Raw genomic sequence first — 72,089 nt, forward strand, 5'->3', positions numbered from 1 at the left:
TCACTCCCGACTGGACGGTACCGTACATCGCGTACATCCTAAGGAAAGAACTCCCAGAGGACGAAGAAGAGGCTCGACAGATCGTCCGTCGATCCAAGGCCTTTACAGTCATAAAGGGACAGTTGTATAGAGAAAGCATGACTGGAGTCAGTCAGAAGTGTATAACACCAGAAGAAGGTCAGATAATCCTTGATGATATCCACTCGGGGACCTGTGGTCATCATGCGTCCTCTCGGACCATTCTGGCTAAAGCATACCGAGCGGGATTCTACTGGCCAAGGGCGAATGAAATGGCGAAAGAGATAGTCGACAAATGTGAAGGATGTCAGTTTTACTCCAATATGTCGCACAAACCCGCGTCAGCCCTGAAAACCATTCCACTCGTCCGGCCCTTCGCCGTTTGGGGACTGGACATGGTTGGACCACTGAGAACGGGCAGGAGCGGCTTCACTCATGTGCTAGTAGCAGTCGACAAGTTCACCAAATGGATTGAAGCTAAGCCTATCAAGAATCTTGATGCTTGCACTGCTATCAGTTTCATCAAAGAGTTGATATTCAGATATGGAGTTCTGCACAACATCATGACTGGCAATGGGTCAAACTTCGATTCTGACAAATTCAGAGCCTTTTGCGCCTCTCAAGGCACATGAGTCGACTACGCTTCAGTCGCTCACCCCCAGTCGAATGGACAAGCGAAAAGAGAAAACGGCTTAATTCTCAAAGGACTGAAACCCCGACTGATGCGCGATCTCAAGCACGCAGCAGGTGCATGGGTCGACGAGCTTCCATCAGTTCTTTGGAGATTGAGGACAACCCCGAACCGATCAACTGGAAGAACCGCATTCTTTCTGGTCTACGGAGCCGAAGCAGTTTTGCCGAGTGACCTGCTTCACAACGCACCCCGAGTCGAGCTCTACTCTGAAGATGAAGCAGAACAATCCCGGCAGGACGCAGTCGACCTCCTAGAAGAAGAAAGAGAAATGGCCATGATCCGATCGACCATCTATCAGCAGGACTTGTGTCGATTCCATGCCAGAAATGTGAAGAGTCGAGCCTTCCAAGAAGGAGACTTGGTCCTCCGAGTGGATCAATAGAAACCACACAAACTCACTCCTACTTGGGAAGGTCCCTTCATAGTCACCAGAGTCCTCCACAATGGAGTGTACCACCTTTATAATGTCGATCGCCAGATTGATGAGCCTCGAGCCTGGAATGCAGAGCTGCTCCGCCCCTTTTATACTTGAATTCTCACTCGGATGAGATGTAATAAGAAAAACTTCTGTAGTTTATTTATCAAAGACAAGAGCGTTATAATTTTCCCAGTGATTGTTATTGTTTCTGTTTGCGTGAGAAATCCCCCAGTGGGTGGCTTAGCTGCGAATCCGTTTCGCCTAAGTTTGTAAAAATAATTTCCTACCGAGTGGTGAGCCAGCTTCTCACTCGGAGGCTTAGCTGCGAACCCGTTTCGCCTAAGTATTTGAAAATCCTACCGAGTGGCGAGCCAGCCTCCCACTCGGGGGCTTAGCTGCAGTCCAGTACTCGCCTAAGTGTTTGAAAATCCTACCGAGTGGTGAGCCAGCCTCCCACTCGGGGGCTTAGCTGCAGTCCAGTACTCGCCTAAGTATTTGAAAATTCTACCGAGTGGTGAGCCAGCCTCCCACTCGGGGGCTTAGCTGCGAACCCGTTTCGCCTAAGTGTTTGAAAATCCTACTGAGTGGTGAGCCAGCCTCCCACTCGGGGGCTTAGCTGCAGTCCAGTACTCACCTAAGTTTGAAAAATCCTACCGAGTGGAGAGCGACCCTCCCACTCGGGGGCTTAGCTGCAGTCCAGTACTCGCCTAAGTTTAAAAAATCCTACCGAGTGGAGAGCGGCCCTCCCACTCGGGGGCTTAGCTGTAGTCCAGTACTCGCCTAAGTTTGAAAAATCCTACCGAGTGGAGAGCGACCCTCCCACTCGAGGGCTTAGCTGCAATCCAGTACTCGCCTAAGTTTGAAAAATCCTACCGAGTGGAGAGCGACCCTCCCACTCGGGGGCTTAGTTGCAGCCCAGTACTCGCCTAAGTTTGAAAAATCCTACCGAGTGGAGAGCGGCCCTCCCACTCGGGGGCTTAGCTGCAGTCCAGTACTCGCCTAAGTTTGAAAAATCCTACCGAGTTGAGAGCGACCCTCCCACTCGGAGGCTTAGCTGCAGTCTAGTACTCGCCTAAGTACGAAACACATCCCAATCCGCAAGGACGACGAGGTGCAGGTCGACTGCCACCTTCTCCTTCGGAGCTTCACCATAGATACAACGTGTGCTCCATCCCAATCTGCAAGGACGACGAGGTGCAGGTCGACTGCCACCTTCTCCTTGGGAGCTTCGCCACAAATACAACGTGCGCTCTATCCCAATCCGCAAGGATGACGAGGTGCAGGTCGACTGCCACCTTCTCTTTTGGAGCTTCGCCACAAATACAACGTGCGCTCCATCCCGACCCGCAAGGACGACGAGGTGTGGGTCGACTGCTACCTTCTCATTCGGAGTTGCGCCACAAATACAAAAGTTGTCTCGAGTGAAGAACGAGTTCCACTCGACGGAGAATTCATGAAGATATTCAACAATAAACCAAGTTCAGATAAATCCTAAAGGTTCCAGACTGCAGATCGAAGTGCTCGGGCATTCAGCCCGAAAGAGTTTAATGGTTACAAAAACCACTCAGCATTCCGAGGCAAATTTAAAGTTTGTTCACTCCGCAGGAGGAGGACTGGCAGGCTCGACGAACTCGTCCAGGTCGACGCCGTCGGCGATCCGAGTGGCTGCAGCAATAAAAGCCTCCATAAAAGATCGGAAGTCATGCCTCTGGGTGTTGGCGACCTTGATTGCTGCCAGCTTATCTTCTCGCGCCTCCTTGCAGTGGACACGAACCAAAGATAGAGCCACATCAGCACCACACCGGGCGGAGGATTTCTTCCATTCTTGCACTCGGTCAGGGATCTCGTTCAGTCGAGTCAGCAGAGATTCCAGATCATTCTGAAGCGTTGCCCCCGGCCAAAGCATCGAGTCGATTCGAGAGACAACCTCCTTCAGGCGTGCAAGGTAGCTTGTGGCGCTGGCGATACGGGACTCCAGTCGGAGCACGTTCATCGCAGTTTCGTCGCAGACCGGGGAAGCGATAGGGTCCAGACCCATCTCGACCCTTCCAATTTCTTCATCAAAGTCTTGACAAAGTTCTGCAGCCAAAAGTCAGTTCAATCAACCGAGCAAAATCCGATGGCAAGCATCAACACAGTCGGATTAAAAGAAATACCTCCCAGCACGAGATAAAGCTTCTTGGCAAGGTTCCTCAGATAAGCTTCTGTGTCGTTCCTCTTGCGGATCGTAGACTCCAACTTTTCATTCAGGGCGACCTTATCCTTCTTCAGGCTGGTCACTTCGCGGTTAGCTTCATTAAGACAAGATGTCAGTCTAGTCACCTCTCCTTCAAGCGTTCCGACTGAAGCAAGCTTCTCGTCTGCGAGAATGGTTTTGTCTTGGACTGCTTTTTGCGCGGCGGCGAGGTCCGAGTCCTTCTTGTCCAGAGCCAACTTCATTTTCTCTGCAAAAGAAATAATCGAATCAAAAAAGAGACCAAATAGATATGTTGAAGTTCAGTCGGCAATCAATTACCTTCCATACCAGCGGCCTCGTCTTGAGCTTTTTTCAGATTTTGCTGAGCCAATTCCAAGTCAAGGTTTAGCTGGATCTGCTGTTTCTCCAAGTCAGCAAAGCGAGCTCCAAGATCACAAGATTTCTACAATCAGGGAGGGGCAGTTATTTTACAGCGAAAAACGACAGACAATAAATACTAAGACTACGATCGACTGCCCACAGTACACCATAGTCTCGGGGACTACACCCAGTGGGTGCACTTTGCGTGCCCCCACCGGTTTGGTTTACACTCGACACGGCCAGACCAGATCGAGCGAAAGGATCAAAATACAAAGACTACAGTCGACTGCCAGCAGTCCACCGTAGTCTCGGGGACTACACCCAGTGGGTGCACTCAGCGTGCCCCCACTAGTCCAAAATTTCAATCGACGCACCCAGTGGGTGCACAGATGCAAAGATTTTCGGAAAGAGAGTCTTCAGATAGCATATCCTCAGAACAAGCGGTGACCAACTAACCTGAACATTGCTTTGGAGAGCCGAGCTGGCGTCATAGGCGGCCTGAATGGCGTCCTGCACCGCCTTCATCTTCTCCATCATAATGCCCGCCTGGCGTATGGCTTCCTTGGCAGCATTCACTTCGTCCTCTGGGACATGATGGATCACAAAAACCGAAGGCGGGTCGGCAGGAGCTTGAGGAGTCGACGAAGAAGGCAGGGCACTCGACAATGGTACGGCGAAGGTAACAGAACCCCGATTGGCATCGCCAGCGTCCTGAACGACTGGTTCTGCCATCGGCGTCGACTGTGGCACCTTGCTTGCAGGAGCTTTCCTATTTTTCCTCATCAAAGGACTCTCAGGCTCTTCATCATCATCATCGGGGAGGTCAATAATGTTAGGAGCTGTTCAAAGATCAATCGCCAAAGTCACATCACCCAATGGTACACATTGCAGTTGAGTCGACCAAATAAAGACAGAATGACAGAAATCATACCCAGATTGGAAGTGACTGCATCCTCCATTACCTCATCCTCATCCCTGTAAGCTGAGGTCCCGGAAGTAGCAGCACTGCCAGTTCCAAAGTTCGTCTGGTTAAATCAAGAAAAAATAAAATAGCACGGAGCGTCGAGTGAATACAAAGGGAGACACTCACGCAGAAGCGACGGGGATGTTAATCTTAATCTTCGGCAACGCCTTCCGGGGCTTCTGCTCTGCAACTTTGGGATGCTTTGACGCTTTTTCAGTTGGGGTTGGTGAAGATGTCCAAGGACGCTTTGAAGACTGACCAGTCTGAGCAATCGCCTTTTCACAGGCGCTCGGTCGTTCTTGGTCAAGCTTGGATCGCCCCTCCCTGCGAGGAGGCGACTCGACTTCTTCTCCATCACTTGAGTCGTCGCTTTCTTCGTCCCCTTCTCCGTCAGAATGCCATTCGCCACTGTCGCCGCTGCTCGCCTCTCCTTCCGGGTCCTGCTCTTGCTCTCCGTTGGGCACTGAGTACATCTCGATAAGGGCCTGAAAGAAAGCAGGAAGAATAAAGTCAGTCGACGCAGTATAGACAGCTGCGCGAGTGAATTCAGATTATAATCAAAAGCTCAGAATCGGCCCTTTTCTGGTTCATGGGACTGGTCGAATGGAGGAACTCTCCTGGCTCCCCTGGGGTTGTCCTTGTTTCCGGTGATGCCCGACAGCCACCCCTCCAGTGTGTCGTCATCGACCTCTTCCGGGTGAATCCGAGTGGTGTCGTCAAGACCCGAATACATCCACATCGGATGGTCTCGAGCTTGAAGAGGCTGGATGCGCCGCCGAAGGAAAACCTCCAAGAGATCCATACCAGTGACCCCGTCACGGATAAGCTGGACCACCCGTTCGACCAGCACCCTAACTTGCGCCTTCTCCTCCGGGATCACCTTCAAAGAGGAGGGTTTCCTCACTCGGTCCATGGTAAAAGGAGGGAGGCCAGTCGACTGCCCTGGCGTCGGCTGGTCTTTGCAGTAAAACCAGGTCGACTGCCATCCGCGGACCGAGTCGGGAAGAATCATGGCTAGAAAGGAACTTTTCCCTCTCATCTGAACACCAAGACCCCCACACATCTGAATCACTTGTGTTCTCTCATCACTCGGATTGGCCTTTTTCACCGTCTGAGAACGACAGGTGAAAATATGCTTGAAAAGACCCCAGTGAGGCCGACAACCCAAGAAATTCTCGCACAAAGACACGAAAGCAGTGAGATACACGATTGTGTTGGGAGTGAAGTGGTGGAGTTGTGCCCCAAAGAAATTCAGAAATCCTCGAAAGAAAGGATGAGGAGGCAAGGAAAACCCACGGTCGATGTGGGTGGCAAGGAGAACGCGCTCACCCTCCCGAGGTTGCGGCTCGGATTCCTTCCCCGGAAGCCGCGCCGATCCATGGGGGATCAGTCCTCCGTCGGCTAGGTCGTCGAGGTCTTCTTGGTGGATCGTCGAGCGAATCCAGTCGCCCTGGATCCAGCCCTTCGGCAGGCCGGCTCATGAGGAAGATCCACCCCGACTGGTCGCCTTCCCCTTTGCCTTTGCCGTCGCCTTCTTCGCCCGCTCCAGAGCCGCTGTCTTCTCCTTCCCCATCATCGCCGGCGAGACACATACGGAGCGGCGGCGCTGGGGCAAGAACGAGCGCGACGAAGAAGCCTGAAGAGGAGGAGAGGAAATGAGAACGCATTGTTCAAGAAACCCCGGTCTGACGCCTTATATGAGGTTACTTCCGAGTGGCTGACTGGTAGGCCCGGACGATCCTGTCAAATCCCGCAACAGTCGCGTGCGCGGTATGTGGTGAAAAAGGTGGCGCGGAGATCGAGGCGGCTCCGCCCTATCCCATCCGATTACTGCGGCCTCCCCCGTCCCACGCGCTTCCCAAATTTCGAATCCCACAAAATCGGCGGGCAATAGAACAACTTGTCAGACGGAAGATCTCCTCCACACCGTCACTCGGAGCTCTTCAAGTAAAGAAACTCACTCGACAAAAAACTAAGAATGGATCAAGGCGACTGAAAAGGAAGTTGTTGTCGTCACTCAGGTTCATTGATCCAAAACAAGATATGCTCATGGCATGAAAAATGAGTCGGAGAAGTTCTCAACTCCTTCCCCACTCAAACCTCGATCCATTCGGGGGCTAATGATGAAGCTATGTACCTAGGGTAGGGTCATGGACCTGTCCTAACTGCCCTACCCAAGGACATCTCTAGAAGAAATCACCTTTCAATCGACTTGGAGGTGTTCCACTCGACAGACTCGAAGACACTCGACCAAGAAGCAATCACTCGACCAAGATCCAACCACTCGACGGCGAGGAGACCTAAATCCACTCTGCACTCTAACGATCGGTCATTAAGTAGCTTTTATGGTCATCATAGCACTTTATTAGGGGCGTTACCAGTAACGCCCGACCTTAATGTACTTAAAACCCTGCATAACTGAGGGCCGGAGGGGTCTGGCGAACTCTATATAAGCCACCCCCCCCCTCAGTGTAAAGAGTTCGCACCCCTGTGATTCATACACACATAATCCAGTCGACCGCCTCCGGGCTCCGAGACATAGGGCTATTACTTCCTCCGAGAAGGGCCTGAACTCGTAAACCTCGTGTGCTTACAACTACTCCATAGCTAAGATCTTGCCTCTCCATACCTACCCCCTACATTACTGTCAGACTTAGAACCACGACAGCGGCCAGGTCTGGTTAGCTACCATTTATCTTTAATACATGCCATGAAAGGTGATCAAGAGGAGCAATCATAATCAGCGAGGTGTTCCAGGGCTACAAGCGCCAGTACTGTGACTCTGCGTCTGCGAGGTCTTCGCTAAGATCGCCACCCTCTCTTCCCGTGCCTATTTCTATTCGATGTTGTTGGTTTCGTCTTACATGGTGAGATCTAACTAGACAAGATGAAGCAGAGGCTCTCTGAGATCCAGTCCGACATGCAGGATACTGAATTGCTGGTAAATACTAGATTGTGTTTTATGATTTGATCATCCATTCCGCTGCCTTACATACTGCCTTTGGGACATTTGGCAAGTGGAGGCTTCATTTTGGATGTAGGTGAATGTGTGATTTCTGGAAGCTCTGTATATTAACTTCATGATCTGCTCTTGATTTCCTTCTTGGGGACTAGATTTGAAGATTTGCCAGCTACACCATCTAAAAATCAGGTTGCTGATCCGGGTACATTGCTACTCGGCCTTGCGTTCAATTGAAGTTTTCTGAGATCAACTCTTCTGAAACTTCAAAATGAGTAGTCCTCATATTTTGAGGTTGCTACTTGCACATTGTTCATCTTTCTGTAAATTTTGTTCCATTATTTTGCACTCTATCTGCCAATTTGATTGCATGGTATAGGGTGTGATGGTGGCGTGGGCGCCGCACGGGGTAGGAGCAGTGCCCTACACAGGCCAGCCCATGCCAGGAGCTAGCATCGCGCCAACGCCTCCATGAACGCCGCCATGACGCGTTGCATGGTGTCGCTGTCGGGTGTGGCGCCCAACATCGCGATGTGTGCTCAAGCATGTCGTTTGTGGCTTCAAGCCGCCTGGTGGCCATCGTGGCATCGTGGCTAAACAAGAGGTTGGTGATAAAGACCCTGCGCTCGTCCAGGCGGATATGGCGGAGCATCCACGGCGATGTGGACGCGGCTGCAGTCGTGGCCGGATGGAGAAGCCTTAGGTCCTGGTAGATTATCTACTGATGGCATAATCTTCCAGAGCTACAGTAGCCAGGAAGATGCCTTGCCATGGGGAAGCCTCACTGCTGGAACCGCCATCAGTGATCTGATTTGAAGAGTCCAACAAGAGGTCAATGGAATTCTCATCTCCAATATGTTCGCATTCTAACATGTCCTTGTTGATTCAGCTGTTACATTGTGTCACAGTTCACCTGTTTTTCACCTTTTTCGTACTACTATGCACTGGAATGTCCATGTTTACTAATTTGCAGTTGAATTGTTCTGATAAAATATGCTAATATATGTCACTTCTTTCTGAAAGGTATCCAGAACTCTTAACTGCATTGCTCCGGTGATAACTTTTTCTTACTGTTGCCATTCTGTGTTCCGGTCAAGATTTTCTTCTTTCACAGACATTAGAAGTCTAGAACTGGGATAAAAATAAATAAAGTTTGGAATAAGCTAGAATCTTAATAATCTCCAATATCTGCTCCACATGTGTGGAATCAATCATCCAGATATATATATACTCAGATTGATGCAGCCATGCCCAATAAGAATCTTCATGTAAATAAATCGAAGGATTCTCTACTGATGAATAGGGAGTTGCACCAGACATCATATGGTCTTTTCATTTTCGTGGTAAGACTAGACTGACCTCAAGACTTAAGTATCTCGGAACCTTGCTTTTCCTGCGTAGTTTTCAACATGCTATTACATGGTCTATTAAGTGCGTGTGAAGATTCTTGAATTTACCCTGACATTATGGAACCTTTGTGCTGAAACAATTAAATATGTTAATCTATAATGATAGCAATGAAGACACGCAGTTCCGTTATCAGTACAGTGCAGATGGTCATGTGGCCATTATGGCCTATCTTCAGTATTGTGGTTAACATTGACAGGATTAATGTAATCTTCGAAACGACACGTTCCATTTTCCCTATGTATTTTGTTCAGATGCCCTACTACTGTTTTATTGACTGCATGCAATCTATTTTGTATGGTATGATTTTGTTTGTTGGAGAGATACTAGCTGCCCCTTTTCCACCTGTTAGTAAGTTTTGTAGCAGACTTCTTAATTGATATTATAGACTTTCTAAGGTAGACGTGGTATTTTCAGTTAGACTGATTTCTTGTATTTTATCCACTGTTATAGGAGTTTGTTACCTTTGTTTTTTGATCGAAAATTAAAATGTGCATGCATTGTCGAAGTTTGTGAAGTAGAATTAATAACCTTCTGGTTATTGATCAATATATATATATATATATATATATATATATATATATATATATATATATATATATCTTGGATGTCCCATAGCAACGCAAGGGCTTCAGCTATCCTTGAAAAATAAGAACTTTCAAACCGCTCAAGAACCTGCCAGGTCAAGCCTCTCCCTCCGCTGTTTGGCACTGCCTACCCCCTCTCCCCCTAATACCGCGACAGGGAAGATCCGGTCCATCGAGAGAGACCGATGCTGTCGACCATTGATGTCGCATGGGAGATATACGACAGTGGAAACATGCTCCCCTTCGCGCCAACGGCGCCTCGAGGTCACTGACACGGGTGACCCAGCGATTCGCCGCTGCCATCCCGAGCTACTTTGCCAACGTCGTGGGCGTGGGCTACTGGCCTTCCAGGTACTCGACCGCCGGGCTTATCGAATTGGGCCCCCACGGTGCTGCTGGCCGCCGCCGGTCTCACTATAGAAGCATCATGTGCCGTCGGCCATGCCAACATCGCCGCCTACGTTTCCCAAATCAGTTAGCCGTACGGTCCATGCATACCCGGAGACGTTGGTGCGTTCACACTTCTCATGGATCTTTGTATTAGCCTGATAGTGTTGGGATCTCGAAATTTTGCTGTAGATGAAGAAGGGATTCCTATCTCGAAATTCTGTTGTAGGTGAAGCGCCTCCTGTAGGCCATGGAGATGACCAGGGATGCATTGGGAGGCGGGCGACGTAAAGCGCTGGAAAGGAGTATTGTATTATGTATGGTCCTCCTTCGCTTTTTGGAAGGTTGTATAGTCGTTTTGATACATAAGATACAATTTCATGTTCTACATACATATTGGTTTGATATGTTTTCATTTTTTATCATTTCAATGAATAATGCAATCTGGATTTGTTTTATCATGCCAATTTGAGGCATTCTGTATGGGCTGGTTGGAGGAATATTATTTTTTGACGCACTATGTGTGAACATGTTGAAGGGGCATGACCATCAACGAGCTTGTGGCAGAAGTTTGAATGTGAGTAGCTCCTATCTTTTGTGTACTTATTTTCAGTTTATCAATCAAAGGGTAGAATGATTACACGTGCAGTTATTTTGGTGTGAGCTTTGACAAGGGATGCGGATTGTTATGTTGAAGAGGCTAAAATCTTCCTCGGTAAGTGATGTGCATTATGCATCTGATAAAAAAAGAGGCTTTAGGGAGTTGATTGTGCCCATGAGAGGTGGTCCTGATATTAGGCTTGCTATAACATGTCATATTTAACACGTAATGTTCTTTACCAACCAAATGTTCATGTTTTAGATTATAAAGAATGATGACCTCAAAGACAAAGAGCTCCAAGAATTCGGTTCTGAAACTTTTGGTTAGTCTGAGTAATGAAATGTGACCCTATTGGAAGTTCTACCTCATTTCAGTTCTTCTCTTTTCCATTTAATTATCTATTTCATTCCAAGCTAACTGTCTTACATACCTATATCTTTCAATGCAAGACTACACGAGGACTATTGTCTATGGGATATCAAGCTCCTTGAAATAATCTGCACCAGTTCTTCTGGAGAATAATGTGTATGCATGGTCTACAATGGAGTTTACAAGATAGATTCACTTACTCAAAGATTCAGCCTAACATTTTCCATAAGGATTATGTATGTTATACCAACTCTCAGTAATCTCTACTACTAATGTCTTAGTTGGTAGTCTCGCCTCACTCCACCTCATCCCACCACTCCTATCTTTCGCCCACCTTTGACATCATCACATCACAGCATTGGGCTGGCCCATTAACGTGTATGTGAACGCAATCCTCCCATCGCCTGCCCTCCTTGCGATAATCCCGACGTCCTCGCGCTGTCGTCCTCTTCTCCCTGATCTCCTCTACCAGCGTGCCTTCCTTGCGATCCTCCTGACGTGTCCTCGCGTCGCCATCCTCTTCTCCCCAAACTCCTCTACCAGGGGGACTCCCCTATGACCCAGGCAGAGCAAACATTGTACACGGGTTTTTTTTGGCTTTCACCGGTTCGTTCTCTACCCCTCCTCCATGACTCCCCCGCCATCGATTTTTTTCGATGTCTAAATGCAATCCCTCCGTGGGGAAGTATGGTGTGAAGGAGAAAGGTCGCGATGGCGAAGGTGAGGTGGGCGTCATCCCGTTTTAAAGGAGAGGGCTCCAGCGAGAAATGTCTCACTACGGCGAAAATCGAGCGGAAGGGGAGGGCCCGACAGGAAAACATAAGGGTGTGTCATGGGGTGGAGTTTTTATGTTGCTACACTAGATCGCGGGAACCTGCCGTCGACCTTGAGGTTGGTGTATGAGAGAGAAATAAGCTTCAATATCAATAATTTGTCTGATTCATTTATATACAGTATAGCCCGTAGCAACGCGCGGGCGTTTTACTAGTATAATTGGTTTTTCGGTTGCTTCCTTTTCTTAGTGATCAACCTTGGTTCAAAATTGACATGATGTGCGACACATATACAACTTCAGTTACTTATTATTGCTTTTCCTTGAGTCAATCTTGTATATCAAATTGATAGACGGATTAAAGTTTTAGCTCTCTTATAACTTCTATTGTTAGTTTGAAATACCAAATTGTAAAAAAGCAAACATATAGTAGTTTTCTAGAAACCACAAAAGATTCACTTCCTTGCTCGCCCCATTGTGGAATCTATATGAGACCAGCGGATATTGCAGCCTACAATGAGATGTTCATCTCCAAGACTGCCCTGCTCGACTTGGAGGCTAAAAACTTCCCCATAAACTAGCCCAAAGACATCCGCCTTGGTGTGACTTTTCCGTGGCGGGCTATGGTGACCAGTCTGGAAGCTCCACCTTTCAAGATATGGTTTTGAAAATCTCTTATTCAAACCCCTCCTCTCTAGTTGGTAGGTCATGATCCTTCAACTGCCTCAAGAAAAACGTAGTTGATCATGTTCATTTTGTTTTAGCCGAAAGGAAAACATGAAGGTACACATTTTCCAAACTGTGTGCAACTTACAGTCTAGAGATACATAAGCAAATTTACATGTACTAGACGGATAGTTTGGGCATAATGTTTTCTTAGGATTTTCTATTTCTAAGTGGCAAGAGAATACTAATTACCGAGTTGCATATTATCAAGTCTGGAACTGCATAAAAGGGCATATCCAAGTGCCTAGTTTTACATCTCTAGACCTAAAATTGCACATACTCTCTTGAAGATGTTGTCACTCAATTAAGTATTAGATGAATAATCAACTCCTAGAATCTTTGACTCTAAAATAGCTTGTTTCAACCTCGCAAAAAACAAAACTGTTTTTCAGTGGCACTCACCTCTACTATTAAAGGGGGTTGGTGGTCATACGTCCGTTGGTGAAGGCTTCCCTCACCACGTCATGCATTAACGCAATCAAATCAAATCAAATCTTTTGCAACGTCCATGTTGGTGGGTGTATGATAATTGCAATAATTCAGTCAAATCATTCTAGCTATATGTCGGACAAGGCAATCAAATCAAATCAAATCTTTTGCATTAACTCAATCAAATCAAATCATTTCCTGCATTAGAATATGGCAGGTGTAAGTTATATGTTTTTTTTTACTGTGTGTAAGTTATATGTCGTACACGATTGGGGTTAAATCACTAGAATATAACTTTATAGTCTTTTGGGCTGACTCGGATATAAAAATAATTACTTATCGAACAACTTAGTAGTAATAGCAAACTCCCCAATTTACTTTACCCCTCTTACAATCATTCGCATCTTTGCACCTGCCTGGAGGCTGCCTGCCTCGGTCCCTCTCATATAATGCTGTCCCTCCCCTCGCCTCCCGGCCTTTCTCTCCCTCCCCCGGTGCTCCGATCGATCATCCCATTCGCCCGCCGTCATCACTGCCATCCTCCACGCCTGCCCCCCTCTCCTTTTACAATTACACCACCACAAGTGAACCCACAATCCGCCGCTACTTAAGCGCGCCTCACACAACCCTACCTTGCTTCTTCTTGCTTTCCTCCACGCGCGCCACCCCACTCTTTGCTAACTTTTATATCCACCACGCCAGGCGTAAATCGAGTTGCTACTTCATGGGCCTCGAGCTCGATCAGCTTGAGCTTTTGTCTCACCAGCTCCCTCCGGTCCGGACGTCCGCAACCGACGACGGCGCGACCGCCGCGGACGATGAAGACCGGTGTGCCACGCCGACGTCGGAGGCGAACATGCTGCGCGCGCCGTCGCTGTGCCCTCCGGCGCCGAGGAAGCCCAGGCCGGCGCGGGCCAAGAGGACGCAGCAGCACTGCTACTACCGCGTGCGGCGCCGGTGGTGCAGCAGCGGGCCGGCGCACGCGCGGTACTGGATCGTCGCCGTGCCACACGACCTCGCCGCCGTGTTCGTCGCGCGGCGGCCGCCCTCTCCTTCGAGCTCGCCGTGCCGGCCGCCGGAAGCCAAGAAGATCCGAGTGCACGTCGTAGGCTGACACCGGCACATGCATGCATGCATGCACCCGCGCGGGTTCATACGAGCCGGCATGCCCCTGTGTCTGCAGCCGAGCCGGCATGCATGCACCCGCGCGGGTTCATACGAGCCGGCATGCCCCTGTGTCTGCAGCCGAGCCGGCGTCCATGCATGCAGCTCTTGCATCCTTGCTAGTAGAAGAGATAAGATGTGAGCCTGTGAATGCCCACAGGCCACAGCATTGTCTAACGATAGCTAGTTGCCTAGCTAGTTTAGTACTTTAGGCTTAATTAGCTCATCTAAGTTTAGTCTAGTTCCTTGCGCTCAAATAACCAAGTGTACATGTAGTTGATGGCCCACGTGATCTTGGTAATTGTTAGCAAAATGATGATGTCACTGGAGTTGCATAGATCGACAATTTTGCTGCAAGTTAACTAGCTGAGGAATTGTTCATGTCTGTTGTGACTTGTGAACTTGTGATAACCGTTTTTGTTACACTGTGACTGTAAGCAGTAAGAAATGTCTGGGTTTTTTTATTTTGTGAAAATGCTAAAGCCATATATTATATCACGGGTCCTTACAAATACACCCTTACAGAAAAATAAAAAATGAACTTAAAACTATGGAAGTCGTTGTCTTCTTCCTCCTGCATCCACTTGCATAGTGTCGTGAGCATAGCTCGATGCCACCTCCTGGCATCCCTCCTCCTCCACAAGCAAACATTTTTAGACTCATGAGCTTGTAGAAGTAGCCAGCGGTCGGAAAGCCATTGGTGCATAACAGGAGATGCGGGCGGCCGCGATTTGCAGGAAGAAAACGCTGAGGTGGGCCCATAGAAACTCCAAAGACCACAAAAAGTCAGCCAAATCCAGATCGATTCACCAAAAACTTAAATCAACTGCACTAGAGACATAGCCCGACATGCCCTTTCTTCGGTGGTAAGAGATGTGAATTATATTCCCGTTCCATGTTTTTGTTGAATTCCCGAACCACCCCCTGAAATCCTTCTAGAATTTAACTGTTACCTTTACTTAGAGCATCTCCAACGGCCGCACAAAAATTTGGCGCCCAATAAAAGTTATAGCGCGCCACTTTAGCACTTTTAGTGCGCCGGGACCAACATCGCTTTTTCAGACGCCCAAAAACGCGCGCACAAAAAGCACACAGTGCAAATTGTGAAGCGCCTGCAATCCGGAGCCCAAAATATGCTGCGCGCGATAGTGTTTTTCAGCGCGTGCCCAAAAACTTTTAGCGCTACAACATCTGCTGGAGCTGTGCGGCGCCCAAAAAAACAAAATTTTAGTGCGCAGAGCTCTTTTTGGGCGCCTGTTGGAGATGCTCTTAGTTGCGAGTCAATTGAATTCCACTTGTGAAGCTTCCTTTTTTGTGGATTATTTGATCTTATCATTATTTTCTAGGTTAGATGGATACACTAATCCATGCATGACAGATTAAGCTACAATTATTTGCTAATTGGGGATAGAGAGGGCATTAAAAGTGAGAGAGCTTGCATGTAATGGCTAGAGGGGAAAAGGGACTGACCAGAGCTTCCAAAGGGTGTCCTCTTGCCTAAGTCCCTTTTGATACCTAAAAAGGGATGCGTGCATGAGAGGCGAGAGCAGAATAGATCTGGAGGTGAAAAAAGGCGCTTAATGCCACCCAGATCTGAATTTTATGGGGGCCATTGCAGGAGCGATTCAATGATTCTGTCCACGGTGAAGTACTATTGCCCCTGCATTTTCCTGGACAAGCTTGCAGCAGAACTATCAGTGCAAGTCCATCATATGTGTCCATACTTTTATGCAGTAAGTTATCACTCAGAGATGTCATCATGGGCAAGGCCCAAAGGTTGAATAATTTCATTGGTCATGAAGATCTTTGGGAATTAGAAGAGAACACCGTACCAGTATGAGTCTGAGTATATACACGCTCCCAAGACTCCCCACAGAGGAGTACTCATAGTAATCAACTAGTGGTGGTATAGAAGCGCATCAAGCTTTCTGCCATGAGCTCTGAAGTCACCTTAGCTTTGTAATTAACTCGGAGCTCTGGAGTAGACTTTTTACCCCTTACGCTGCGTTTGGATGTCCGTATCGAGGCCTTGAATTGGATTTGGTATTGTTTGGTTGCCAATTCAGCCGTTTGGATGCGCACCGAAACGTCACATTGTAATGGGTCCAGATACAGCAGCGAATTGGCTCTCACGCGCCGAGGCCTCCCGCAATACGGACCTCCTCCGCTCCGATTTGGGTCGAATTGGTCTACTCCGGCAAAAGAAAACGATTGGGGCGACCTCCCCACGCGAGACCTGTCTTCTTCTTTCCCCCGTGCGAGACCAAAGGGCTGAGGAGCCCCGTCCATGGCGGCACACCGACGGGGGCACCCAGCGCCTCTCGCCGACCCTCCTCCTCCTCCTCCTACGCCGGTACCGGCATCCCTTCCTCCGCAGCTCGTTCTCCTTCCTCCCATGGTGCCCCATCTATTCTGCCGCCCCGTCTCCTCTGCCGCTCCATGTCCTCTCCACCCATGGCTGCCACGACCAGGACCTAGCCATCCACCGCCGATCCTCATCCTCTACCTATGCTCCGGGATCCCTCCATGCCACCGGACCCCTCCTCCTCGCTTGGGACTTGGCCTTCCTCCCTCTGCTGCACATCTTCAGTTAGCTAGCTGTGTTTTTCTTCAGTTTCGTCAGGGAGCAGCTCGGCAGGGGCACCAGCATGGTCCTTTACCTCAAGGACGACAAGCTATAGAGTCAAGTCTTGATGTGATTTTGTGCTTAGTACAGCTGCACTAAACGGCCGCTACATAAGCTTATTGTCGTCTATAAACTGTATGATCTTGCGGCTATTTATGTTTGTACGCATGAGCTGAACTTTTGTTTCATGAGTTTGTCTAGTTTGATGGTAATGGGATTAGGTCTGTATGCATCTGAACTTTAGTATCTGGAACTGGAAGGCCGCACTATTAGACCAGCTTACAGTTAGAATTGATGTTGTAAATTTTTGAAACCAGTAATATTATCATTCCTGGACTCAGCTCGTTTCAGATATGTTCTGATAACATGCTTTAGTACTGTATAAGTATGACCAAGTGTGAGCCATTTTTAATTAAGATTGTTGAGATTTTGATTTGATGCATGTATAGAAAAAAGCACTATGTGATTCCGTAGTTTGCCATCCAAACATAATTTGGTATTGAAACCCCATTGAGATTCCATGAGCCAATTCAATGAGCATCCAAACAAGCGAATTCGTATTCATATCCATTACAGTTTCCTTGTTAAATTGGTATTGAAACCAATTCAATACGGAGGCCTTCAATACAGACATCCAAACGCAGCGTTACTGTTTTCCTGGATATAGAATGAGATACTGCTGGAAAGCTCTCACTGATGATTAGCAGTACTTCCATACATGTAAGTGACATGACACATTCCATTTGAAAATATTGTTAGTACTGGTGCGTCGCTGTGGTGGCTCTTTGCATGCATGCACGGAGCTGCCATGCGTTATGGCCGCCGTGGATTCGTGATAAATGGTGTCTCCTTTCATTTGTGGTTGGTGCGCTGTTGATCGTATAAATGCTGGGTGGGGTACACGGATACGTATGGTGGGGCGGCGGCCACTTATGTACTTCCTCCGTTTCTTTTTAATCTGCATATAACGTTTGGTCAAAATCAAGCTTTATAAAGTTTGACCAACTTTATACTAAAAATTATAAACATTGACAATATGAAATCAATATTATCAGATTCACCACAAAATGTATTTTTATACTATATAATTTTAATATTATAGATGTTTATATTTTTTATAAAAATTTGGTCAAACTTTATGTAGTTTGACTTTGACCAAATCTTATACGTGGAATAAAAAAACCGGAGGGAGTATGTACAGTACGCATGCACGTATGTCCCCTGCCCCACGCCATTGTGTATTCCTGCAGGCCAGGGACACCGGTTTATTACCTTCGCTAATAAGTAAAGCCATTTCTCTTTGTCGAGTAGCGCCTACTTTACCGGGACCCTTTTTTCACTGCCTTTTGTTGTACTATTACCCTTTGTTATTTGAGGGGGAGCTTTAATTTATTGGGCTAAGAGCATCTACGATCGGACCCTTTGAACCCGTCCCAAACGTCCGGACAGGCTGTCCAATCAATGTCTGATTATAATTTTTTGTTTCAGACGGGTCTCTCAAACGGCCCTCAAACGTCCGGGATGACTGGCACCCCACATATCCAGCTCAGATATGAGGCGGTTATAGAGGCGCCCGGGCACGCCTGTCACGTCGAACCCGATAGCCCGACCCCATCCCAAATTGCCCAGATCCACCAAACCCTTCCTCCTCCTTCCGCCGCCCTCCAATTATTCCCGCGCTCGGATCCTCGCCGGCCTCCACCCTTGCTCCCAATCCTCACCTCCGTTCCCGATCCACCACCGGAGATGTCGTCCAGCCCGACTGAGGGAGTCCGGAATTAGGGGGTTTCCGGACAGCCGGACTCTATTCTTTGGCCGGACTGTTGGACTATGAAGATACAAGATTAAAGACTTCGTCTCGTGTCCGGATAGGACTCTACTTGGCGTGGAAGGCAAGCTAGGCAGTACGGATATGGATATCTCCTTCTTTGTAACCGACCTTGTGTAACCCTAGCTTCTTCCGGTGCCTATATAAACCGGAGGGTTTTAGTCCGTAGGACAACATACAATCATACCATAGGGTAGCTTCTAGGGTTTAGCCTCTTCAATCTCGTGGTAGATCAACTCTTGTAAAACTCATATCATCAAGAATAAATCAAGCAGGACGTTGGGTTTTACCTCCATCAAGAGGGCCCGAACCTGGGTAAAACATCGTGTTCCCTGCCTCCTGTTACCATCCGCCTTAGACGCACAGTTCGGGACCCCCTACTCGAGATCCGCCGGTTTTGACATCGACATGGCGGATTTGCCGCACTGGTCTTAGACCCAATCATTGACGGATTTCACCTCACTCGAGTCCTTATGGATGGCGGCAGCAGTCTGAACCTGCTTTACCAGAACACAGTGCGTAAAATAGGTATAGACCCCTCAAGGATCAAACCCACAAAAACGACCTTTAAAGGCGTCATACCAGGTGTAGAGGCCCATTGCACAGGCTCAGTCACACTGGAAGTGGTCTTCGGATCCCCGGATAACTTCTGAAGCGAAGAGTTAATCTTCGATATAGTCCCGTTCCGCAGTGGTTATCATGCACTGCTCGGGCGAACCGCATTTGCGAGATTCAGTGCGGTACCGCATTATGCATACCTCAAGTTCAAGATGCCAGGACCTCGGGGGGTCATTACAGTTAATGGAAACACAGAGCTATCGGAGTAATGGGCTACGGGTAGGCTAACCCGAGTCCCATGACCTTTCAGGACATCGGGGCAGGCTGCGCCCCTCAAGACCCCAGGGCGAAGAGCTGTCTCCTGAGGAGTCAACGGCAGGGCGGCCGACTGCCCGCTCACGGCCGAGTTCCAGGGACGACTTCCAGAGAAGCCGTCTTTGGGGAGTCGGCCGACGACTCCAGCAAATCCACGACCTCATCGAAGGGGACGGGGCAGGGGCGTGGCTACAGTGAAGCCCACTCCCCGCCCCTTACCAAGGGCAGGCATGGCCACAGCACGCCGTACCCGGGAAGATCTCCGTGCGGCGTGGCACTGTTGCCCGGCCGGCCCTGAAACCAGCACCACAGTACCAAGTCATGCTCCCACGACGGCTTGTCTGTACGGCCTGGAGGCAGCAGGGCCCACCAGTCAGCGAGACATCGGGAGACGGCGGGAGAACCGCCAGTCGGACCTGTCGGGAGTCGGCCCGGGGGAGTCGGCCGAGCCCTCCCCCGGGGCCCACACGCCATTAATCAAGATGAGATGGGGAGTGGCCACAGTGATCGCCCGCCAGGCGGCGGGGCTGTTGCCACGACCCCATGACCAAGCCTGCGTCATCAGAAACACGGCTACAGTAATCAGCGGCCGGCAAGACCCGCCCGCGGCGGACGCGTCCTGTCGGCTCTGTACCAGACCAGTCGGCGGGGCCCACCAGTCGGCGGAGAAGTCGGAGGTCGGAGGCACTGACGGCGGGGCCCGCGCCCAGTCGAGTTACCATTGTACCCCTGGGGGGTAGGCCTATATAAACCCCCCAGGGCACCCATGCAAGGGGTTGGATCCCGGTAGTTCTAGACCATACCAGATAGAAGGAGAGAGCTAGCCTTGCCCTCTTCTACCACCAGAAACAGCTCAAGGAGCGACGGTGTAAACACTTGGCTATAGTGATCATGCGGAGACCCCGCAGAGCAGCAGTAGGGGTATTATCTCCCCGGAGAGCCCCGAAGCTGGGTAAGATTCGCCGGCAAGCATGTCTTCGCCTCATCCCGTTTTCAGGCACCGGCGACGTTCTACTCGCCCCACCATGATAAGCCATCCGTTGGCATATGTCGCACCAAACCCCCGACATTTGGCGCCCACCATGGGGCCTGGTGCACCGCTGTCCGGAGATCTGTTCTGGACGGGAACCCTTTTTCTCACTGGCGAGCGCAGCCAGCCAGGCACGCCAGGCGAAGTCTGCATCGACGCGTTGCGCGGCGTTGAGATCGCCTGCGCAGCCAGCTCCTTGGCCGAACTTGTCGGCGAGGTCCGCCTCTCCGACGAACCTGCGTCCGACGCAGGCGCGGGCGGCCCCGAAAACCTCCTCACGGGCCTCCTCGATCAACTCCACGTTTCTGGAGAGCCTGCCGTAGACTTGGAGTCCGTAGGCTCCACCGACCCGATGCTGGTCGACTCCGACACCGCGTCGATCGACGCGTTCCCCACCAACGTGGTGGTCTACGACGAACCTCTCCCCCACGCAGAGAGCGACGGAAGCACCGTCACTGAGGTGCTAGTCATCAGTCATGACGAGTTCCCTGGCGGAGGAGCGCCCGACTCACTCGGCGCAGCGCTGCAAGACCTGACTGCGCCCATTCCGGAAGATGCTAACGCGGAGACGTTAGAAGCGCGCCGCCCTCAGCTCATTGAAGGCGCGAAGAAGCTGGCTAGCATGAGACGCTTGTCAGAAGCATACCAGCGGGAGATGGATCGCGCCGTTGGCGGCTCGCCGGCCCCGGCAGGGCCCAGCCGCCTTGGCACGGTCCAGCAGCGCGGCGTAGCCATCGCCAGCCTGTTTGGGGCTAGCCGCCCCGTGTACGCTACACCGGCGGAGAACATTCAAGCCGCCCAGGCAGCGACGGATGAGCTGGACAATTTCGAGGGCGAAGAATGCCGCCTCATGACGGAGCGAGTCCAGTGGCTCCTCGACGCGGCCGCCGCGCAGAACGAGGCCGGCTGCCGCATGGAGGCGCCGCAGCGGCCAAACGACGACCCGCGCCGAGATTAAGGCGCGACGTCTCGGACGCCGACTGGCGGCGCCCGAGGAAGAAAGGACAAGGAGCCAGCTGTCAGCCACAGCCGGACTCGCATTACCATAGAGCGCGACCGAGATGGCCGCCCGAGAGCAGTGGAACGACGGGACGACTGTCCGCCTCCCCCTCCCTGCAAGGAGAGGCGAGTCTCCCCGCCGCCTGTTGACCATCCGACTCTCGGTGACCGCCTTGGCCGCCGAGAGGGAGTTGGAGAGAATGACGCCCGCCACCGGATCGACCGACTTCACCGGTCCCTAGCGCTAGAAGAAGAAGACGAGCTGGGTCTGCCTTGTTTCAGGCCCCGCATTCGGGACGAGCCCTTTCCCAGAGGGTTCACGCTCCCAAGAGACACGCCCAAGTATACCGGCTCCGTGAAGCCGGAAGACTGGCTAGTCGACTATTCCACGGCTGTCAGCATAGCAAACGGCAACAAGCGTGTCGCCGTAAAGTACGTTCCGCTCATGCTCCAGGGCACGGCCCGGACATGGCTGAACAGCTTAAAGCCCCGCAGCATCAACAGCTGGGTCGACTTCACTGAAGCGTTCGTCCGCAACTTCACCAGCACGTACAAGCGTCCTCCCAAACCTCGTCAGCTCTCCTTGTGCGTGCAAGGTCCTGACGAGTCGACTCGCGACTACCTCACGCGTTGGGCTGAGCTCCGGAACTCCTGCGAGGGCGTGCATGAGGTGCAGGCCGTCGAGTACTTCACAGTCGGGTGCCGAGAAGGCACTCTCCTCAAGCACAAGCTCCTCTGCGACGAGCTAGAGACCCTCGACGAGCTGCTGATCATAGCATACAAGTACGCCACAGCCGACTCCATGAAGGCGGAAATTCAAATCAGCACGACTGACAAAGTAGCTCCTCAAGCTCCAAGAACTCCGGCGGCAGACGCCGGCCGGCGACAACAGCAGGGCGACAACAAGCGCAAGGCCCCGCGGCCGGCTTTCGGCAGCCGGCAGGTCGCGACCGTTGAAGCCCAGCAGCCAGAAGAGCAACCTCCGCCCAAGCGACAGAAAGGCGGCAAGCCGAACTGGTTGCCGGCCTTCTCCTATGAGCAGACCTTGGATGGACCTTGCAAGTTCCACAGCGGCGCGAAGCCGTCGAATCACACCACCCGGAAGTGCCACTGGCTCGCCAGGATCGCAAGGGAGACGGCCTCCTGCCACCCCCGCCTGCTGGGCAGCTGCCTCCGCCTCTGCCCCAGCAGCCGGCAGTCAGGCCAGTCGGCGCAGTACAAGATGAATACCCTGAAGAGCATGGAGCCTATGTGGTGTTCACCAGTGTGGCTGATGATCGGCGCAGCAGGCGGCTGCAGCGACAAGAGGTGAACGCAGTAGCCCCAGAGACGCCAGAGTTCATGCACTGGTCTGAGAGGCCCATCAGCTGGAGCAGGGCTGACCACCCAGAAGTAATGCCGATTCCAGGCTCCTACGCCTTGGTCCTGGACGCCACCTTTGCCACGGACAAACGGGTCGCGCGTTTCTCGCGAGTTCTGATAGACGGGGGCAGCAGCATCAATATCCTATACAAAGACACCATGGAGAAGTTAGGAATCAAGCAAAGACAGCTTCAGAACAGCCGGACTGTGTTCCACAGCATTGTTCCTGGGATTTCCTGCTCACCAATCGGCAAGATCCTGATTGACGTCCTCTTTGGAGACAAAGATCACTTCCAAAGAGAGTCTGTTTGGTTTGAGGTGGTGGACCTTGAGAGCCCATACCACGCGCTACTCGGCCGACCCGCCTTGGTCAAGTTCATGGCGGTCCCCCACTACGCCTACCTCAAGATGAAGATGCCCAGTTCCAGGGGAATTCTAACTGTGGCCGGCGACTACCGGAAGTCGTCCGCTTGCACGGCCGAGAGCAGTCGGCTGGCCGAGTCCCTGGTGATCGCGGCCGAGAAGCGACTCCTTGAACCAGTTGTGGCGATGGCCGGCAAGCAGCCGGAGATATCGCCCGACCCAAAGGAGTCGGAAGCCGAAGGTTCGTTCAAGCTGGCCAAAGAGACAAAGAAGATACCCTTGGACCCGGAGCACCCAGAGAGGTACGCCGTTGTAGGTGCAAACCTCGACAGCAAATAGGAAGGCGAGCTCGTCGATTTCCTCCGTGAGAATCGGGACATCTTCACGTGGTCTCCCAAAGACATGCCAGGTATACCGACGGATTTCGCCGAGCACAAGTTACATGTCCGATCTGATGTGAAGCCGGTCAGGCAGCCCCTGCGCCGCTTATCAGAAGAAAAAAGAAGAGTTGTCGGAGAAGAGATAGCCCAACTCCTAGCAGCCGGCTTCATTATGAAAGTTTTCTTCCTGGAGTGGCTAGCAAATCCAGTCCTGGTGCTAAAGAAGAACAAGCAATGACGAATGTGTATTGACTACACGAGCCTCAACAAGGCCTGCCCCAAGTTGGTCCAAAAATGCAAAGGGTGCCAGAAGTTCAGCTCCAAGCCGCACCAGCCGGCTTCTGCGCTCAAGACCATCCCCATTGCCTGGCCTTTCGCAGTTTGGGGTCTAGACATGGTGGGACCATTCAAGATGGCACGAGGTGGTTTAACTCACCTACTTGTCGAAGTGGACAAGTTCACCAAGTGGGTGGAAGCGAAGCCAATTAAGAAACTGAATGGCCCGACTGCCGTGACCTTCATCGCCGATATCACAATTCGGTATGGCATACCACACAGCATCATCACCGACAACGGCACAAATTTTGCCAAAGGCGCCTTGGCCCGTTTCTGCGCAACATAGGGCATCCGACTGGACCTAGCGTCTGTCGCCCATCCGCAGTCAAACGGCCAAGTGGAGCGAGCAAACGGCCTCATCCTGTCCGGCATCAAGCCTTGGTTGATCGAGTCTCTGGAGCGCTCGGCTGGCTGCTGGCTCGACGAGCTGCCAGCCGTCCTCTGGAGTCTGTGCATGACTCCAAACAAGTCAACCGGCTTCACGCCCTTCTTCCTCATCTACGGTGCCGAAGCCGTCATCCCAACGGACATAGAGTTTGACTCCCCACGAGTCACCATGTACACCGAGGAGGAAGCAGAAGAAGCACGACAAGACGGCGTCGATCTGCTGGAAGAGGGCCGGCTGTTGGCACTCAGCCGGTCCAGCATCTACCAGCAGAGCCTGCGCCGATACCACAACAGGAAGGTCAGGCCAAGATCTTTCCAAGAAGGCGACCTTGTGCTCCGGCTGATCCAGCGAACAGCCGGCCAGCACAAGTTGTCGGCGCCTTGGGAAGGCCCTTTCATCATCAGCAAAGTACTGGGCAACGATTCCTACTACCTGATCGACGCTCAGAATCCCCGAGCACGCAAGAGGGGCGACTCCGGCAAGGAGAAGAGCGGCCATGGAATGCAAATCTCCTCCGAAGATTTTACAGTTGATGCAGTATGTACCACGCTACCTTTTGTATTAAAGTACCAAGACTTCGGGCCCCCCGAGACGAGCTCAGGGACTGCCCTCTTTTGTGTATATGATAAAAATTATGCCTACAAGTATGTTACTCTTTGTCATGCCACTTGGCACCGGGTTCGACAAGTCGGCCTGGGGACTTGCCGCCTTGCACTATGAAATGCTTCCTGCAGCCGGACAAGTAGTGTGTAACACCTAAACCGTCTTCTGTCAGAACCCGCAGCTCGCAGAGCGACTGTACGGTGGGCATAGGTAAGGTAGAATGGGTGTTCGCATGAAAAATGACTAAGGACTCAAAGCATAAAACATAGCTCAAGACGGCTTCTAGCTTTTCTCGCAAACCGACTCTCGGACAGTCGGATTGTCGCCTTCTATCCAACTTGCTCAAACAATCTTGAAATCGGCTAAGTACTTGCTTTCCCAAAGTAGCCTAGCACTTGATCCAGCAACAGTCCGCAGAGCGGCTGTCCGATTGGCAAGGCAGGCAACTAAGAGAAAGCGGCAAAGGAAAAGGCCAAAAGAACAATGAGCAAGAAAAGATAGATATATATATTTACATAACATAGGCCCTTGGCCGAATTGTCGAGTAGAGGTTCAAAATACACCCCATGGGTGGAATTGTACGAATTAACAAGTTCTTCAAAGACTACTGAAGCAGATAAAATAAAAGATACAGCGGCAGCTTAGGAGGCAGCAGACGGATTCGGAGGTTCGGAGGAGGCGCCAGCGTCAGGCGTCGGGGCAGACGGCTGGCTAGTCTCGGCTTGATCACCTCCGGCGGCAGTCGACTCGGTTGCACGCGGCTCGTTGCTGGAGGCGCGGTCGGGCTGAGGCTAGCCGTCTGCTCCGTCTTCTGGTGCCTCCGCCTCGCCTCCATCCTCCGCTTCGTTCTCCTCCTCGACGCTGGAGCCAATCACCTCTACCGAGTCTTCGCCGTAGTCCGGGTTCATCCCAAACCACTCCGGCGGTACCTCCTCGCCGTCTTCAGACCGCTCGGGGACGAAGATGCTGGTGTCGGTGTACTCGGCAATTGCCGCAGCACATTTGACGAGGGCGTCTTCCGCAGCCGCCAGCTCCGGCTGGGCCTCCGACCGAAGCGTGGCCAACCAGTCTAGATCCAGCCTCGGGTACCACGCCTTGACGAACTCCAAGGCCTGGCGCGCTCCAGCCCGGGCCGAAGAGCCCTTCCAGGCCTCAAGACGACCAGCCGCGACCTCCAGCCAGTTGGCCGTCAGGCTGGGGGTGCGCGGAGCCTGCACATTCGGCCAAAGGGCGGCAATCACCTGGGCACTGACGCGCTGGAGCTGGCGTAGCATCCGGTGAGCCGACCGGAGGCGAGCCTCGATGCTCAGGATGTGCTCGTTAAGAGTTCGGGGGGGCATCGGCGGCGATCTCTGCGCCCTCCGCCCTCCGAACTTCACGGTCAGCCTCGATGGCTTGGATGGCGGCCTGCGACTACCCAGGGAAGAAGTCTGCACAGACACGAAGAAATGAAGAAGCAAGTCAAAAACCAGGACTCGGCACGATCTAAGTCGGCAGCTCGAAGAAAGAAAATAAAGAGGCTCACCGTCAACGATGTCTTCAATCTCGTGGAAGTCGGAGGACAGCAGCGCCTCCTTGTCAGACCAGGAGGAGCGCTCGCTCGCGAACTCGGCCAAGAGGGCGGTTTCCGTCTCCTCCGCCTCCCTCTGCGACTTCACAAGCAGCTCCTTCTGCTCTGCCAACTGAGTGACCAGCAGATCGCGCTCTGCGGCGAGCTTGCTGCACTCCTCCCCTTTGGCGCGCAGGGCGGAGTTGGCTTCGCTCAGCTGCTGTTGAAGAGCAGCGTTGGCTCCTGAAGGAAAGGAAGAAAGACAACAGTCGTCAATAAAGTAGGTCGCCGGGGAGATCCGGCCCGGCTGCTCAGCAGCCGGCCCGAATCTCGGGGACTACAGCCCGCGGGTGCGCTAGCGCGCCCCCGCAGAGAAAAAAGGGGGGACTTACTCTGGCTCTCCGCCAACTCGGCGGTCTGCTTGCCCAGCTCTTCAATGTTACGGTTGAAGGCAGTGACGCGGAGGTTGTGGTAATCCTGCGACAAGCATTTCAGACAAAGTTAGTACCCAGAAGTTCATCAATTGGAGTTCTGGGCCGCCTGCTCAGCAGCCGGACCGAAACTCAGGGACTACACCCAGTGGGTGCGCTGACGTGCCCCCACAGAGAGGAGCAAGAAAATAAAGACCAAAGAAAAAAACATACCCGGACGGCTGCCCGCGACGCCAGGAACGCCTTGGTGCAACTCTGCAGAGCGTCGCCCTCAGCATGGAGCTTCGCCTGGACGTCCAGGAGCGCCCAGTTCAGCGGCCCTGTGCCGCCTCCTCGCACCCACCCAACACGTGCGGCGGTCGTCGCTTCGGCGTCTGGGGCCGCCGAGCTGGCGGTGCCGGCTTCCAGGGGGCGGGGTGCCGAAGTCGCCTTCTCCAGACGACGGCGCGTTGGCGAGCCGACTTGGAGGAGCAGCCTCGCCACGGCCTCGTCTTCGGTCGGCGGCACCGGAGGGTCCGCTGGCTGCTCACCTTGCGCGCCTTCAAACGGCGGCGGAGGCGGCGGCGGAACGTGCGTGTCCAGAGTAGAAGGGTCGCCGCCTTCCCTCTCCTCGACGAGGTTCTCCCCACCGGCTTCTCCAGTTGGCCCCGTGAACTCCGGAGGCGGCGGCGCAGAGTTCAGCGGGGTGACAAGCAAGGCCGACTGGCGGCGTGCGGCTTCCTCAGCCTGCTGCTTCGCCGCGGCGGCGGTTTCGGCCTCCGCTAGTTTTTTCTTAGCGGAGGCCTCTACCCTGTCGGCCTCCGCCTTCTCCAGGCAGAGGGCCTCTTCTTCGTTGCGCCTCTCCTGCGCATTCCGCTCCGTCGCCTCCCGGAGGTCAGCAGCGGGGTCAATCCGCCGAGTGGTGGCGGACGTCTCCGCTGACCCCATGACGGAGGCGGCGGCGGCCCGCTCAAGAGAGAGGGGAGCCCTGAAGAAAGAGGGGCAAGCAGAGACTCAGACAAGTCACGAAGAAAGAATAAAACTTTGAAGACAGAATACTTACACGGAGACCAACGGCGGCTTCTTCACTTCCTTACGGAAGTGGATGGCCTTCGCGGCTGCCTCGTCCCGCCGGGTCGCCGCAGCCAAGCCCTTGGGCTTCTTCGGCCGACTGCCGAACAAGGTCGGCACGGCCCTGCGCTTCTTCCCGCCGCCTGGAGCGCCCGGCGCGGCAGAAGAGCCCGCGCCAGGCTGGCTGGCTCCTGGCCGATGGCGAGGGGCAATTTCCTCCTCGGCGCTGTCTTCAGGCCAGTCGGTGAAGGTAGCCGAAGGCCTGAAGTCACCTGCTGTCCCTCCTCCTCCCTCGGCGTCGTCTTCCAAAGCCGCCGCCCCCGGATCGGGGTCGTCGACGTCGCTCTCCGCCCGGTCGGCGACGAACTCACGGGCCGGCCCCAAGGTGCCGGCTAGTGGATGAAGAAGGGGATTCTAACCCAAGCCGACTGGTCAAAACAAAACTCGGCAAGAAGAAGACAATCTAAAGAAAGAAAAGAGAGGCGGCTCACCACGGGCGGGGGGTTGGCGCGGGAGTACGGCTCCTTGCCGAATTGCCAGTCCTCCGGGAGCCTGCTGTCCGAGAGGTAGTTCACCATGAGGGCCACCTCTTCGTGAGGCATGTCCTTGGTGCACATCCGACTCGGGTCGCGGCGCCCACTCATCTGGCTTACCATGTGAGGGCGGCCTTGAAGTGGGAGAACTCGGCGCGAGACGAAGGCGGCCAGCAGGTCTGGACCAGTCAGACCCTCCGACTGCGTCAGCACTCAGAGTCGCGTGATGGCGCCGGCTCCCGGAGGCGTCAGCGACTTGGCCCGGTACGACCAGTTGGGCAGTCTCCCAGCCGGCGGGCCGGCTTCGAAAGCCGGCAGATTGACCCAGTCGCCCCTCGTGGCGACGTTCCTGACGTAGAAGTAGGATCTCTACCACATCTTCACCGACTTTATCAGCGAGATGGAGGGGAAGGGGTTGTCGGCTCCTGACCTTCGCACGGTGATGAAGGCACCGCATTGAGCCGGCACGCCCGCGGCCTGGGTGCCGAGCTTGGAGAAGAAGAACTCCCCCCAGAGCTCGAGGGTGGGGAGGACTCCGAGGAAGCCTTCGCACAAGGCCACGAAGGCGGACAGCAGCACCACTGTGTTGGGGATGAGGTGGTGCGGCTGGAGGCCGTAGAACTCCAAAAAAGACCGGAAAAAGCTGCTCGCCGGCAACCCCAGCCCGCGCAGGCAGTGCGAGCGGAAGATGACCCGCTCGCCCTCCTGTGGGGCGAGGGAAATCTCCCCCCCCCCCGGCGCAAGACGCACCTGCACGCGATCCTCGCCGGGAAGCCGACGGGTCCGGCGGAGGAACTCAATGTGGTCTTCGTGAACCTCGGAACCGTCCCAGGTGCCGAAACGCACTGGGGGAGGCGCGGCAGCAGAGGAGGAACTCATCGCGAGCTGTCACCGCGGCGTTCGCCGGAGCTTGGGCGTGCGGCGGAGCAAGGAGGAGAGCGAGGGGCAGCAAGGAGGAGGAGAGCGAGGAGCAGCAAGGAGGAAGAGAGCGAGGGGTAGTGGGAAGGAGGGGCGCGCGTGCCCCCCTCTTCCCCCTACTTATAGCCCTGTGGGCTGGCGAAGCCAAGGGGGCGGACGTGGGGATTTACTACGCCTACAACCCCACGACCCCCACGATCCACGTAAAGTTACTGCGCGCAGTAACTCCACGGGAATCCCAACCGTCCACCGGGGCCGCAGCGGATTCGCTCAGGCGCCGAGGCGCCCTCGATGCGGCTATAGCTCCCACGTGTCGAGGCACGACTTAGAGACATAACCGCATTGAAAGCAATGTTGCAAGTTAGGCAATCATCACAACATCCCATGTAATATATAATAAAAGGGGGAGGTACATAGTTGGCTTACACTCGCCACGTCACAACAAAGTACATAAATAACATCCATCATACAAACACTCATGGCCCGACTACGGCGCCAAAATAGAAAAGAACCCAACATGCGACAAGGCCCCGAATCAAACCCCAACTAGGCACCACTACTGATCATCGGGAAAAGACACGTAGTAACGCTGAGAGTCTTCGTCGAACTCCCACTTGAGCTCGTACTCATCACCAGGAGCGGAATCACCTGGACCTGCATCTGGAGTTATAGTATCTGTGAGCCACAGGGACTCAGCAATCTCGCACCCTCGCGATCAAGACTATTTAAGCTTATAGGAAGGGTAAGGCAATATATGTGGAACTGCAGCAAGCGACTAGCATATATGGTGGCTAACTTATACGCAAAAGAGAGCGAGAAGAGGAGGCAAAGCGCGAGCGAGAATCTAGAGAGCAACCTGCGCAAACATTACTCCAACACCGTGTCCACTTCCCGGACTCCGCCGAGAAGAGGCCATCACGGTAACACACTCAGTTGATTCATTTTAATTAATTAAGGTTCAAGTTATCTACAATCGAACATTAACAAATTCCCATCTGCCCATAACCGCGGGCATGGCTTTCAAAAGTTCAATCCCTGCAGGGGAGTCCCAAATTAGCCCATGACAAGCTCTCACGGTCAACGAAGGAATAGACCTCCTCCCAAGACGTTCCGATCAGACTCGGTATCAACTCAAGACACTTCGACAGGTTAAAACAAGACCAGCAACACCGCCCGAATGTGCCGACAAATCCCGATAGGAGCTGCACATATCTCTTTCTCAGGGCACACTCAGATTGTCTTAGGTACGGGTAGGCCAGCCCAGAGTTGCCCCTGGTGGCCACCGGCAGCTGACAGGTGGACCAACACTCAGAGGAGCACTGGCCCAGGGGGGTTAAAACAAGATGACCCTTGAGTCTGCAGAACCCAAGGGAAAGAAAAGGCTAGGTGGCGAATGGTAAAACCAATGTTGGGCATTGCTGGAAAAGATTTAATCAAGGCGAAATATCAAGGGGTTCCCATTATAACTCAACCACGTAAGGAACGCAAAATCCGGGAACATAACACCGATATGACGGAAACTAGGGCGGCAAGAGTGGAACAAAACACTAGGCGAGAGGCCGAGCCTTCCACCCTTTACCAAGTATATAGATACATTAAGATAACATAGCAATATAATGGTATCCCAACAAGTAAATAAATGTTCCAACAAGGAACGCCTCCAATCTTCACCTGCAACTAGCAACACTATAAGAGGGGCTGAGCAAAGCGGTAACATAGCCAATCAACGGTTTGCTAGGACATGGTGGGTTAGAGGTTCAACATGGCAATTGGGAGGCTGACAAGCAAAAGGTAGGCATCGTAGCATTGGCATAGCAAGAGCGAGCAAACTAGCATAGCAAAGATAGTAGTGATTTCGAGGGTATGATCATCTTGCCTGCACAGTTGTCAGAGTTGACTGGATCCTTACAAGCAAACTCAACGGGCTCCTCGGTAGCGAACTCGTCTCCCGGCTCTACCCAACAAGACAAACAAGCAACAAGGATACAATCAACCACGTGCAAGACCAAGCAATATGATGAAATGATGATATGCTATGCGGGATGCGATGCGAGATGCAAAATGCAAGATATGACAGGAAATGCATGAACCTGGCCTCAACTTGGAATTCCAAGGGTGCCACTGGAAATATGAGATGAAATCGCTTGAAAACGATATAAAGATCATTGGAATCGGAGTTACGGTTTGGAAATGGCAAGTGTTTCAAAAATGACACCGGTCTGCGATTTACAGCAAGTAGACATCTAAATGCAATGAGATGAACATGCTACAGCACCCAAACATGACAACAAAATGCATGGCAGGGATGCACACAAGATGCTTAACAAAAGACTAGCACTGAGCCACGGCCAATTCATCCATTATGAGGTTCAAACAAGCATGGCAAAAACGCAAATGCAAAACAGATTCCAGACTTAGTGAAATTAACACTTGTCTGAAATTTCAGATCATGAAGCCCTCTTCGGAGCAGCAAAACAACATGATACATGACCTGATTAGGACAAGTAAGAACATGGCATGGAGCTACTCAACAAGCTTAACAAAAGACCCAAAGTGACCTGGGGCCAAAAGGGTTCACAAAATATACTAACGGGCACACGAATATAGCTAAAACACAATCAGTTTTTCAGACTTAGTGAAAACTGAGACATGCTGAAATATAACTCACGAAGGCATGTAAACGAGCTCGATGCACTCACCACGGTGCAATTCATGGCAAAACAAGCATACATCCTTTAAGAAGGCACAAAATGCTAGCTAGAAATGGCAAGAACAATGGCATAGCATGCACGGATCAACTACAATAGCATCGGCAAAATCGCAAACAAGTTGACGATCTGCCCAGATTCACAATGAAGCAAAAGTAGAGCTTGATTGACTCAAGCTAGGTTGCTCCATAATTGAAAGTAAAGACATGGATGGATAGATCATAACATGATTAACAAAACTCCTTTACTGATCATCCTCAAAAGAGGCACGGATCACTAGGAAACAAGCTGAACATATGCCATCATGAACTAAATAATCCCAGACTTAGTGAAAACTACTAAGTCCCTGAAAACAGATTTACCGGGTGCCTCACTTTGCAAGCTTGCACAAGTCACCACACACATCCTAAAAATGCATGGGTTGCACCTCTGGAAAGAAGAAAAAATCATTAACAAAACATATGAAGGACTCACAGGCATAGCATGCACACAATAATCATGGCAAAAATGACAAAAGTCTAAGATGAACTAGCAGATCTGACAAATATCTCACGAAGCCTCCTTCTAGTAGCATTTCGTGCATCAAGATGAGCTCAAATGAAAATAATGCAATGGAATGAAATGATGTACTCGTCGAGACGAACATTTTGATATACTATATGTCCAAATCGAAGCTACGGATGCGGAGATATCACCGGTCAAAGTATGCACAAAAATTAGGATTCGGGGAAGAAAAGTCAACCGAGGTGATTTTTTTCCATATCTGGATCTGGCGCGGTTCCCGAGGTTCGCCGCCGTTACTGTAGCTGTCGGACTTGGAGAGGAGGAGGCCGGGCGTGGGGAGCTCGCCGGAGTGGAGGAGAGGCCGGGGCGGCGGCCGACCGGCTCGGGGCGGAGCGGTGGCCCGAGGCGGCGGGCGGCGGCGGCCGCCGGTGTAGAAGACGAGGCCGGCGACGGCCGAAGTTGGCGAGGCAGCGCGGTGGCACCGGAGAGGCGGCGCGGTGGCTCCGGCCACCGGGCGCGAGGAAGAGGGCGGAGGAGGCGGGCGCTGGCGGCGGAGACGAGCGCGAGGCGGCGGCCCGCGGTGGCGGAGTCGGGGGCCGGGCGTGGGCCTCCCGGGCCGGCGGCACGGTAGGTGGCGGAGGCCACGTGGCAACGGCGGGTTGGCTGCGGCGATACGTCCGGTCGGATCGGACGTGTCCTGCCGGCGCGGGGATCCTTTTTTTTGGCTAGGGTTTCGTAGGAGGAGATGATCCGAAAACGGGGGGGGGGGCTATTTATAGGCATAAGTGGAGCTAGGAGAGTCCAAATGAGGTGCGGTTTTCGGCCACGCGATCGTGATCGAACGCTCTAGATGATGGAGCAGAGTTTGGTGGGTTTTGGGCCAAATTGGAGGGGTGTTGGGCTGCAACACACACGAGGCCTTTTTGGTCCCTCGGTTAACCGGTTGGAATATCAAACGAAACCCAAATGATACGAAACTTGACAGGCGGTCTACCGGTAGTAAACCAAGGCCGCTTGGCAAGTCTCGGTCCAATCCGGAAACGTTTAATCCCCACACACGAAAGAAGCTAGAAATGACCACCGGAGGAGAACGAAGCACCGGAATGCAAAACGGACAACGGGGAAAATGCTCGAATGCATGAGATGAACACGTATGCAAATGCAATGCACATGATGACATGATATGAGATGCATGACGAAGACAACAACACACGGAGACAAAAACCCGAACCCGAGGAAATAAATATATCTTAACGCCGGAAACGGCAAGAGTTGGAGTACAAATTGGGAAAGTTACATCCGGGGTGTTACACCTGTCCTGTCGCGCGCATGGACTGGCAGGACGGCCTAGCCACGTGCCCCCGCATGACAGGCCATGAACGGGTGGCGACCTGGAGGCTTCGCTAGCACGCCACTTAAAATCCCGCCGCGGCGTTCGAGATACCAAGCAAGTCGAAATTGAGTGAAGTCCGAGTTGAGCAAGTCTGACTCCTTCTAGACGGCCCGGCAAAAGTCAATCAAGACCATGTGTTGAGCACCCAGAAAGAGAAACTGCTGAGGCTTCTCGACCGATCGTCCGTGGCGCCTCACCAGCTTCGGGGACTACTGTCGGAGTAATGGGCCACGGGTAGGCTAACCCAAGTCCCATGACCTTTCAGGACATCGGGGCAGGCTGCGCCTCTCAAGACCCCAGGGCGAAGAGCCGTCTCCTGAGGAGTCAACGGCAGGGCGGCCGACTGCCCGCTCACGGCCGAGTTCCAGGGACGACTTCCAAAGAAGCCGGCTTTGGGGAGTCGGCCGGCGACTCCAGCAAACCCACGACCTCATCGAAGGGGACGGCGCAGGGGCGTGGCTGCAGTGAAGCCCACTCCCCGCCCCTTACCAAGGGCAGGCATGGCCACAGCACGCCGTACCCGGGAAGATCTCCGTGCGGTGTGGCACTGTTGCCCGGCCGGCCCTGACATCAGCACCACAGTACCAAGTCCTGCTCCCACGACGGCTTGTCTGTACGGCCTGGAGGCAGCAGGGCCCACTAGTCAGCAAGACATCGGGAGACGGTGGGAGAACCGCCAGTCGGACCTGTCGGGAGTCGGCCCGGGGGAGTCGGCCGAGCCCTCCCCCGGGGCCCACGCGCCATTAATCAAGATGAGATGGGGAGTGGCCACAGTGATCGCCCGCCAGGCGGCGGGGCTGTTGCCACGACCCCATGACCAAGCTTGCGTCATCAGAAACACGGCTACAGTAATCAGCGGCCGGCAAGACCCGCCCGCGGCGGACGCGGCCTGTCGGCTCCGTACCAGACCAGTCGGCGGGGCTCACCAGTCGGCGGGCCCCACCAGTCGGCGGAGAAGTCGGAGGTCGGAGGCACTGACGGCGGGGCCCGTGCCCAGTCGAGTTACCATTGTACCCCTGGGGGGTAGGCCTATATAAACCCCCAGGGCACCCATGCAAGGGGTTGGATCCCGGTAGTTCTAGACCATACCAGATAGAAGGAGAGAGCTAGCCTTGCCCTCTTCTACCACGAGAAACAGCTCAAGGAGCAACGGTGTAAACACTTGGCTATAGTGATCATGCGGAGACCCCACAGAGCAGCAGTAGGGGTATTATCTCCCCGGAGAGCCCCGAAGCTGGGTAAGGTTTGCCGGCGAGCATGTCTTCGCCTCATCCCGTTTCCAGGCACCGGCGACGTTCTACTCGCCCCCACCATGATAAGCCATCCATTGGCATATGTCGCACCAAACCCCCGACAAGAGCGCTATCTCCGAACGGAGGAGCACATTGCGGCCCTCACAGCAGAGGCGCAAAGCAGCCTCTTACGGCAATCCACTAGCTCGGCATTTACAGACCCGAACATATTCAAGCGCGCCTGGAGTAATCGGCAACAGGACCGGCTGGCACGTTCCAAGCTCGCGTAGCAATGCGACCCCCACCCCGGCCCAAGCCAAACGGCGAACTTCGTGCCACGCGTACATAATTACGCATTAAAAATACCATGGGCACAGGCGGGGAGGGGGGCATGACTACGGCACGCCCCAAGACGTGGCTTAAACCGCACTAGGGGCTTCCCATTTTGTTATTTTTCTCTTTTCAGGACTTTAATCTCTGGAAACCTTGTCCGGCAGCATGATTGCCGAACATATGATGCAGCAACCAAGAAGGCAGAAAGCTGCGTCACACCACGGAACTCCCAGGTGGATTACGATAACGAGTGTAATACTTGCTTTAATACTATTCTTCAGCTCGCCCTTGGAGGGGACATAGTCCTACTTTTTGCTTATTGCACTACCTGTATCATTTTGCTTTAACGCACCTTTTTGAATAAACAATGCATAGCATTAAGACTATTATTGCATTTTTCTTTATATATATATATATATATATGTTTATTCATGACACCCAGCACCCGTACAATCTGGTATGGCCAATACGCTAGGGGCTTAAGCATACCCCACAATACGGCGTGAGAAGTCCGAACACTTTCAACAGTGCGGCACCCCGAACTTATAGCATTATATGCATCAGCTCCGAATCATGTCTTGGGTCAATAGTTGGGTTTGCCCGGCTCCCATGTTTTGGTACCTTACGTTCCGCTATATCATCTAAGGTAGCACTGGGAGAACTACTGCGATTGCGCCCCGGTTCTGCTGGGCTAAGCACCTCAGTAGAGAAAGCTAAAACTAACTGTCATGATAAGGCGAGAGACGGGTCGCTGTTCGAGAGGTTTTCAAGTCCTTAAAGACTTATGCCGCTTAGAGCGAGGAGTCGGCCATGTCCGGCTTAAGCGTGTATCGCGCCTCGAATTCGGTCTTCCGAACACTAGGGGCTTCGCCGAAATTTAAAATTATAGAATTATATGGCTAAGTGAGAGTGATAACTGAAAGTGGAACTATCCCTAGGTGGTTTTGGTAATTCATAACAACATATAGCTCATTGAGCTAATGCTATTCCAAGATGATTATTTCAGGAAAGCTCAATGATTGGCATGGCATGGATGTGAAAGTGGAACCCTCAAAATGCTAAGGAAAAAGGATTGGCTCAAGCTCTAAAGCTCAAGACTCTTCATTTTATATTTTAGTGATCCAAGATCACATTGAGTCTTTAGGAAAAGCCAATACTATCAAGGAGGGATGAGGTGTTGCTTAATGAGCCTCTTGCTTCATGTGCTTAGTGATATGCTCCAAAAACCCTCAACTACTTTCCCATATCCACATTTGACCTAAACCCTAAGCCAAACTCGGTCCTACCGATTCTTCCTATCCGGCGCCACCGAGTTTTCATTTGTCATAAGCCACTGCCAAACCCTAGCAATTCGGTCCTACCGATAGGGATCTCGGTCTCACCGAGATGGGGTTGCAAACTCTCTGTTTCCCTTTCGTAACTTTTCGATCTCACTGAAAGAGCGAATCGGTCCCACCGAGATTGCAATGTAAATTCAGTGTTTCCCCTTTGTAACTTTTCGGTCTCACCGAAAGAGCAAATCGGTCCCACCGAGTTTGCCTGACCAACTCTCTGGTTAGCTAATTACCAAATTCGGTCTCACCGAGTTTGTGTAATCGGTCTCACCGAGATTACGTTATGCCCAAACCCTAACCATATCGGTCCTACCGAGTTGCATGTCAGTCCCATCGAAAATCTCTAACGGTCACTAGGTTTACATTTTCGGTCCGACCGAGTTTGTTGATTCGATCCCGCCGAGATTGGAAAACTGTGTCTAACGGTTGGATTTTGTGTGGAGGCTATATATACCCCTCCACCCCCTCTTCATTCATGGAGAGAGCCATCAGAACACATACACCATTCCAACTCATATGTTTTGAGAGAGAACCACCTACTCATGTGTTGAGACCAAGACATTCCATTTCTACCATATGAATCTTGATCTCTAGCCTTCCCAAGTTGCTTTCCACTCAAATCTTCTTTCCACCAAATCCAAATCCTATGAGAGAGAGTTGAGTGTTGGGGAGACTATCATTTGAAGCACAAGAGCAAGGAGTTCATTACCTACACACCATTTCTTACTTCTTGGAGAGTGGTGTCTCCTAGATTGGCTAGGTGTCACTTGGGAGCCTCCGACAAGATTGTGGAGTTGAACCAAGGAGTTTGTAAGGGCAAGGAGATCTACCGCTAGTGAGGCAAGTCCTGTGTGGGCGATGGCCATGGTGAGATAGACAAGGTTGCTTCTTCGTGGACCCTTTGTGGGTGGTTGCTTCTTCATGGACCCTTCGTGGGTGGAGCCCTGTGTGGACTCGCACAACCGTTACCCTTGGGTGGAGCCCTGTGTGGACTCACGCAACCGTTACCCTTCATGGGTTGAAGTCTCCATCAACGTGGATGTAGGATAGCACCACCTATCCGAACCACGAGAAAAACATCCATGTCTCCAATTGCGTTTGAATTCTCCAAACCCTTCCCTTTACATTCTTGCAAGTTGCATGCTTTACTTTCCGCTGCCTATATACTCTTTGCATGCTTGCTTGAATTATGTGATGATTGCTTGACTTGTCCTAAATTAGCTAAAATCTGCCAAGAACTAAAATTGGGAAAAGGTTAAGTTTTTATTTGGTCAAGTAGTCTAATCACCCCCCTCTAGACATACTTTCGATCCTATAAGTGGTATCAGAGCTTTGGTCTCCATTTTCTTTGATCTCCATAGCTTTGGTGGTCATAGCCTTGGTTTCATAACCTAGGAGAGTATGGCGTCTAGCGAGGGAAATTATCACCGTAGAGGTCCTTACTTTGATGGTACTAATTTTGCTAGTTGGAAGCATAAAATGAAAATGCATATTCTTGGACATAACCCCGCCGTTTGGGCTATTGTGTGTGTTGGCTTGCAAGGTGACTTCTTTGATGGGAGAGAACCAAACCGTGAAGCTACCGCGGATGAGTTGAAGATGTTGCAATACAATGCTCAAGCTTGTGATATTCTCTTCAACGGATTGTGCCCCGAAGAATTCAACAAAATCAGCCGTCTTGAGAATGCAAAGGAAATTTGGGACACTTTGATTGATATGCATGAAGGTACCGACTCCGTCAAGGAATCCAAGTTGGATGTGCTTCAAAGCCAACTTGACAAGTTCAAGATGAAGGATGGTGAAGGTGTCGCTGAAATGTACTCTAGGCTTGCTCTCATCACAAATGAGATTGCCGACTTAGGAAGTGAAGAGATGACCGATAGATTCATCATCAAGAAGATTCTAAGAGCCTTGGATGGAAAATATGATACCGTGTGCACATTGATCCAAATGATGCCAAATTACAAAGATCTCAAGCCAACGGAGGTGATTGGAAGAATTGTTGCTCATGAGATGTCACTTAAGGATAAAGAGGAACTTCACAACAAATCAAGTGGTGCCTATAAAGCCTCATGTGAAGCCCCTACATCATCAAGTGAGAAACAAGACTTCAATGAAGAATTGAGCTTAATGGTGAAGAACTTCAACAAGTTCTACAAGAGTAGAAGCAAAGATAGAAGCTTCAAGTCAAGGTCCTACAATGACAAAAGATCTGTTGGGGAACGTTGCAGAAAACAAAATTTTTCCTACGGTTTCACCAAGATCCATCTATGAGTTCATCTAGCAACGAGTGATTGGATGCATCTACGTACCTAGTAGATCGCGAGCGGAAGCGTTCAAAGAACGGGGATGAGGGAGTCGTACTCGACGTGATCCGAATCACCGGAGATCCTAGCGCCGAACGGACGGCACCTCCGCGTTCAACACACGTACGGTCAGCGTAACGTCTCCTCCTTCTTGATCCAGCAAGGCGAAGGAGAGGTTGAGGAAGATGGCTCCAGCAGCAGCACGACGGCGCGGTGGTGGTGGAGCTGCAGTACTCCGGCAGGGCTTCGCCAAGCTCTATGGAGGAGGAGGAGGTGTTGGAGAGGGAGAGGGAGGCACCAAAGGCGTGGGGTAAGAAGTCCTCCATCTCCCCACTATATATAGGAGGGCCAAGGGGGGGCGCCGGCCCTAGGAGATCCAATCTCCTAGGGGGGTGCGGCCAAGGGGAGGAATCCCTCCTCCCCAAGGCACCTAGGAGGTGCCTTCCCCCTTTGGGACTCTTCCCTTCTTGAACCCTAGGTGCATGGGCCTCTTGGGCTGGTGCCCTTGGCCCATATAGGCCAAGGCGCACCCCCTACAGCCCATGTGGCCCCCCGGGGCAGGTGGCCCCACCCGGTGGACCCCCGGGACCCTTCCGGTGGTCCCGGTACAATACCGGTGACCCCGAAACTTGTCCTGATGCCCGAAATAGTACTTCCTATATATAATTCTTTACCTCCGGACCATTCCGGAACTCCTCGTGACGTCCGGGATCTCATCCGGGACTCCGAACAACATTCGGGTTACTGCATATACATATCCCTACAACCCTAGCGTCACCGAACCTTAAGTGTGTAGACCCTACGGGTTCGGGAGACATGTAGACATGACCGAGATCGCTCTCCGGCCAATAACCAATAGCGGGATCTGGATACCCATGTTGGCTCCCACATGCTCCTCGATGATCTCATCGGATGAACCACGATGTCGGGGATTCAAGCAACCCCGTATACAATTCCCTTTGTCAATCGGTATGTTACTTGCCCGAGATTCGATCGTCGGTATCCCAATACCTCGTTCAATCTCGTTACCAGCAAGTCACTTTACTCATACCGTAATGCATGATCCCGTGACCAGACACTTGGTCACTTTGAGCTCATTATGATGATGCATTACCGAGTGGGCCCAGTGATACCTCTCCGTCATACGGAGTGACAAATCCCAGTCTTGATCCGTGTCAACCCAACAGACACTTTCGGAGATACCCGTAGTATACCTTTATAGTCACCCAGTTACGTTGTGACGTTTGGTACACCCAAAGCACTCCTACGGTATCCGGGAGTTACACGATCTCATGGTCTAAGGAAAAGATACTTGACATTGGAAAACTCTAGCAAACGAACTATACGACCTTGTGCTATGTTTAGGATTGGGTCTTGTCCATCACATCATTCTCCTAATGATGTGATCTCGTTATCAATGACATCCAATGTCCATAGTCAGGAAACCATGACTATCTGTTGATCAACGAGCTAGTCAACTAGAGGCTTACTAGGGACATGTTGATGTCTATTATTCACACATGTATTACGATTTCCGGATAACACAATTATAGCATGAATAAAGACAATTATCATGAACAAGGAAATATAATAATAATGCTTTTATTATTGCCTCTAGGGCATATTTCCAACAAGATCTTCTAGTCGAGAGCGAAACTGCTACAATTGTGGAAGACCCAGACACTATTCCAATGAGTGTACGGCTCCCTACAAGAGAAGAGAAGATTCTCCAAGAAGAAGAAGCAAAGAATCACCACCAAGAGAGAGAAGGAGTAGAGATGATCGTTATGAACGAAGATACTCATGGAGAAGCAAGGATTCGGAAAGGAAGGAAAAATCATCAAGGAGCTACACAAGACGAAGACATCAAGCTCATGTTGGTGAATGGGTATCCGGCTCCGACTCCAACAGCCACTCCGAGAGAAGTTGTCACTCCGACTCCGAAGATACTCAAGATGAAGGTGTTGCCGGTCTAGCACTTGTGTCAACCAACTCCTACGACATATTTGACTCACCAAATGAAGGAATTGGAAGATGCTTCATGGCCAAAGGTCCTAAGGTAACACACCCCGAGTATGTTGATTTCAATAGTGATGAAGATGACTTGTTAGGTGATGATTTGCTTGTTGACAACTCTAGTGATGAATACTATGATGAAACGTCAATTAAACATGCTAATCAAGATAAAACGAATGACAATGATAAGGAGAAGATTGAGGCTCTAACTAAAGAACTAAACACTCTTAAGTTAGCTCATGAAATTATCTTCGAAGATCATCGAGAACTTTTAAGAGCTCATGAGAAATTACGCTTTGAGAAGCTCAATCTTGAGCAAGAGCATGAGTTCTTAAAAGCAATCAATGATGATCTCCGCAAGAAAAGCTCTTCTTACATTGCCAAGCGTTTACTCTTATCCACTTACATGCCTCAAGTCAAGTCTAGTAACAAGAACAAGAAAGATTCTTCCTCTAACAGCAACAATGATCATGCTAAATCCAATATTGTTGCTTCTAGTAGTTCTCTTGATTCCACTAATGATTCTCTTAGCCAAGTTACACTTGAGCAAGAAAATAGTTTATTGAAGGGAATTATAGAGAAAGGAGTGTACAAAAGCCTTGCCGGGAGTAAGAAATTCGAGGAAATTGTGCAGAAGCAAGGAATGCACCGGAAGAATCAAGGTGTTGGTTTTGAACGAAAGTTCAATGCCAATGGAGTTGAGTGGGAAGAAGATCAATACCCCAAGACAAAGTTTGTTCCTCAACAAGAGAAGTATGATACTTCTTTCAAGGGGACACAAGCTCAAGATGATCTTCCACCACAAGACTACAAGCAAAAAGGCAAGGACAAGCTTCAAGAAGAAATTGACGCATTTGAAGAAGCTCCTAAGACCTTAGTCAAGTGGATTCCCAAGACTACTTCAAGTTCCACTTCATCAAGTACGACTGCAACTCCAAGGATTCCCATCAAGATGATGTGGATCCAAAAGAAGAAGAACTAGAGAGTTCTTGAGGGTGACTCCGCCAACATACTTCACTCTTATCATTTTGGCAAGAACAAGTGCAATCAACTTCCACATCTTGCACTAGTTCAAGGAGTCACAAACCCTCTTGTTGGTAAGACAAGGGACAAGGTAACCTAAAAGTTTTCATGGACATCATCTTTTGTGTGTATCACTCTATGTCTATGGATATCCTTGTTTGTTCCTTGTGGGACTAACCCATGTAGGTATTGAAAGTGCAATTCACTCAAATGGATAGCTCCAAGTGATCTACATCAACATTGAGCATTCACATCTTCAACATCTATATGAAGTCATCATCGACAAAACCCAAGGTTAGTTCATCCCTCTTAGGGGGGATATCACATCTAGGGGGAGCTTTACTCTAAGACTTGAGCTAAAGCAACTCTAAAGATGTGAACACAACAATGCTTTATGTAAAAGTGGTAACCCCACTTGAGCTTAAACGATGAGTATGACCTATGATCAAGTGTTCTCACTTGACTCCTAAGTCAATATACTCATATATAGATGACCTTGTCATCGCAAATTGCTTGATAGATGCTAGAATTGGTTGTGCATGCCTTGTCACATATTTCATTTGCCATCTTATTGTGTGAGCATGCTGGTTGCATATTTTACTCATTCGAGGACATCCACTTGTTGTTTTGATTGTTGGGTTTTATCTTCTTCTGCCAAGTGGATGGACAAGAATGCCTAAGAACCTCCTCTAGCTATCTATGCTTTTCTCGTCTCAAACTCTATTCATGCTGCATCACAAAATTTGATCAAGTCAGATTCGAACCACTCTGTGTGAGGAGCGCTTGGAGTCCCCGATTCGTCATAGACTTAAACTTCCAAAACCTCTTTATGATTCTCGGTCTGACCGATACCCCACTTTCGGTCCTACCGAGATCATTAAGTTGATCTAGGTTTTCGATCTTGGTGCAACCGATTTGAACATTTCGGTCACACCGAGTTTCAGTAACTGCACGCAGTTATGAATCTCGGTGCCACCGAGTTGTTCCACTCGGTCACACCGACAGGGTCGGGCTATATATATTCACGGGCAAAATTTTGGAAATTTCTCCGAACCCCTTCGCCCGCGTGATAGCCTGCTCTGCCAACGTGGTCTCCGGATCGTCTCCTCGCCGCCAGCCGCCTCCAGCCGCTGGTCTCTGTCGCCGTCAACGGGAATTCTGCCCCGCCGTTGCCGCCATAGCGAGTCTCCGCCGAACTAGGGTATGGACTCGATCTTTGTGCTATTCCCCAATCTGATTCCTAGCACATTGTGATCATATTGATTCTAGCCACGTTTGATAAACTTCTATCCAGTCAATGAACTCATAGATTAGGTTTGATTCGAAAATTCTAGGTTTAGGTTTCCGCCGAAACCATCTCGGACCCACCGAGTTGAAAAACTCGGTCCCACCGATTTGGCTTATGCCATTGCACAAGTGAGACTCGGTCTGACCGAGAATTACTTATCGGTGTGACCGATTTTGGAACTCTGTGAAACCCTAGCAGTCTCGGTGCCACCGAACTGTGACTCGGTCCAACCGAGTTCACTAGTTTAGGTTCCAAAACTGCTTCGGTATCACCGAGTTTGAAAATCGGTAGATCCGAGATGATTTCAGTGGGAAACTAAAACTAAGTTTTTTTGGATCATTCTTTTGCAAAAATCTCTGCATTTTGTGATGCTCATCCACTCTATCTCATCTATAACCTATTCACAGGGTTAGCAGTCAGATTTTGCAGCATGTCTGATCAAAGTGATAGCCAGAATCTGTCAGAACAGCAAGTGGTGATGAGTGAGGGCACTAGTCCCTCAAGTTCTTCAGATGAGGGCAGCAGGAGCACCCCTAGCAACTTGCCAAAAGCTGCCACGAGACAGAGGAAGAAGAAAACTTCAGACTCCGAGGATGAAGATTATGTGGCAGAGGAAGAGGCCACTTCCAAGAGAGTTGAGCCAGCTCAAGGCACAAAGCCAGGCCTGAAAATCAAAAGGCCAGCAGGCAGGCAGCCCATGTCTAAGGCAAGAACTTCAACTGAGAAGCCTGCACCTAAAGAGCCATTTGCTGCTGAGGGAAAGAAAAGAAAGGAAAGGGTCAAGAAGACCATAGCCAGAGTGCTAGGAAAGGCTTCCATCATGGAAGAGGAAGAGGAAGAAGAGGTAGCTGCACCAGCACCCAAGGCACCCAAGCTGATGGGTGATGCCATAAGATCAGGGGCTACTGCATCTAAGCCCAAAGCTGCCTCCAAGCCCAAGTCTGCACCCAAGAGGAATACAAGGAGCATTCCTGTAGCTGAGAAGAACAAGGCCCCAGTGCCTGAGACTGTTGCTGAAGAAGAGGAAGAGAATGTTCTGAGAAAGCTCAAGCCCAAGATCCCAGACCACAACGATGCTCATCCTATGGCTGAGGACATGAAGCTTAGGAGGGATTCAGGGCTGAGGAAGTGGAGAGAAGCAGACCCATATGCTTCAAGGAGAAGGACTGCTGTGGACTACAGATTTCACACCAAGGAGCAGCAAGATTTCTATGAGACTGTGCTGCTAGATAAGAAGCCCATTGTATGTGATATGAGATGGGTTGACTGGCAGTACATCAAGGACAATGAGGAGCACTATCCTGGAGTGCAAGACAGCTTCATTGCTTGTGGAGTAGCTGACTTTGTTGGGCAGAAGCTCACAAAGTGGAATGAGGAGCTTATAATGCAGTTCTACTCCACGGCACATTCTTATCCAGATGGGAGGATCACATGGATGTCTGAGGGTACAAGGTACCAATCCACAGTTGCTGAGTGGGCACAGATCATTAATGCCCCAGAGGAGCATGATGATGACTTGGATATATATGCCAAGAAGAAGATGGACCATAACTCTATGTCCAATATGTATAAGGAAATTCCAAATGAGGCACTTGACACTTTCAAATTTGACTCAGTGCACTATCTTCTGTCAGGACTGCCAACCATCAATTGAATCTTGAGGCACACCTTGTTGCCCAAGTCAGGTGATCACAAGATGATCAGAGGCCATGCGATCAACTTGCTACATGTATTTGATGTGCCTCAGAAGTTCAAGGTGATGAGCCTCATAGTGGAAACTATCAAAAGGACTGCAGCAGATCAGAAGAGGAGTTGCGGATATGCCCCTCAGATCCAGGAGCTCATTAACTCCAAGATGGGCACGGGCATATATTTATTGGACAAGGAACACCTGCCCATCCGTCCAGATTTTGAGGATAACCAAGTTGTCATGACTGAGAACGAGCCATCATCTGCCCAAGCATACACAAAGAAGGAGAAGGCAAGGAAGGAGAAAGCCGCCAAGATGCCAACTCAAGAGGAGGCATCTGAGTATTTCTTGAAGACCAAACAAGAGCAGCTTGGTTACCTGATTGCATCCACCCTGCGGATTGAGCAAGGACTAGCCACCCTAACTCAAAACCAGGCAAGCCTAGAGAGAATCATGGAACAAAAGTTCTATGACTTGGATGTCAAGGTAACGGAGATTCAGACTGCAGTGGAGCAGCTCCAAGATGATATGCAGGAGAGGAGAGGCAGGACTACCACTCATGCCTTTGCCAGAGTGCCACGAGGTCCGAGGTCATCTGCCGTGCCAGTTGCTGACACAAGAGCCACCACTTCAGCACCAGCTACAGCCTCAGTTCCACCAGCTCCAGCATCTACTTCAGCTCCAACTCCAGCGTCTACTTCAGCGTCTACAGAAGCCTTCGTCCTTGGAGTGATCCGGACTCCACCACCACCTGAAGATCAAGCCTGAGCGTCGATCTAGTACTATGCATTTTCTAGGAACTTTTTGGTAACTTGTTGCCAAAGGGGGAGAAGATGTATAGATCATAGGCTTCGAGAGAGAGAGAGAGTGTTGCTTTTCTCTCTTGCTTTATTTGGTGGTTTTTCAGTGGTTTTTCGAACTTGTTTGCTTTTGAGTGCTTGAGATACTACGTCATTATTTGTGAGACATTGATGATCATGTGTTTGATCATAAGCTACACTTAATGTTTGCTTAATGCTATTATCTTATCTATCTTATGTGATCATTCACTATTCTTGGTGATGAGTGCATGTATTTCATTCTTATCATTTTAAGCGCTCCACCAAGATGTGTGTGACATGGAAGAGTAACCCATGACTCTAACTCCTTGTGCATTTGCAGTCCAAAGCAAATTTTAAATATGCACAAATTTAGGGGGAGCTCTTACTTATCACATACTTCTCAAAGCGACGATATATTTCATGTTTATTATCATTTGTCGAAGCTTTGATCTATATGTTGTCATCAATTACCAAAAAGGGGGAGATTGAAAGTGCAACTATCCCTAGGTGGTTTTGGTAATTCATAACAACATATAGCTCATTGAGCTAATGCTATTCCAAGATGATTATTTCAGGAAAGCTCAATGATTGGCATGGCATGGATGTGAAAGTGGAACCCTCAAAATGCTAAGGAAAAAGGATTGGCTCAAGCTCTAAAGCTCAAGACTCTTCATTTTATATTTTAGTGATCCAAGATCACATTGAGTCTTTAGGAAAAGCCAATACTATCAAGGAGGGATGAGGTGTTGCTTAATGAGCCTCTTGCTTCATGTGCTTAGTGATATGCTCCAAAAACCCTCAACTACTTTCCCATATCCACATTTGACCTAAACCCTAAGCCAAACTCGGTCCTACCGATTCTTCCTATCCGGCGCCACCGAGTTTTCATTTGTCATAAGCCACTGCCAAACCCTAGCAATTCGGTCCTACCGATAGGGATCTCGATCTCACCGAGATGGGGTTGCAAACTCTCTGTTTCCCTTTCGTAACTTTTCGGTCTCACCGAAAGAGCGAATCGGTCCCACCGAGATTGCAATGTAAATTCAGTGTTTCCCCTTTGTAACTTTTCGGTCTCACCGAAAAAGCAAATCGGTCCCACCGAGTTTGCCTGACCAACTCTCTGGTTAGCTAATTACCAAATTCGGTCTCACCGAGTTTGTGTAATCGGTCTCACCGAGATTACGTTATGCCCAAACCCTAACCATATCGGTCCTACCGAGTTGCATGTCAGTCCCACCGAAAATCTCTAACGGTCACTAGGTTTACATTTTCGGTCCGACCGAGTTTGTTGATTCGGTCCCACCGAGATTGGAAAACTGTGTGTAACGGTTGGATTTTGTGTGGAGGCTATATATACCCCTCCACCCCCTCTTCATTCATGGAGAGAGCCATCAGAACACATACACCATTCCAACTCATATGTTCTGAGAGAGAACCACCTACTCATGTGTTGAGACTAAGACATTCCATTCCTACCATATGAATCTTGATCTCTAGCCTTCCCAAGTTGCTTTCCACTCAAATCTTCTTTCCACCAAATCCAAATCCTATGAGAGAGAGTTGAGTGTTGGGGAGACTATCATTTGAAGCACAAGAGTAAGGAGTTCATTACCTACACACCATTTGTTACTTCTTGGAGAGTGGTGTCTCCTAGATTGGCTAGGTGTCACTTGGGAGCCTCCGACAAGATTGTGGAGTTGAACCAAGGAGTTTGTAAGGGCAAGGAGATCGCCTACTTCGTGAAGATTTACCGCTAGTGAGGCAAGTCCTGTGTGGGCGATGGCCATGGTGGGATAGACAAGGTTGCTTCTTCGTGGACCCTTTGTGGGTGGTTGCTTCTTCGTGGACCCTTCGTGGGTGGAGCCCTGTGTGGACTCGCGCAACTGTTACCCTTGGGTGGAGCCCTGTGTGGACTCGCGCAACCGTTACCCTTCGTGGGTTGAAGTCTCCATCAACGTGGATGTAGGATAGCACCACCTATCCGGACCACGGGAAAAACATCCGTGTCTCCAATTGCGTTTGAATTCTCCAAACCCTTCCCTTTACATTCTTGCAAGTTGCATGCTTTACTTTCCGCTGCCTATATACTCTTTGCATGCTTGCTTGAATTATGTGATGATTGCTTGACTTGTCCTAAATTAGCTAAAATCTGCCAAGAACTAAAATTGGGAAAAGGTTAAGTTTTTATTTGGTCAAGTAGTCTAATCACCCCCCTCTAGACATACTTTCGATCCTACAATAACGCATTATAGTCTGATTGCCTTGTTCGTTGTGCTGAGCACCTCCCTCGAAGGACCCAAAAATGGGAACAAGAGTGCTCAGGTTTATCCCGAACACCCCAGCACTCGTGGCATGGGGGCAGAAGCCGACGACTAGCCATCTCTCAGATTTGATAAACAGCCGAACAGAAGGTAATATTTTAAATTCAAACAAGCGTTGCATAGCGCATATGAACAAGTTTTCATGAATACAGGATTACACGAGCGGGTTTACTCAAATATTATATCTTTGGTACACTCGTCCGCTACAAGACGGGCACCCTTCAGGACACCCTCATAGTACATCTCGGGGTGGCGATGCTCCTTGCCCTCCGGCGGCCCTTCCTTGATCAGCTTCACGGCGTCTAGCTTGGCCCATTGCACCTTCACACGGGCGAAAGCCCGGCGTGCACCTTCGATGCAAACGGACCGCTTGATGACTTCCAGCCATGGGCAGGCATCCACATGCCGCCTCACCAGGCCGAAGTAGTTGTTGGGAAGGGCGTCGCCAGGCCACATCCGGACTATAAAGCCCTTCATGGCCTGTTCGGCCGCCTTGTGTAGCTCGACCAGCTGCTTTAGCTGGTCGCTTATAGGCACCGGGTGTTCGGTCCCAGTATACTGAGACCAGAACAGCTTCTCCGTTGAGCTTCCCTCCTCGGCCCAGTAAAATTTCACAGCATCCGATACGCTGCGGGGGAAATATGCGAATGCTCCTGGAGAGCTCCGGATTCGGGTAAGTAACAGGTAATTTACTTTCACATGCTTGCTTTGCATATAGAATGCCTTACCTGTCGCTATCTTCTTCATCGCATCAATCTCCTGGAGGGCCTTTTGGGCTTCGGCCTTGACACTCTTTGCACTCTCAAGGGTCGTGGCAAGCTCGGACTCTCGCGTCTTCAAGTCAAGCTCTAGCGCCTCGTGCTTCGTCACGAGAGCGTGGAGCTCTTGATGCACCTCGCCCACCCGTGCCTCATGCCTTTCCCACTCGGTGTGCTCCTTGGCCGCTTTGTCTTCGGCCTCGGACATCGCTTGCTTCAGGGTCGCCACCTCGGTCGTGGCCCCTGGCAAATTTACGATGATCCTATCATTTTGCAATCGTATTCTTTTTATATATATCCATAGACTAGGTACTACTTACCTTTGTTCTCCTCGAGCTGCCTCTTGGCAAGGCCGAGCTCTTCCTTGGACCCTTTGAGGTCCTGCTTCAGTGCGGCGACCTCTACAGTCAGTGCGGCAGAGGCCAACAGCGAAGCCTGCATACGCATATAGACATACTTATAGTAGACTCCTGCGATATTGTTCGATCCTCTGTTCGGCTTTTCTTTGTGAACACCGAACAGAGCATCAGGGGCTACTGTCTATGCGGTAATATTTTTCCTATATTTCAAAAACTTACCTCAAAGCCTGTTAGAAGGCTGGCACAGGCTTCAGTCAGTCCGCTCTTGGCGGACTGAACCTTCTGGACTACCGCACTCATAATAGTGCGGTGCTCCTCGTCGATGGAAGCGCTGCGAAGCGCTCCCAACAGATTGTCCGGTGCCTCTGGATGGACAGAGGTCACTGGCACAGGCGTCTTGCCCCTCTTGGAAGGAGGTTGCCTGCCCGAGTTCGGAACCACTGGAGGTTCCGGCGCGGTGTTCGACTGAGGGCCGAACTCGGAGCCCTCAGGAGCCTTGCTCCTTCTGCTCCCGGAGTCCGGAAGGTCGCCTTGAGGCGCCTCCGGGATTGTCTCCCCTCGACCCGGTGCCTCTTAAGACAACACCTCGGCGTTGTCCGTAGGGCCGGGGGAGGTAGCGGTCGGAAGTGGATCACTATCCATATCCGACGAGCCCAGGGAGCTGTCCGACGAGGCTACGTCGATACTGGCCCGGGGCGGTCTGCATAATCACAATTCGGCGTTAGGGGAAGCAGTGCGGCAAAGGAATGCTATGAGTTACTCTGGTATCCGAGTACTTACGACTTCGCTAGGGGCTTGGCCCTGGGCAGCCACTCGTCTTCGCCTTCGGCGGCGGTGGTGGAACTGTTCGGAAGGAGAGTCCTTCCCTTCTTGGACCCTTCGGCCCCCCCAGTTGGGCGGCCTTCCTTTTCTTGTCTCCCTCGACTGGAGGGGGAGCGTCTTCATCTTCCTCCTCGTCTTCGTGGGAGGAGTGCACCGAGGAGTCATCCGACGATGAGTCCGATATCACCTGGCGCCGGGAACTCTTTCGGGTTCCCTTGGCCTTCTTGGTCTTCTCCGGCACCGTGTAAGGTGCCGGAGTCAGCATCTCCGTCAGGAGAGCGTCCGCAGTGTCTTCGGGCAGAGGGGCCGGACAGTTAATCTGCCCTGATGTTTCCACCCAGTCCTGTCAAAGGCATGGGAGCTCAAACCTTGCACATGGTTAAGTAATGGGAAGTAAATATCCTACTGATGTATAGAACTCACCGAACGCGCTAGGCGCTTTGCGCTTAGCCCGCGGTCCTCGGCAAGAGAGGGAGGGACCTCGGTGCCCTTGAACATCACCCTCCAGACGTCCTTGTGCGTCGTATCAAAGAGCTCGCTCAGAGTCTGATGCTGAGCCGGGTCGAACTCCCACAAGTTGAAATCCCGTTGTTGACACGGGGGATCCGGCGGATGAGCATGACCTGGACTATGTTGACAAGCTTGAGCTTCTTGCTTGCCATACTCCGGATATATTTCTGGAGTCCGTCCAGCTCCATCGACGAACCCCACGACAAGCCCTTCTCTTTCCAGGAAGTGAGCCGTGTAGGGAATCCGGATCGAAACTCGGGGGCCGCCGCCCATTTGGTGTCGCGTGGCTCGGTGATGTAGAACCAGGCCGACTGCCACCCCTTTATGGTCTCCACGAAGGAGCCCTCAAGCCATGTGACATTGGGCATCTTGCCCACCATGGCTCCGCCGCATTCTGCTTGCTTGCCTCCCACCACCTTCGGCTTGATGTTAAAGCTCTTCATCCACAGGCCGAAGTGGGGCCGGGCGTGAAGGAAAGCCTCACAGACGACGATGAACGCCGAAATGTTGAGGATGAAGTTCGGGGCCAGATCATGAAAGTCCAGCCCGTAGTAGAACATGAGACCACGGACGAATGGATGAAGGGGAAACCCCAGTCTGCTTAGGAAGTGGTGAAGGAAAACTACCCTTTCATGAGGTTTCGGGGTAGGGACGATCTGCCCCACAGCAGGCAGCCGATGCGCGATATTTGCGGGCAGGTATCCGGCGCCGCGCAACTTTTTGATGTGCCCCTCCGTAACGGAGGAAGCCAACCATTTGCCCCCGCTCCGGACATGTTTGGAGAAGGTTGAGGGGAAGGATGTGGACTTGGGCGTTGGAGCTCGAGTGCGCAAGAACAGATGGGCAAGGAGGAAGAAGGCGTGGGTAGAAGAAGGTTAAACCTTATCGCTTTATAAGGGCGGCCGAAACCATGCGCCCCCACTAGCCTGGTAAAACTCGCTTATTCCCCAAGCACCGTAATCGATGGCGCGGTTGGGTTACCCACGCCCGTATTGATGAGAATCCCGTAATAAGCGGGACACGATCCCTGCTTTGACAAGACGTGTCAGGAAACTGCCTCGCGTTATGTGCGAAGCTAGTTAAAGGAAACGGTTCGAATAATCACCGGGCCATGACATAACGTCATGTTGCCGAAACGTGTCAGCAGATCAGATTTGTGGAAATATTATTCTCTCTACGGTGGTATGTGGAACTTATTTTGCAGGGTCGGACACTATCCTTGTATTCAAATTCATCCGGGGTGTATTCGGAGGAGGAACCCGCCTTGTAATGCCGAAGACAATACTGCGCGCCGGACTCGTCGTCATTGAAGCCTGGTTCAGGGGCTATTGAGGGAGTCCGGAATTATGGGGTCTCCGGACAGCCGGACTCTATCCTTTGGCCGGACTGTTGGACTATGAAGATACAAGATTAAAGACTTCGTCTCATGTCCGGATGGGACTCTACTTGGCGTCGAAGGCAAGCTAGGCAGTACGGATATGGATATCTCCTTCTTTGTAACCGACCTTGTGTAACCCTAGCCCCCTCAGGTGCCTATATAAACCGGATGGTTTTAGTCCGTAGGACAACATACAATCATACCATAGGCTAGCTTCTAGGGTTTAGCCTCTCCGATCTTGTGGTAGATCAACTCTTGTAATATTCATATCATCAAGAATAAATCAAGCAGGACGTCGGGTTTTACCTCCATCAAGAGGGCCCGAACCTGAGTAAAACATCGTGTTCCCTGCCTCCTGTTACCATCCGCCTTAAACGCACAGTTCGGGACCCCCTACCCGAGATCCGCCGGTTTTGACACCGACACCGACCCACACCGTCGCGACGAAGACGCAGTCCGCCTCGTCTGTGGGAGACATGGTGTCGGCGGCGGCGACTTGCCAGGCGGAGCACGTCGCCCGCAAGTTGCGGCGACGCCGACAGCGAGAGAGGGAGGCGACGACACAGGAAGGTTCAGACGTGGTGGAGCAGCTGTCTCCTCCGCGGCAAGGGTAGTCGCGGCTCGGATGCAGTCGGAGGAGGCGGCCCGGATGCAGGCGGAGCAGGCAGTCCGGGTGCAGACAGAGCAGGACGCATCCCACCTGAAGCAGGACGCCTTCTGCTCGGAGCAGGTGCCGAGCCAGTGATCCGAAGCCATCCGTCACGCTCGGACATTGATTTCATTTTGCCATATCCGGTTTGTTGAACTATGATTTGCTTTGCTTTGCTTTGTTTCAAACTCTAGCATTTGGACAATTTGTATCGTATGATCGACGTGCATGGATTGTATGGATTTGAGGATCAGAATTTGCGGTATGTGGATGTGCAGCGCAACATTTGAGGGGTGCTCGATCAATGCCCGCGGATGCATCCGGACGCCTCCACAGAGTGTTTGAGAGGCCGAATTTGACAAGTCCGGCTGTAGATGCTCTAAAGCCTGGCTGTGAGTTCTCCGTCACATGGAACGAACCTTCGATGTTGGCTTAATTTGTTCTCTAGTGAAATGGGTTTCGTGAGCGCGGATGATTAGGGATGAGAAATTGTTGTGTGGAGAGTTGGCGAAATTGGCAATAGGAATGTCACAGCACTCTAGACTCTTTAGAGTGGTGGCTTTATCTGCCACCGGACGTACGTAATATCTCAACACGCAAATCGTAAATTCATGTTGCGCGGCCAATTCATGTTGGGCAAGGGCCACACCGCAGCCTATATAGCAGTGTGTTCCAACCCAACAGGAAACACCTTTTGTGTTCTACAGTGCATAAAAGAGTCACTCTTCATCACTCAACTAGCACAGTATAAATTCGGTAGATGTTTTGCAAGCAGGCTGCAGCGTGTGCCTCCTTAAACACTGCTCCAAAATTAAGTTAGATACAGTAACCGAGCTTGTCAGCATTGTTCAACAAGGCAAGCACGATAAACTGTCGTCGTTGCATTATTCCTACTCTCTCCATCCCATAATATATGAGCGCTTTTGACACTCATTAGTGTCAAAAGCGCTCTTATATTATATATGGGACGGAGGGAGTATCATTTAGGTGCCCTGTGCAACAGAAGGAAGCGTTCCTACCAAATTAAAACCCTCTCCATTCACCATGATCCGCACGCCTTCCAGAATTGCCAGCAGCAGAGAGCGAACAGCAGGTGCAGTACGGCATCAGCAGCGCGCAGATAGGTAAACTGATGGAATTGGCAAGATCTGCCATTGTGGGACGCAATACAGATTGCAAATAGAAGAAATGGCAAGATATACTACAATGGAATCCGGTAACTGTAATATAATTAAAGGCTTTGCAGATTCTACCATGACTGAACTGGGCACTGAAATGCTAATGATATCTCTGGTTAAACTATGCCTGAAGAACAACAAACACCAGCATTTCCAGGTTTACGCCTCACAGCATGATAATGCAAATGTTCGGCGGCCAGAGCCAGGACTAATTCAGAGAAGATGAAGGTGATACTTTCAAGGCAAACTGGCGCCACATTTATCTGTAGTATGCATATGAGACAGTGACTCTTCACTAAGAAACTAACCTTATTTTTTGGGGAAAGATGATATGGAGAAGTTATAGAAGGAAATATCCGTCTCATGTATGAAGAAAGCTTCAGTTTGGGCCGTCCATGATGAAGCATAAATGTGATGGAGCACTTCCCTGGTTCATACTCGGATAAAAGGATATCCTTGTGTGATAGATAGTGGCCATGCGAGTTATTTTCCTCTGCCATGTTGACATTCACATGCAAACTAAGGTTTTTGAAATGTTAAATATATATCTAAAGGGACTGGTTGTGGACATGCAACGCCAGATTACGATCCAAGCATGCACAAATATGGAAATCCAATCTATAGTCTCGTTCAAGACTTACCAGGATACCAACATGGTGATTGATGGCATAATGACCCATGCTTCTCAGATGCCATGGTCTTGCGGTCACATCAACACATCAAGGTTCCACCCGGTAGTCCCCAAAGGTTCCATAAGCCTAAGTCCCAGGCAAGCTCAAAGGGTAAACGCTCAATGCTGGAGATGCAACTCCACGACGATTAGAATGCATTCAGCATATATATACAGTAAGTCTACAATATCATGAATTCATAGTGTGCCATAAGATTCAGTAATCCATCCGCAAACGGCATTTATTTGAAGAGTAATATATGACAAATACTCACCACTAAACAAAAACACAAGAGAAAACACGAGCAAGCTTGAGCAGAGTTGCAGACCGTAAGAGCAACTTGTCTCGATCAGGTCCTCTAGGTTCGAGAACCGAGGCTTCAGAAATGTTTGCAACAAAGGCTTGCAGAGTTCAGAGGTGTTCACTAAACTACAAAGAGTAAAACCACGGCAGAGTTGTAGCTGCAGTCCAGCACGCAAATCTACTCAAGATAATCATCGTCTGAGATGCCACCTACATCATCCTCATGATCATCGTCTGAGATGCCACCTACATCATCTTCATGATCATCGTCTGAGATGCCACCTACATCATGCATGTAATGTACAGGCTCCAAAAGTGCACTCACTACTACTGCTCTGTGATTCATCTGCCTGTATCTACCAACAAGATAGTGCCACTCCGGCGAGTCTTTGGTATCATCTTGCAAAAAGTCATCGATGGATAGGTCTTTGGCACCCGGTAAGTACTTGAGGATTGAATAACCTTCAGGATCCGAGATTTCAACCATGAAAAGTGGTGAGAGTGAACGCCCCATCACTTCAGCATGGCAAACGCTGTTACATGCAAAAGGGAGAAAAGATACCGATGTTTCAGCATTTCTAATTTACATCATTTCGGGTTTACAAGGCTCATACGCATTTTGAGGCCAACTTTGACCAGCAATTTCACTACCAAAATATTAGTCATATGCCATAATAAATGTATCATCGAATTTGCATTCCAAAAAAGATTTAACGATATAATTTTAATGGCACACAACTCATATACTATTGGTCTAATTGACAGTCAAAATAAATCTCAAAATGCATGCAGGCCTTGTAAACCTAAAAGGAGCGAGTATGCGAGGAGAAGGACCTAAATTGAGCAAACTTTACTACAGGATTCAGATTAACACTTTATAATATTATGCAAGAAACTGACAAGTGCATCTTCTAAATGCTACAGTACAAGCACCACAAAAACATATATGCACCATGATGAAGTGTGAGGACAAAGTTGCAGACAATCATTATTTAATAGAAATAAGTTCCTGACGTGCACAAATTCATTCTTCATGGTGCAGTGAACGAGTATTAAGCTTTGCATTTCCACTAGCAGCCTGAGACTGGAGTTACATCAAGCCTCTGAATTTGGATCATCATGCCATTTTTTGCAAAAGCTAATCATGCCATATTCAACTTACCATATGTAGTACCTATCATCTGCTTCTTGTTTCTGTACTCTGCCCAAGAGTTCAATCATCACCACACCACCAATGCAAAGGACGGGGCGTGGGAGCTTGAAGGATTGTAGTTCGTTTTTCTATCACACCACAAATAGATGGTATCATAAGGTCATCGCTATATCCAATATCAACCAACATGCTAATTTGCTAGAGCATGGCTAGGAGAACTAAAAAGATTACATCATATTAGTGGATCTCGTAATCACAAACTACTGACTCATTGTTTGTCCTAAACATGAGAAATTCTGGCAAAGTGGAGTATAAGAGTTCTTTGACTGAAAAAAGTAACTATGCAAAGTCTCATGGTAGAATTTTCCCATCGATCTGTAGATATATGTCAACAATAAAAGGATGCACCAACTTACCTGTAACATAGGGAACTCTGGCGAAGTGTAAGTCCACATGTATTTTTCATCAGCATTTACCATCTTATTCTCATAATCATCCATTACAAACGTCTCTGATCCTCGCGGAAGCTTGTAATGGCCCATCCGAAATCGCACCACCTTTGAAGAGTATATAGGGTCACCATCCTGAAAAAAGGCTGGCAATTCGAAGCAAGGGGGCATATGAATACTATCGATCAATCACCTGACAGGAGAAATCTAACCAAGACAGAAATTTGCAGTGCCTTGGGATCCTCAACTAATTTGGGACTATATTTAACCTAATCAATCAAGCAAACAAGTAATGGTGTGCACTATGAAAGAGGTCGAGCAATCTCATTACAATACCACACAGGCTAAATCAATCAATAATAACGCACCTTGGTACGGCCGCACCCGAATCTCATCGACAATGCAGATGTCAGAGTTGAGCCTGTAGGTAAGGCTCTCCGGCGCCTCCGGGTCGTCCGCCCCGCCGCTCGACCAATAGGACGGGCGGAAATTGATAATCTCCTCCTCGTCGAGGGTGTTTTCCATGGTCTCTGCTGGGAAGTCGTCGGTGCTGGAGGCCCCGATGCAGTCCAAGATGCATTCCGCGGAGGGCTTGGCGGCGGAGTCGGAGACGTAGGCGCCGGCGAGGTTGGAGTATATCCTGTAGTCCCTCTCGTGGCCTGATTCATGGGCGGCGGTTGAAGGCGGCGATCTGGCCACCTCTGCCGCCGCGGCGACGGTGGCGACCTCGGGGCACAGCCGCAGGCAAAGGCTCTTGCTCAAGCCGCTCTCGACCACTGCGTAGAGGAGGGGAAATCAGGGCGCGCGATGGTATATATTAGAATCGACATCCATCGGAGAGGAGGGCGAGAATCGCTCACCGCATCTGCGCCAGGTTCTGGAGACAGCGGCGGCGCGGACGAGGTCGGCGGGGTGGTCAAGGCGGCCGAAGACGCATGCTGAGACGTCAGGGCCGATCCACTCCAGCAGGTCCGCGCTGCAGCACTCCTCCGCCATGGCGGTTCCTTTCTTCCCGGGGGAAGAAGCGATGGAGAAGTACAACAAGTTTTCGAGGAAGAGAAGAAGGTGGGGACGATAAGGGGGTCTTTTTTTTTTCTATTTATTAGATTCCTTTTTTACTATTACTAGTAAAAAACGATTTGGTAGATGTCTTATCCGTTTACTTCACCTTCATCTTTGGAACCGCCATAGACACAAAGAGCAGCAAGCAAACTCTTTTCAAATCCCCACTACCCTACAGGCTGCAATCCAGTCTCGTCCAATCCTGCTTGTACTCCCTATTTGTCAATCTCTATCAAGTTGGATTATTTTTTATTGAAGAAAAATACAGATACTCACATAGACGCATCATTCATATTCACGTGCACCCTATTCCGAGCATCTTCATAAAAAGAGTCGGCGTTTATTAAAATTGATGAAATCATCACACTCTGACTTTTTATTAACTGGATGAGCGCCTACCACTAAAAGAAAATTTAGATTAAATTTTCTAATCCGGCAATTCTCATTATTCAAATCTTGCAATGTTGGATGATCTGTTGTGTTCGCTATATGTTTATATCCTCCGCCTCTATACACGATGCTCAATCTCTATCGTCGCGCTCGCTCATAATCGCCACACATAAAAAACTGCAAAAGAGGAACATGGTGCAGATAATATACTTCTCTGCTCCTTCTTCAGTCACACACAAGTCATGCAGCCTGGTTTATTTTATTTTGAGAGAATTGCATGACGTCCTCGGCACGATGGCCTCACGTTGAGCTCACTTTCTCTAGTGAAGACTACAAGCATCCTCATGACAAAGGCAGTTGCTCACTGTGTTTTGCCTCGGTCTTTTTTTCGAAAACACTTCTGATCTGTTCATTCATGTGCATAGACCACCTAGCGACAAGTACAAACACTAAAGCGAGCCAAAGGCCCACCATGTCATCGCCCCTCTGATGTCGCTTGAAACTACGTCGGTATTTTCCTAAAGAGGAAGGGATGATGCAGCACAGCGGCGGCAAGTATTTCTCTCAGATATGAAACCAAAGTTATTGAACCAGTAGGAGAACCAAGCAACACAACGTAAACAGCACCTGCACACAAATAACAACTTCTCGCAACCCAACGTGTTAAAGGGGTTGTCAATCCCTTCCGGGGTACGGTGCCTCAAGATAGGCAAACGGACATGAGGTAAATTTGTAGTAGATTGATAGATCGAACACCAAATAAAATAAATAAGGATAAATTGCAGCAAGGTATTTTTGGGTTTTTGGTTTAGTAGATCTGAAAATAAACGCAAAGAAAAATATATCGCAAAGGCAAATATATGAGAAAGAGACTCGGTGGCCGTAGGTTTCACTAGTGGGTTCTCTCGAGAAAAATAACAAACGGTGGGTGAACAAATTACTGTTGGGCAATTGATAGAACTTCAAATACTCATGACGATATCCAGGCAATGATCATTATATAGGCATCATGTCCAAGATTAGTAGACCGACTCCTGTCTGCATCTACTACTATTACTCCACACATCGACCGCTATCCAGCATGCATCTAGTGTATTAAGTTCATGAAAAAACAGAGTAATGCAATAAGAACGATGACATGATGTAGACAAGATCTATCTATGTAGAGATAGACCTCATCGTTTTATCCTTAGTAGCAACGATACATACGTGTCGGTTCCCTTTCTGTCACTGGGATCAAGCACCGTAAAATCGAACCCACTACAAAGCACATCTTCCCATTGCAAGATAAATAGATCAAGTTGGCCAAACAAGACCCAAATATCGGAGAAGAAATACGAGGCTATAAGAGATCATGCATAAAAGAGATAAAAAAACTCAAATAATTTCATGGATATAAAAAGATAGATCTGATCATAAACTCAAAGTTCATTGATCCAAACAAACACACCGCAAAAAGAGTTACATCATATGGATCTTCAAGAGACCATTGTATTGAGAATCAAGAGAGAGAGAAAGAGAGAGAGAGAGAGAGAGAGAGAGAGAGAGAGAAAGGAAGCCATCTAGCTACTAACTATGGACCCGAAGGTCTACAAAGAACTACTCACGCATCATCGGAGAGGCACCAATGGAGGTGGTGAACCCTATCCGAGATGGTGTCTAGATTGGATCCGGTAGTTCTTGTTGGACATATTCCCTAGAGGCAATCATCACTACTGCAGTGTGCTGACATTGCCTATTGCGGTGCATCCTATGGTGCAAATGTCACGTACGCGACCGAGAAGGCATACGTGCCCACGTTACGCCTTCTGGGAATAGTGCCGCACTTATAACCGTCAGTAATTTTTGAGCATGCGTCCCGTCATATTCCAAATTACAAACCTGTTCACACCGATCAAAACCTAAACGATTTCCCACTTAGGAGTGTATTACTACATGGTTATAAATACTACTACTCCAAGATGACCGCGTATTCCTCCTCAACTCCTCATCCACAAAAAGTCAAAAACAAACAAGTCATTCATCATCGTTCTCTTGTGTCCGCCATGGCTAGCGTGAGTTCTAGGTCGAGAGATTGCCACCAGGGAGAGGTGAGCCTGGAAACGGGAGCACGAGAGATGTCCCGCCTCGCCGCGAAAGCAGCCAACATGTCCCGTCGCACGACCGTAGCAGCAGAGAGGTCCCGTCGCGCTGCCGAAGCAGCACGGAGGACCCGCCACACCGTCGATGCAGCAGACTGGTCCGGCCGTGCCGCGTAAGCAGAAGAGATGTCCCGCCGCGCGGCGGATGCAACAGAGATGTCCTCCCGCGTCGCGGCGGCCTGGGAAAATGCCTCGCGGGCAGGCGATGACTCTTATAGGCGCATGCGTGCCCTCATCCTTAGGCAAATGGATCAGATCTCCAGGTGGGCGAGGTTGCAGGATGACCCTCAAGCCTCGTTTGAACACTCTACCGGATGTCATCCGACAACTAAATCAGAGCAATGCGAAGCTCCGGGCCGAGCGCGACCTACTGAGAGCGAAGATCGTCGGAAGTGCGGAGCAGCAGGAGTAGACCACTGCCTTATTGAAGAGGACCGGCGTCATCGTCGAGAAACTTATGGACGAGAATGTCATGTTGTGCATCGAGCGCAGAAGGCGGGTGGAGGAATCTGTGGATACTCTCAACCAGCATCTTGAGGACAAGAAAGAGCTCGTCGTCGCCTGCCATGGAGACTAGTTATCTTCCTTCTTCTTCTGCCCTTGTGTATATCGGGCGTTGCCGCATGTGGCTTTTTTTAATTATGTTTATAAATATGTAAGACAATTATTATCCAATGTCATCATCCTTATATTTATCATGGAGATAATATCACGGGGAGTCATTAAATTTGTGTTAGATGTTCAGTTTGATGCTAAAACTTTAAAAATATGAATTTATGATCATTCAACTTATGTTCTCGTGTAAATACAGTCACTTCGCTCATATACAAACATATCATGCGCTTATATGGCACGGCAGCATGACTGTGACTCATTGTTAGTGAGTGAAATAGCTCGCGTGTATTTTTTTTCCTGCAGAAGTACCCCTCATTCTGTATTTAATTAAGCAGAATCCCATCAATAACACGTATGGGTGAGCGCTAGTTGGTGGGAGAATTGACAATAAAATGGTCAAGCCCGATCTCCCGTCAAGAAAAGAGGCCACGCCCGACCTCGTATACACGCATGCAGTAGTGAACCACTGCACTAATTACGTATTCATGATGCGTGTAAAGAGATAGGCTCGGTTATATGTTGGACGCAGATTCTTTTTTTCTACATTCCTTTTTTTCCCGGCTTCGGACAGAAACCGGTTTCTGAAAAATCTTTGTTTTTGTCGCCAACAAAATTCAAATGGAATTCGGATTTGAAAAAATCACATAAAATGTGTAATGTTTAACCCATAACGTATAAAACTTTTCCATGAGCGATATCTTTCTTAATTACCTTTTTTTCAGAAGAGGCCGAAAAATCTAGGTTTCAAAATATCTCGGGAATTCCAGTTTTTTTGGTCCAAACCTTGAAATGAAATTTTAAATTCAAATATTTTAATGCCTAAATATATTCAGTTTAACAAATAATTTAAATAAGTGCATCCTATTACAGTCGCCAGCTCGACTCCTCTTATAGAAGGTCGCAAGTTCAACTTATTGTTGCAGCACCGAGACCAAACTTTTTCAAAAATGAGCATGAATAATGTAAAAAAACAATACACGAAATAGAACCACATACCATACCATTGAGCTAACTGTGTTATTATTACATTGTATGCATACGAAAGATATAATTTATGGCATCATTTCTGTCGTTTAAATTTAAATTTTTGCACAATAACAAATTTTTCACGGGACCATCGAAATTTCTGGTAACAAGTCGGTTATCAGAAATACTGCCCTGGAGAAAACTTGAATACAAGTAGTTGTTGTGGTTCAAATATAAAACTAAGTGTTGTTTCTTAATAGACACTGACACGTACTTGGTGTGGTCGTTTGCTCCTGCGCTTCCACGCTCGAGGTCGAGCAAATCCATCAGGACCTTTTTTCTACATAATTATCATGCGCCCGGGTTATAAACTTTTGATTAGCCCACTGACAGGTGGGCCCTATGTAGATTAGCCTTAATTACCAGGTTAGCCTAACCCGTTTTTCGTATCCCTGACTAGTGGCCTTACCCCTAAATTACCCAGTTAGACATGTGGGCTTATTTATCTGATTAACCGGGGATGCCTAGAAAACCAGATTGACCAAGACAAACTTGATATGTTTTTGTATATGTAATTAAATAAATCTTACTTGTGCATGTTAAACGTGATTCGGGACTGGTGCGGTGGATGTACTCCTAAGTGTTTAATTAACAGGTAGTTGGTTCGAACATCATCAAACCCAACAGTTTTTCATATTTGAGGGCTTTTGCGTAGTTAAATAAATTGCGAGGGCATTTTTGATTTAATAAACCGGCACGGTAGGGTCACCCAACGCCTTGTGCACTCCTGGTCACTGACGGGTGGACTTCTGTCAGGCTAGCGCGCCACATGCGCGATCATACGGGTGGATACGAGCAAAGTGGCCGTATTTGCATGAAAACGCAAGTTGGATGACCACAAATTCGTATTTTTAAAGTTTTAGCACCAAACTGAATATCGAGCACAAGTTCTATAACTCCTGGTGATATTACCTCTTTATCATGCTTGCTATAAGTCACAGTCGATGCTATATAGGTCCGTCGGATCTTACATCAAGATCCGTGCAAAACTTTCTTTTCAGATTTTCATTTTTCTCTCTTAAATCTCAGTCCAGTGAGACATATAGCCACACCGTAGAACAGGTGCTCGGGCGCCATTAATGAAGACGTTGGGAGGGAGGTGTGCGGCGGGTAGCGGTCAAAAGGGCTCTCCTCCCAATGAGCACGCGCAGGGGTCTGATCGCACGCCTCCCGTACTCAAATAGCTACCCCGCACGGCACCTCCTAACCAATAAAAAAGGGGATGTGTGGCCGTACGTAATTGGTAAGTCGAACGCCCATGGTTTCAATAATACGTGTGTCTCCGATTTGTAACGTGATAGCACTTGTTTCAAAATGACTTTGTTGATTGTTAATGTGCACGCCTTCACAAATCGGATAGAAAAATTACCACAGCATGTTGGTGCCATGTCATGAGACCATGCCAAGTTTCATGATTTTCATGCGTGTTTTGGAATTACAGGAATTAAAAACAAGTTTCTCAATCTTTCCGGCCGAGCCACAACGCCCAGATGTTTGAATTTCACTCTCATCACTTACGTGGGACCTAGAAATTCACCCAAGGACACACATGTGATTTTTCAAACAACTTTGGTACACTGGAGCATGTGCTTGTAGTTCAAATTTGAATTATGCACATTAAATACCCAGAAACTCAATTAATATATAAAAAAGGTCAAACGAGCTGGGAATAATTTCAAAATTTAGCATGGTACTTCTATTTGGTCTAATTTGGCTGTGTAAAAAAATTAAGGCGGAAGAGGGCAGTGTACGTATGTCGTTTCGCACATGGAGGTGACACATTCCCTCTCAGAACCACGAGCCTTCTTGAGGGAAGCTCCGGTTTGCAAGAAGCTTACACCAAAGCTAGTCCCAATTCGGCCAAAAAAATTACCGCAGCATGTTGGTGTCATGTCATGACACAATGCCAAGTTTCATGATTTTCAGACATGTTTTGAAATTACAGGAATTAAAAAATGAAGTTTCTCAATCTTTCCGGCTGAGCCACGATGCTCAGATGTTTGAATTTCACTCTTATCTCTTGCATGGGACCTAAAAATTCACCCAAGGACACACATGCGATTTTTCAAACAACTTTGGTGCACTGGAGCCTGTGCTTATAGTTCAAATTTGAATTATGCACATTAAATACCCAGAAACTCAATTAATGTATTAAAAAGGCCAAACTAATCCAAAATAATTTCAAAATTTAACACGGTAGTTCTATTTGGTCTAATCTGGCTGTGTAAAAAAATAAGGCGGGAGAAGGCAGTGTACGTATGTCGTTTTGCACACGGCGGTGACACGTTCCCTCTCGGAACCACGAGCCTTCTTGAGGGAAGCTCCGGTTTGCAACAAGCTTACACCAAATCTTGTCCCAACTCGGCCAAAAATATTACCGCAGTATGTTGGTGCCATGTCATGAGACCATGCCAACTTTCATGATTTTCAGGCGTGTTTTGGAATTACAGGAATTAAAAAACCAAGTTTCTCAATCTTTCCGTCCGAGCCACGACGCCCAGATGTTTGAATTTCACTCCCATCTCTTGCATGGGACTTAGAAATTCATCCAAGGACACACATGTGATTTTTCAAATATCTTTGGTGCACTGGAGCATGTGCTTGTTGTTCAAATTTGAATTATGCATGTTAAATGCCCAGAAACTCAATTAATGTATTAAAAAGGCCAAACGAACCCGGAATAATTCCAAAATTTTGCACGGTACTTCCATTTGGTCTAATCTGCCTGTGTAAACAAATAAGGCGGGAGAAGGCAGTGTGCGTATATCGTTTTGCACATGGCGGTGACACGTTCCCTCTCAGAACCGCGAGCCTTCTTGAGGGAAGCTCTGGTTTGCAAAAAGCTTACACCAAAGCTAGTCCCAATTCGGCCAAAAAAATTATCACAGCATGTTGGTGCCATGTCATGAGGCCATGCCAAGTTTCATGATTTTCAGGCATGTTTTGGAATTACAGGAATTAAAAACCAAGTTTCTCAATTTTTCTGGCCGAGCCACGACGCCCAGATGTTTGAATTTCACTCCCATCTCTTGCATGGGACCTAGAATTTCACCCAAGGACACACATGTGGTTTTCAAACAACTTTGGTGCACAGGAGCACGTGCTTGTAGTTCAAATTTGAATTATACACATTAAATGCGCAGAAACTCAATTAATGTATAAAAAAGGCCAAACAAACACGAAATAATTCCAAAATTTAGCACGATACTTCTATTTGGTCTAATATGCCTGTGTAAAAAAATTAAGACAGGAGAAGGCAGTGTACGTATGTCGTTTCACACATGGAGGTGACATGTTCCCTCTCAGAACCAGGAGCCTTCTTGAGGGAAGCTCCGGTTTGCAATAAGCCTACACCAAAGCTTGTCCTAATTCGGCCAAAGAAATTACCGCAGCACATTGTTGCCATGTCATGACACCATGCCAAGTTTCATGATTTTCAGGCGTGTTTTGGATTTACAGGAATTAAAAAACCAAGTTTTTCAATCTTTCAGGCCGAGCCACGACGCCCAGATGTTTGAATTTCACTCCCGTCTCTTGCATGGGACTTAGAAATTCACCCAAAGACACGCATGTGATTTTCAAACAACTTTGATGCACCGGAGCACGTGCTTATAGTTCAAATTTGAATTATGCACATTAAATGCCCAGAAACTCAATTAATGCATAAAAAGGCTAAACAAACACGGAATAATTCCAAAATTTAGCACGATACTTCTATTTGGTCTAATCTGCTAGTGTACAAAAATTAAGGCGGGAGAAGGTAGTGTACGTATGTCGTTTCGCACACGGAGATGACACGTTCCCTCTCGGAACCAAGAGCCTTCTCGAGGGAAGCTTCGGTTTGCAAGAATCTTACACCAAAGATTGTCCCAATTCGGCCAAAAAAATTACTGCAGCCTGTTGGTGCCATGTCATGACACCTTGCCAAGTTTCATGATTTTTAGCCGTGTTTTGGATTTACAGGAATTAAAATACCAAATTTTTCAATCATTCCGGCCGAGCCACGACACCCAAATGTTTGAATTTTATTCTCATTTCTTGCATGGGACTTATAAATTCACCCAAAGACACACATGTGATTTTTCAGCAAACTTTGATGCATTGGAGCATGTGCTTGTAGTTTAAATTTGAATTATACACATTAAATGCCGGAAAACTCAATTAATGCATAAAAATGCCAAACGAACCCGGAATAATTTCAAATTTAAACACGACACTCATGTACTAGTTGCATGTTCACTGTACATAAATTTTCTAGCAATTCAAACACCATCCTTTCCCTCCGTAACACCATTTTGTTTTTTAAAACATAATGAAAAAAACAGGTATACCACAAATAGTTTACTAGAAAGAATCGTGTGGGATGCAATATAAAATATCTTGGCGCACCGTCTTGTCTGGCTTACGCAGGAAACTTCGTCGTCTACAGTTCACCGCCCCCGCTTGAACCACACTTGCACGCCAGTTTCTCGCGGCACCGAGCGAAATTTTTTTGCCACCGCGGAAATATCTATCTCCCCGCCCCTCCCTCCTACCAAAAGCCACATTTCCACTGTTCCTCCATGCTTTCCAAGTTCAAACCTTCACTGCTGCTTACTAGTAACTCAGCCTCCTTGCCGGCGACCCTTGTTCTTACAGCACCGGCGACCCTTCTTCTTGTAGCGCCGCCTCCTCGCCTCCGACCCTTCTTCTTGCTGCGCGGCCTCGTCGATATGGCCAGGTAATCCACACCCCACCCACACCATCCTCCTCCTTTCCCGTCCCACATGCCCCGACTGACGGAGCGACACCTTCCACCGAAATCACTGCCCTCCTCCTCCAATTAAGCGCCGCCCACAGCCATTTTACACGCAGTATAACGTGGAGCTGGGTAGCATGCAGCCACGGGCGCGAACGAGGTCGCTATGGCTGCCATGTGTGTCGACCGCCAGATCTTGGAGGAGGACCTCGTCTTCGAGGCCATCGTCGACACCTCCATGCGGTTGTCTACTTTAAAATATAGTTCGTGATGTTTTCTTGAGGCCACCGCCAGTGCCTTCTAGTGATTTTCCTTTGTAATGTTAATATGCAATCTGATGTTCAGTTAACAGTTTGGTCCTCTGAAATGTAATGTTTAGTTAACACTTTGGTCCAACAATTTCTACATTTCGTAGTACTGTTCTCAAGCATTCTTTGTTTTGTTAACTGTCTTATCTTCTAGTACATGTTTCTATTCTGCAATTTCGTGCTCAGTTAACTATTTTGGTTCATTTGGTCTACTGTCCATTTAACTGTTTGGTTCAGTTCTGCAATTTGATTTTCATTTGTTGTGGGTACGATTTTGTATTGTCATGCATGTGACACCAATCGAATTTGGCTGTACTCAATACATATTCTACTGATAGTATGGCAACTCTCAGTTAACCTGATCAAGATCTTCCTTATGTGTGTTGCAGGGAAACAATGGGAGACAATGCGGTTTACCATCGAGGTTTGTTCAAGTAGGTTCCTTTGGTAATATCGCATTATTGGGCAGTTGCAGGAATCATTCTAATATTTAGGTTTCTTACAATTTGGTCACATGTAGGTCCTGCTGTCAGAGGCTTAGACCCACTGTTCGACCCTTTTTGCATATGGGGAAATGAGATGTCCATGAATATCAGTCAAGTCAAGAAACTTAGAAAGATTGTTAGGATGAAGAAACTTGCGACGAATAATGGCAAGATCTTTGTTTGCACAATGAAGAAGACATCAGTCAACTATAAGATGGTACCAACTCTTTTACCTTGTTTTTACCCCTTGCGCCACTTCAAAATTTACAACAACGATTTATGCATAGCTTTGTTTTCAGTACTTTTCAAAGCAGTTCACCGATGATTACCTCTCAAACCACCTGCATGGTCAAGAGGTGAGGAAGGTATTCATTCAACACCCACGGTACAATATTGAAGTCTTGCTGAAGAGGACGAAGTTTGGGCGGGCAATTATCCATAGCCACTGGCCTAAAGTTGTGAGGACATTCAACATCACCGAAGGCTCAATATTTGCCTTCCGCTTCTGCAGTTTCCCAGATGAGATTCATCTGTCTATTTACCGTGTATGATGCGACTTTCCAAAGGTTTTTGATGTTGCATGTGAAACTTGGTGTTGTTGTGTAATGGCGTAACTGAGTGACGAAGCTAACTGATGTAATTCGATTATGAAATCCTGGTTGCTTTTATAAGGATATGAAATATCTGGCATGTTTTATAAGAAATATCAGTTTGATTAGTACATGGATTATCAATAATAGGCTAATTACCCTACTTATTGGGGTTTTCTATTGCAAACGGTTACTCAGACAGCACTGTGGGCGATGAACTCAAACAACCCGCACGCTTTCTAGAAAGTAGGAGTGTTCGATTAACTAACAATCACACACGGCTTCCGGCAGTGAACTGTTTGCGTTATGCCACCTTGCAAAACCATTTCCACACAAAGAACTGTGTGGGATGTACATACCTACGGAAATGATTTTCTGAGATTCACCGTGTGGGATGTACATACCTACGGAAATGATTTCAGGGATTCACCGTCTGGGATGTACATACCTATGAAAATGATTTCTGGGATTCATCGTGTGGGATATACATACCTACGGAAATGATTTCTGGTATTCACCGTGTGGGACGTACATACCTACGGAAATGATTGGGTTTCCATGCCTCACCCGATCGCACACGGCCCCAGCCTGGGTCCCAGGAGGGCCTATCCCCGACGATTTCTGGGTCGTGTGGGAAGGACCCCCCTATCGCCCACACTCACTTGGCGACGGTTCCAAATGCCGTCGCGGAAAGGGGTCTTAAACCGTTTGTTTAGGACGTCGTTGTACCCGTGCATGTATGATGATATTTCCTATGTGTTTATGAATAAAGATAGTCCTTGGACATTATCAATGATGTGTATCAGTAAGTACGTGACTTGTTTGTGAGACTATGCATTGTATGATGAACGTCCTAAAAGGTCCCTAGTCGAAAGGGCTGTGTGGACGCGCAGCCGACTAGACTAGCATATGACACGGTCGATGGCTTGGTCTCACTAGCCATGGAGCATTGGATACTAACCGGATAATATGGACTCAGAAGGATCTAGTCGGATTCGATGTAGTCGGATCCGAGTTAAGATAAGGTTCGAGTCGGACAGACCCAACTATGAGACGCGGCGACATGTCATCTGTGAGTCTCTAGTACAACATACGTTCTATGTCCTAAGACCTGAGCTGGCGCATGTACTCGGGGTGATGACTGATAACCCACAAGTATAGGGGATCAATTGTAGCCTCTTTCGATAAGTAAGAGTGTCGAACCCAACAAGGAGCTAAAGGTAGAACAAATATTCCCTCAAGTTCTATCGACCACCGATACAACTCTACGCACGCTTAATGTTTGCTTTATCTACAACAAGTATGAAACTAGAAGTACTTTGTAGGTGTTTTTGGATAGGTTTGCAAGATAATAAAGAGCGTGTAAATAAAAATTAGGGGCTGTTTAGGTAAAGAAGCAATAAAGTTAGTATAGCGAGTGTGGAAAAGTGGTGGTAGGAGTTGCGAAATTGTCCCTAAGCAATTGACTACTTTACTAGACCGATAGCAAGTTTTATGTGGGAGAGGCCACTGCTAGCATGTCATCCCTGACTTGGAATTCTATGCACTTATGATTGGAACTATTAGCAAGCATCCGCAACTACTAATGTTCATTAAGGTAAAACCCAACCATAGCATTAAGATATATTGGTCCCCCTTCAATCCTGTATGCATCAATTTCTATGCTAGGTTGAAGCTTCTGTCACTCTTGCCCTCCAATACATAGTCCTATCAACATACAACTAACCCTATGGTGTGATCCACGTGCGCACTCAATGATGGGCACCAAAGGACAGCAACATAACCACAAGCAAATTAAATCAATCATGGTAATTCATCAACCATCGATAGGACAACGAAAATCTACTCAGACATCATAGGATGGCAACACATCATTGGATAATAATATGAAGCATAAAGCACCATGTTCAAGTAGAGGGTACATCGGGTTGTGAGAGAGTGGACCGCTGTAGATAGAGGGGGGAAGGTGATGGAGATGTTGGTGAAGATGGCAGAGGTGTTGGTGTAGATTGCGGTGATGATGATGGCCCCCGGCGGCGTTCCGGCGCCACCGGAAGCGAGGGGGGGAGAGCCCCCCTCCTCCTCCTCCTTCTTCTTCTTCCTTGACCTTCTCCCTAGATGGTAGAAGGGTTTCCCCTCTGGTCTATGGCCTCCATGGCATGGGAGGGGCGAGAGCCCCTCCGAGATTGGATCTGTCTCTCTGTCTCCCTCTGTTTCTGCGCTCGGGATTCCGCCCTTTCACCGTTTCTTATATATCCGGAGATCCGTAACTCCGATTGGATTGAAACCTTCGCCTAGATTTTTCTCCGAAAATTAGCTTTCCTGCAGCCAAAGAAGAGCAGCAACCGCCTTACGGGGGCCCATGAGGGTCAGGGGCGCGCCCAGGGGGGCAGGCGCGCCCCCTGCCTCGTGGCCCCCTCGGGCACCTTCTCGCGTTAATTTTTCTTCACATATTTCACAAATATTCCAAAAATATTCTCTGGCCGTTTTTATCCCGTTTGGACTCCGTTTGATATGGATATTCTGCGAAACAAAAAACATGCAATAAACAGGAACTGGCACTGGGCACTGGATCAATATGTTAGTTCCAAAAATAGTATAAAAAGTTGCCAAAAGTATATAAAAGTTGTATAATATTGGCATGGAACAATCAAAAATTATAGATACGACGGAGACGCATCAGCATCCCCAAGCTTAATTCTTGCTCGTCCTCGAGTAGGTAAATGATAAAAAAGATAATTTTTGATGTGGAATGCTACCTAGCATAATCTTGATCATGTAATCTAATCATGGCATGAATATTAAGACACGAGTGATTCAAAGAAATAGTCTATCATTTGACATTAAGACAATAATACTTCAAGCATACTAACCAAACAATTATATCTTATTAAAATAACATAGCCAAAGAAAGCTCATCCCTACAAAATCATATAGTCTGGCTATGCTCCATCTTCACCACACAAAGCATTCAAATCATTCACAACCCCGATGAGAAGCCGAGCAATTGGTTCATACTTTTTAACGTGCTTCAGCCTTTTCAACCCTCACGCAATACATGAGTGCAAGCCATGGACATAGCACTATGGGTGGAATGGAATATGATGATGGAGGTTTGTGTGAGAAGACAAAAGGGAGAAAGTCTCACATCAACGCGGCTAATCAATGGGCTACGGAGATGCCCATCGATTGATGTCAATGTGAGGAGTAGGGATTGCCATGCAACAGATGCACTAGAGCTATAAGTGTATGAAAGCTCAAACTGAAACTAAGTGGGTGTGCATCCAACTTGATTGCTCATGAAGACCTAGGGCATTTGAGGAAGCCCATCATTGGAATATACAAGCCAAGTTCTATAATGAAAATTCCCACTAGTATATGAAAGTGATAACTCAAGAGACTCTCTATATGAAGAACATGGTGCTACTCTGAAGCACAAGTGTGGTAAAAGGATAGTAACATTGCCCCTTCTCTCTTTTTCTCTCATTTTTTTCTTTTTTTTCTTTTTTTTGGTGGGCTTCTTTGGCCTCTCTTTTTTTATTTGAAGTCCGGAGTCTCATCCCGACTTGTGGGGGAATCATAGTCTCCATCATCCTTTCCTCACTGGGGCAATGCTCTAATAATGATGATCATCACACTTTTATTTACTTACAACTCGATACTAGAACAAAGATATGACTCTATATGAATGCCTCCGGCGGTATACCGGGATGTGCAATGATCTAGCGTAGCAATGACATCAAAAAAATGGACAAGCCATGAAAACATCATGCTAGCTATCTTACGATCATGCAAAGAAATATGACAATAAACGCTCAAGTCATGTATATGATGATGATGGAAGTTGCATGGCAATATATCTCGGAATGGCTATGGAAATGCCATGATAGGTAGGTATGGTGGTTGTTTTGAGGAAGATATAAGGAGGTTTATGTGTGATAGAGCGTATCGTATCACAGGGTTTGGATGCACCGGTGAAGTTTGCACCAACTCTCGAGGTGAGAAAGGGCAATGCACGGTACCAAAGAGGCTAGCAATGATGGAAGGGTGAGAGTGCGTATAATCCATGGACTCACATTAGTCATAAAGAACTCATATACTTATTGCAAAATTTTATTAGTCCTCGAAGCAAAGTACTACTACGCATGCCCCTAGGGGGATAGATTGGTAGGAAAAGACCATCGCTCGTCCCCGACCGCCACTCATAAGGAAGA

The 72,089-nt window shown here is 49.1% G+C and overlaps 2 protein-coding genes across 7 annotated transcripts; one reads left to right on the forward strand and one right to left on the reverse strand.

Annotated features, from left to right (window-relative positions):
* The first annotated feature begins 13,384 nt into the window (after positions 1-13,384).
* Positions 13,385-14,475, forward strand: LOC125514762 (uncharacterized). Its single transcript, XM_048680117.2, has one exon. The coding sequence runs from the start codon at positions 13,613-13,615 to the stop codon at positions 14,000-14,002; it is 390 nt and encodes a 129-aa protein (XP_048536074.1). The 5' UTR covers positions 13,385-13,612; the 3' UTR covers positions 14,003-14,475.
* A 15,215-nt stretch (positions 14,476-29,690) lies between these two features.
* On the reverse strand, positions 29,691-57,606 carry LOC125517245 (F-box protein At4g00755). 6 transcript variants are annotated; one of them, XR_015607666.1, is made up of 8 exons: positions 57,381-57,606; positions 56,889-57,296; positions 56,488-56,666; positions 56,081-56,199; positions 54,890-55,451; positions 54,586-54,740; positions 54,253-54,437; positions 29,691-29,981 (listed from the first exon to the last, which is right to left on the reverse strand). XR_015607666.1 is itself a non-coding variant. In XM_048682423.2 (5 exons), exons 1-5 carry the CDS (start codon positions 57,514-57,516, stop codon positions 55,097-55,099), a joined length of 1,197 nt encoding a protein of 398 aa, XP_048538380.1. In that variant the 5' UTR covers positions 57,517-57,606; the 3' UTR covers positions 54,831-55,096. The 6 variants fall into 6 exon arrangements, 1 of the variants encoding a protein (XP_048538380.1); XR_015607667.1 differs by lacking the exon at positions 29,691-29,981 and having other exon boundaries at positions 53,492-54,399; XR_007287498.2 differs by lacking the exon at positions 29,691-29,981 and having other exon boundaries at positions 53,492-54,463.
* Positions 57,607-72,089: the final 14,483 nt, after the last annotated feature.

This window comes from Triticum urartu, chromosome 6A (genome assembly GCF_056163025.1).
Source record: "Triticum urartu cultivar PI428250 chromosome 6A, HENAU_Tu73, whole genome shotgun sequence".
NCBI lineage: Eukaryota > Viridiplantae > Streptophyta > Magnoliopsida > Poales > Poaceae > Triticum > Triticum urartu.

Bases quoted from the DNA above. Each gene is read 5' to 3' on its own strand.
- LOC125514762 (XM_048680117.2), top strand. From the start codon at position 13,613: ATGGGCCTCGAGCTCGATCAGCTTGAGCTTTTGTCTCACCAGCTCCCT.
- LOC125517245 (XM_048682423.2), bottom strand. From the start codon at position 57,516: ATGGCGGAGGAGTGCTGCAGCGCGGACCTGCTGGAGTGGATCGGCCCT. The intron at 56,667-56,888 runs GTGCGTTATTAT...TCGAATTGCCAG, and splicing joins TCGGGTGCGGCCGTACCAAG to CCTTTTTTCAGGATGGTGAC. The intron at 56,200-56,487 runs GTAAGTTGGTGC...GTGGTGTGATAG, and splicing joins CAGAGTTCCCTATGTTACAG to AAAAACGAACTACAATCCTT.